This window comes from Anomaloglossus baeobatrachus, chromosome 7, assembly GCF_048569485.1.
Source record: "Anomaloglossus baeobatrachus isolate aAnoBae1 chromosome 7, aAnoBae1.hap1, whole genome shotgun sequence".
In the NCBI taxonomy this organism is placed as follows: Eukaryota; Metazoa; Chordata; class Amphibia; order Anura; family Aromobatidae; genus Anomaloglossus; species Anomaloglossus baeobatrachus.
The window spans coordinates 12,972,609-13,044,121 of record NC_134359.1 but is presented as its reverse complement, the minus strand read 5'-3'; the positions used below and the strand labels follow the sequence as shown (position 1 = coordinate 13,044,121).

At 50.2% G+C, this 71,513-nt stretch overlaps 1 protein-coding gene across 1 annotated transcript; it reads left to right on the top strand.

Annotated features, from left to right (window-relative positions):
- Positions 1-22,231: 22,231 nt before the first annotated feature.
- On the top strand, positions 22,232-57,753 carry CYP27C1 (cytochrome P450 family 27 subfamily C member 1). Its single transcript, XM_075318761.1, has 9 exons — positions 22,232-22,781; positions 40,141-40,331; positions 41,464-41,663; positions 41,771-41,980; positions 43,276-43,439; positions 43,517-43,683; positions 54,829-54,907; positions 55,962-56,165; positions 56,870-57,753. Exons 1-9 carry the CDS (start codon positions 22,548-22,550, stop codon positions 56,984-56,986), a joined length of 1,566 nt encoding a protein of 521 aa, XP_075174876.1. The 5' UTR covers positions 22,232-22,547; the 3' UTR covers positions 56,987-57,753.
- Positions 57,754-71,513: the final 13,760 nt, after the last annotated feature.

Below are 71,513 nucleotides of genomic sequence, written 5' to 3'. Positions count from 1 at the left end.
AGAGAAGATACCACACACCTAATACTGCACTCAGTGCATGCCCTCTGGTAATCCGTGCCGTGTCCTTGCTGACTCTTCTACCCATATATACTGCATTGTATATTGGAAAGCTAAGGAAACTATCACACAGCACTGTCTGCGAGGGGAAGAGAAACCATCACACAGCACTGTCTGCGAGCAGCGGAGAAACCATCACACATCACTGTCTGTAAGGGGCAGAGAAACCATCACACAGCACTGTCTGCAAGGAGCAGAGAAACCATCACACAGCACTGTCTGCAAGGAGCAGAGAAACCATCACACAGCACTGTCTGCAAGGAGCAGAGAAACCATCACACAGCACTGTCTGCAAGGAGCAGAGAAACCATCACACAGCACTGTCTGCAAGGAGCAGAGAAACCATCACACAGCACTGTCTGCAAGGAGCAGAGAAACCATCACACAGCACTGTCTGCGAGGGGAAGATTCAATCTTCGCAGATTCATATTGTGAATATAATGTGATTACTTTTACATTTTATTTAACTGTTCCTTATAAAAGTAATAAATAAACATCTCTTAGAATATTCACGGGCTGATGGCAGAAACATGGTCCGACTGACGCATTTCAGGCCGACGCGCAGACATTACTGTTTGTGCTGATTATTTATATCATCCTTCCATTCTTTCTTCCTTTTATTTGTATCTTTGTAGCACATTTGTAGCTAATCTCTGGATTATTTGCACATTTTCTTGCAGAATTTCCTCTGAATTTAACCCTTTTCTTTGCAAACTGGGAGATAAAATGCAATAAATATCCACAGAACTGACAATCTGCAGATCTAGAAAGCTGCATCGCAGATCAATTTAGATGGAAAATTCCGTCTGCGTGTGATGAGATTTCTGCGATTCCGTCTCTTTACCGACGCTGTATTATGCCGCGGATTTATTGCATGGAGAATCCATAGAAAACGCGCTCGTCATTCGCCATGAGAGCGGCCGGCGCTCCAGAGGGTCAGGAAATCTCCTTTCATCAATGTTGCATAAAAGGATGATTTACTACTCTGCAATCACATCCAGAGCTGCATTCACGATTCTGCTGATTTCGTAACAAACGACAATTTCTCTTCTGCTCATAAAATTCTGTTTTCTTCTAACTTATGAGAAGTAAAATATTCTAACCACGATTGGTTGTTTTGTGCGGGGTCATCGATCCTTGTGGAACTACAACTCTCATCATGCCCTAACAGCTGCAGCAAGTTTCTTATTTAAAAAGGTTTTCATTAAGTCGGACATAAAACACCAGACACAGAGGCCACCTGACAACTTCATGAAGACGACCCCGAGCTGAACCCAAAGGGACACCACAAATTCTCCAATCCTGATGCCGAGGTCACAACGTGTCACCCGCGGCCTCCGCCATTGTTTCCTGGAAAACACAGAATATGTTATAGAAGGGAGACGACGCGAGATGGGAATATAGAAAATAATAGGATTTCTAGTCAACATTTTAGGAATAAAATTACAACTATCAGAACCAGAGATGGAAAATATGTAAATCGCCAAGAATCTGATAACAGCGAGAGGTGAACGGCGACCCACAAAGAAAGAGCTCAGAGGCACCGCTGGACCCGGACCGACCAGACGGACGAGAGCCCGAATTATTAATTTATAGATCATCATTGATTCCCGGAGTCGTACATGAGAAGGTGATACATGTGTGACGCCCCTGACTATCAGGGGGTCACAGGGAACTGCACTCTCGTCTCTCATGGTGCAGAACTCGCCCTCCATGGTTCTGGGTTCCTACACACTGGTATTGCTTCCATCAGCACTCAAATCCTAACAACACCTCACACCACACCCTGTCAGACACACCAGTGGGTGGTCTAGCTGGAAAAGGGCCACCCGTCTAGGGGTCAGGCAGACTGGTGGGAGGGACTGAGTCAGAACAGTAACAGCTCCCAAAGAGTGAGGAGCTGAGGGAGTTGGAGCTCCCTGTGTGACCTTGGTTGGGTCGCAGATGGTGGTCTGGGACCAGAGGAGTCGGAGACCCGGTTGCATGGTATTGGAGGAGGTGTAGCAGACTTAGTTTTGGAAAACGGTCATCTTCAGTAGTCTAGTAACCGGTTCCAAGCACGGCGGGGTACAGGACCCTAGATCAGGGAGTAGCTTCATGCAGCCTGATAATTCACCTGTGGAGGATAGTTTCTTTATGGACTTTCCCCAAGAGCTCAGAGATCGAAGGCATCAACACAAGTGGGATAGGGCCTTCCAGCTTATGAGGCCCACTGAAATCCCAAGTGTCAGTCATCGAGAGCACAGCTCCTCTATATCACTATAGGGAGCAGGACCCTGACAGCTTCAGGCCGGAGGGTCACTCAGGAACATCTACACAATTGTGCATGGAGGCAGGCTCCGGACAACTAAGCAATACCAGTGGGGACGGACACCGGACAAGAACCACAGAGTGGAAGTGACACCCAGACACTTGGTTTACTTCTGTGTCAGAGTCTGCTTATTAGCCGCACTAACAACTGCACCGCCTGAGTGAGTACGCTATCCTCCCCGGATCCTGCCCTTCCCAAATCACCTCCACCATACCATCCACCATCCCTCCAGAGCCCCGGGGCCTTCCCTACCCATGGAGGAACCACCATCTTGCTGCCCCGCTCCATCCACCCTGGGTACTCCCATCGGCAGCGGCGGTACTCCCTTACCGTGAACCACAGGTGGCGTCACGAACTGTCCCCTTGTAAATATTTCCCCCTTTTATTTTAGTGGCCGCTCAGCCCCGGGTCCGGAGATCCTCGAGCCACAGCAAAATCCCCGGATCCAAGCAGTCCGACTGCTGCAGGGGCGGCACACCTATTGTACCATCACCCATTCCCTGTAGACTGTGAGCCCTCGCGGGCAGGGTCCTCTCTCCTCCTATACCAGTCTGTCTTGTACTGTTAATGATTGTTGTACGTATACCCTCTTTCACTTGTAAAGCGCCATGGAATAAATGGCGCTATAATAATAAATAATAATAATAATAATAATAGATTACAGGGAACAAACAATGACAGACTGGGGAGAGGAGCCGTCCCTCGGGGGCTCACAGTCTACAGGAGGCAGTAGGATAGAGGGCTGCAGCAGCTCTAGTGGCGCTGAGGCGGCAGGTCCGGTGGCAGCAGGGTGGCAGCTTTGGGAGTGCTGAGGCGGTAGGTCCGGTGGTAGTAGGGTGGCAGCTTTGGAAGCGCTGAGGTGGTAGGTCCGGTGGTAGCAGGGTGGCAGTTTTGGGAGTGCTGAGGCGGTAGGTCCGGTGGTAGCAGGGTGGCAGTTTTGTGAGTGCTGAGGTGGTAGGTCCGGTGGTAGCAGGGTGGCAGTTTTGTGAGTGCTGAGGCAGTTGGTCCGGTGGTAGCAGGGTGGCAGTTTTTGGAGTGCTGAGGTGGTAGGTCCGGTGGTAGCAGGGTGGCAGTTTTGGGAGCGCTGAGGCGGTAGGACCGGTGGTAGTAGGGTGGCAGCTTGGGAGCGCTGAGGCGGTAGGACCGGTGGTAGCAGGGTGGCAGTTTTGGGAGCGCTGAGGCGGTAGGTCCGGTGGTAGCAGGGTGGCAGTTTTGGGAGCGCTGAGGCGGTAGGACCGGTGGTAGTGGGGTGGCAGCTTGGGAGCGCTGAGGCGGTAGGACCGGTGGTAGCAGGGTGGCAGTTTTGGGAGCGCTGAGGCGGTAGGTCCGGTGGTAGCAGGGTGGCAGTTTTGGGAGTGCTGAGGCGGTAGGACCGGTGGTAGCAGGGTGGCAGCTTTGGGAGTGCTGAGGCGGTAGGTCCGGTGGTAGCAGGGTGGCAGTTTTGTGAGTGCTGAGGCGGTAGGTCCGGTGGTAGCAGGGTGGCAGTTTTGTGAGTGCTGAGGCGGTAGGTCCGGTGGTAGCAGGGTGGCAGTTTTTGGAGTGCTGAGGTGGTAGGTCCGGTGGTAGCAGGGTGGCAGTTTTGGGAGCGCTGAGGCGGTAGGACCGGTGGTAGTAGGGTGGCAGCTTTGGGAGTGCTGAGGCGGTAGGTCCGGTGGTAGCAGGGTGGCAGTTTTGTGAGTGCTGAGGTGGTAGGACCGGTGGTAGCAGGGTGGCAGTTTTGGGAGTGCTGAGGCAGTAGGTCCGGTGGTAGTAGGGTGGCAGCTTTGGGAGTGCTGAGGCAGTTTGTCCGGTGGTAGCAGGGTGGCAGTTTTTGGAGTGCTGAGGTGGTAGGTCCGGTGGTAGCAGGGTGGCAGTTTTGGGAGCGCTGAGGCGGTAGGACCGGTGGTAGTAGGGTGGCAGCTTTGGGAGTGCTGAGGCGGTAGGACCGGTGGTAGTAGGGTGGCAGCTTTGGGAGTGCTGAGGTGGTAGGTCCAGTGGTAGCAGGGTGGCAGCTTGGGAGCGCTGAGGCGGTAGGACCGGTGGTAGCAGGGTGGCAGTTTTGGGAGCGCTGAGGCGGTAGGACCGGTGGTAGCAGGGTGGCAGTTTTGGGAGTGCTGAGGCAGTAGGTCCGGTGGTAGTAGGGTGGCAGCTTTGGGAGTGCTGAGGCAGTAGGTCCGGTGGTAGCAGGGTGGCAGTTTTGGGAGCGCTGAGGCGGTAGGTCCGGTGGTAGCAGGGTGGCAGTTTTGGGAGCGCTGAGGCGGCAGGTCCGGTGGTAGTAGGGTGGCAGCTTTGGGAGCGCTGAGGCGGCAGCTCCATGGGATGGTGAGTAGAGATGAGTGAATCTGGGGTTTGAGTTTCAAACCGAACAACAACTTAAAAACTTAAAAAAAAAAAAAAAAAAAAATCAAGGTTTGGGGTTCGGATACATGCGAACTTCATTCGAGCGAGCAAAGCTGTGCTCAGGTACGCTCAGTGCTTGGGTACGTTGGTGCTCAGCCCAGTGTGAGCCACTTGCAGTGTTTGAACGGTGCACACTGGGGGTAACAGCAGTATGCTCAGCTGTAGTGTACACCCAAAAAAAATTGGTTGTAAAAGCCCATCCACCCTCCCCTGGAAGTGATCTGCTTATGACTGGCTATTTGTGGGCGGAGACTCAAACTGCCAATCAGTTACTTGCTTTGGGGTTTGGGTCAAGCTCAAGCCAATGGAGGCTCAGCATCTTGGCTGCCGGTGAAACGAACCTCCAAGGAACCACTCATCTCTAATGGTGAGGAGGCAGCTTGGGGCAGTGGTGAGGCGGCAGCTTTGGGAGCGCTGAGGTGGCAAGTTTACTGACGGTGAGGTGGCAGGTCCGGTGGTAGTAGGACGGTAGCTTTAGGAACGGTGTGGCGGCAGCTCCAGGGGCGTATAGGCAGCAGTTTCGGGGGACAGTGAGGAGACAGCTCCGGGGGCGCTGAGGCAACAGTTTCAGGAGCGGACAAGTGGCAGCCCTAGGGGGTGGTGAGGAGGCAGCAGCTCCGGGGGCGGTAGCTTAGGGGGTGGTGAGGCGGCAGCAGCTTCGGGAGCGGATAAGCGGCAGCTTAGGGGGTGGTGAGGCGGTAGCTTAGGGGGGGTGAGGCGGTAGCTTAGGGGGGGGGGGTGTGAGGCGGCCGTGGGGTCATTGCAGACTGTAGCTTTCCTGAAGAGATGAGTTTTTAGGTTCCTCTTGAAGCTTGTGAGTGTAGCAGATAACGGGACGTGTGGAGGCACAGTACTCAAGAGGGCAGAGTAAACTCAGGAGAAGTCTTGGAGGTGATGAGGAACGTACAAGTGTGGAGGACAGAAAGGAGATCTTGGGGGAGGGGGGGTCAGGCGATTATGTGACGGTAGATATCGGGAGATTAGTTCGGAGATATACGGAGGAGTCAGATTATGGAGGACTTTGTCGGGCGATGTTATTATTTTAAACTGGTTACATTGGGATTGGGAATTGGGAGCGAATGAAGGGATTTGTAGAGAAGTGGAGGAGTAGGAAGGGAAGAGGAGGAGAACCGAGGATTGAGGTGGATTAGTCGAAAGCTGAGTTAAGGACGCTCTGGAGAGGCGCGAGAATGTCAGCAGGAGGCCACAGAGGAGGATAGTGCTGTAGTGGAGGCGGGAGGTGATGTGGCGGCACTCATTTTTTAGTGGATTCAGGGCTATATAGAAATATGTTTCATTTGGAGGCGGCAGGAGGTGGTGAGAGCTTGAAGGACAGGGCGAGGGTTACTGCGAGGCAGCGGACGTCCAGTACAGGCAGAGCGTGATGTGATTCATTGTGATAGAGATCGGCCGGGGGAATTAAGCGAAATAAAGGAAAGATGACGAGTTCAGATTTGTCCACATTGAGCTTTATGAAGCGAGAAGAAAAGAATGGCTGATAAACACTGGGACTGTGGACAGCAGAGAGGTGACGTCTGGGCCACAGAGATAGATCTGAGGGTCATCAGCTATAGAAAGTACTGGAAGCCATGGGACGGTATCAGTGGTCCCAGTGAAGGGGGGAGCTGGGTGATGGCTGGCATTGCTCCACTCCATTCTCTCTCTCCACTGTTGTGTATGTGCTCCGCCCCGGCTGCGGGTGCGACACTTACTTGCGCCTTCGATGGCTCGTCTACCACCGGTCACTGTCACAGACATCGTACTTGGGCAAAACATCATAGAAATGATTTTCCTTCAACTCAGACTTTATCTTCTTTATTCAGAATAAAAGCTGGGAGACATCTTCATAACACACGGCTCAATCTTCATAATAACCTTCCTAGGAGAGACGTGGCACATTCATCTGTGTTACCACTGCCACCGCTCAACGGACTAACCCTCTGTCCAGCCCTCGCCCTGGGCAATATTCCTCCAGCAGCTGAGTCTGACTTCTATGGTCCCCATTTCTTGCAGCCGTGCCCGTAGGACACTATGGAGGATTCCTCCTGAGGCCTGGGCAAACCCTAATAAAGAGCTCATGGTCCCAGGACCTCCTGTGCAACATTCACCTCCTTTACTCCGCCCACTGTGTTCCATCTCCGCGGTCACCATTGTATCAACACCTGCACTTATCTTCTAAAAACACTATCTACCACTGACCTCCTCTTATTCCCTACATTGCACTTACACTAAAGCATTCTACCTTTATATTCCTCTGCCTGTTACTATAGTTTACTCCACATTATCCTCCTTAACATTTCTATCCTTTACACATCATTAATACAGTCATATGAAAAAGTTTGGGCACCCCTATTAATGTAACCTTTTTTCTTTATAACAATTTGGGTTTTTGCTATTTCAGCTTCATATATCTAATAACTGATGGACTGAGTAATATTTTTGGATTGAAATGAGGTTCATGGTACTAACAGAAAATGTGCAATCCGCATTTAAACAAAATTTGACCCGTGCAAAAGTATGGGCACCTCAACATAAAAGTGACATTAATATTTTGTAGATCCTCCTTTTGCAGAAATCACAGCCTCTAGTCGCTTCCTGTAGCTTTTAATGAGTTCCTGGATCCTGGATGAAGGTAGATTTGACCATTCCTGTTTACAAAACAATTCCAGTTCAGGTAAGTTTGATGGTCGCCAAGCATGGACAGCCGCTTCACATCATCCCACAGATTTTCAATGATATTCAGGTCTGGGGACTGGGATGGCCATTCCAGAACATTGTAATTGTTCCTCTGCATGAATGCCTGAGTAGATTTGGAGCGGTGTTTTGGATCATTGTCTTGCTGAAATATCCATCCCTTGCGTAACTTCAACTTCGTCACTGATTCTTGCACATTATTGTCAAGAATCTGCTGATACTGAGTTGAATCCATGCGACCCTCAATTTTAACAAGATTCCCGGTGCCGGCATTGGCCACACAGCCCCAAAGCATGATGGAGCCTCCACCAAATTTTACTGTGGGTAGCAAGTGCTTTTCTTGGAATGCCGTGTTTTTTTGCCTCCATGCATAACGCCTTTTTGTATGACCAAACAACTCAATCTTTGTTTCATCAGTCCACAGGACCTTCTTCCAATATGTAACTGGCTTGTCCACATGTGCTTTTGCATACCTCAGGCGACTCTGTTTGTGGCATGCTTGCAGAAACGGCTTCTTTCTCATCACTCTCCCATACTGCTTCTCCTTGTGCAACGTGTGCTGTATTGTTGACCAATGCACATTGACACCATCTGCAGCAAGATGAAGCTGCAGGTCTTTGGAGGTGGTCTGTGGATTGTCCTTGACTGTTCTCACCATTCTTCTTCTCTGCCTTTCTGATATTTTTCTTGGCCTGCCACTTCTGGGCTTAACAAGAACTGTACCTGTGTTCTTCCATTTCCTTACTATGTTCCTCACAGTGGAAACTGACAGTTTAAATCTCTGAGACAACTTTTTGTACCTTCCCCTGAACAACTATGTTGAATAATCTTTGTTTTCAGATCATTTGAGAGTTGTTTTGAGGAGCCCATGATGCCACTCTTCATAGGAGATTCAAATAGGAGAACAACTTGCAAGTGGCCACCTTAAATACCTTTTCCCATGATTGGATACACCTGCCTATGAAGTTCAAAGCTCAATGAGGTTACAAAACCAATTTAGTGCTTTAGTAAGTCAGTAAAAAGTAGTTAGGAGTGTTCAAATCAAGAAATTGATAAGGGTGACCATACTTTTGCACCGGTCAAATTTTGATTAAATGCGGATTGCACATTTTCTGTTAGTACAATAAACCTCATTTCAATCCAGAAATATTCCTCAGTCCATCAGTTATTAGATATATGAAACTGAAATAGCAAAAACCCAAATTGTTATAAAGAAAAAAGGGTAACATTAATAGGGGTGCACAAACTTTTTCATATGACTGTATCATATTTCTTGGAATCAAAGACCTTATATAAAACATGTTATACTCCTATACATTACATTCTATATACTAAAATACCAGTCAGGATAGAGTTTAGAGCAGAGCACTACGATGCAACGTACAGTTACATTTATATGAACACTATAACTTATCGGCCGCTAGATGGCACAGATTTCTGTGCTGCTCCGGCTCTGCTACAACGCACTAATATACAGAAAGCACAGCTGCAGCACAGCACTATACATTAGGGAAACATTGTATAGTAGGAGGGGGAGCGAATCGACCACATCCTAAACCAGACCAAAAGGTATAGATGGAGAAGAATCGGGGTCTCAGGACGGAGCCTTGAGGGACATTAACAACAAGAAGACGCGATGAGGAGGTAGTGTGAAAGTGGGAGACACTAACTGTGCGGTCGGAGATCCGGCAAGGTCTGAGATACCCAGGAAGAAGAAGATCTGTAGGAGGAAGAAGGAGGTCGACAGTGTCAAAGGCAAAGGACAGGTCTAGAAGGAGGAGCCCAGAGTAATGTAGAGGGCAGAGGACAGGTCTAGAAGGAGGAGCACAGAGTAATGTAGAGGGCAGAGGACAGGTCTAGGAGGAGGAGCCCAGAGTAATGTAGAAGGCAGAGGACAGGTCTAGGAGGAGGAGCACAGAGTATTGTAGAAGGCAGAGGACAGGTCCTGGAGGAGGATCCCAGAGTAATGTAGAGGGCAGAGGACAGGTCTAGGAGGAGTAGCACAGAGTAATGTAGAAGGCAGAGGACAGGTCCTGGAGGAGGATCCCAGAGTAATGTAGAGGGCAGAGGACAGGTCTAGAAGGAGGAGCCTAGAGTAATGTAGAGGGCAGAGGACAGGTCTAGGAGGAGGAGCCCAGAGTAATGTAGAAGTCAGAGGACAGGTCTAGAAGAAGGAGCCCAGAGTAATGTAGAGGGCAGAGGACAGGTCTAGAAGGAGGAGCACAGAGTAATGTAGAGGGCAGAGGACAGGTCTAGAAGGAGGAGCACAGAGTAATGTAGAAGGCAGAGGACAGGTCTAGAAGGAGGAGCACAGAGTAATGTAGAAGGCAGAGGACAGGTCTAGAAGGAGGAGCACAGAGTAATGTAGAAGGCAGAGGACAGGTCTAGAAGGAGGAGCACAGAGTAATGTAAAAGGCAGAGGACAGGTCTAGAAGGAGGAGCACAGAGTAATGTAGAAGGCAGAGGACAGGTCTAGAAGGAGGAGCACAGAGTAATGTAGAAGGCAGAGGACAGGTCTAGAAGGAGGAGCCCAGAGTAATGTAGAGGGCAGAGGACAGGTCTAGAAGAAGGAGCCCAGAGTAATGTAGAAGGCAGAGGACAGGTCTAGGAGGAGGAGCCCAGAGTAATGTAGAAGGAAGAGGACAGGTCTAAAAGGAGGAGCACAGAGTAATGTAGAAGGCAGAGGACAGGTCTAGAAGGAGGAGCACAGAGTAATGTAGAGGGCAGAGGACTGGTCTAGAAGGAGGAGCACAGAGTAATGTAGAAGGCAGAGGACAGGTCTAGAAGGAGGAGCACAGAGTAATGTAGAAGGCAGAGGACAGGTCTAGAAGGAGGAGCCCAGAGTAATGTAGAGGGCAGAGGACAGGTCTAGAAGAAGGAGCCCAGAGTAATGTAGAAGGCAGAGGACAGGTCTAGAAGGAGGAGCACAGAGTAATGTAGAAGGCAGAGGACAGGTCTAGAAGGAGGAGCACAGAGTAATGTAGAAGGCAGAGGACAGGTCTAGAAGGAGGAGCCCAGAGTAATGTAGAGGGCAGAGGACAGGTCTAGAAGAAGGAGCCCAGAGTAATGTAGACGGCAGAGGACAGGTCTAGGAGGAGGAGCCCAGAGTAATGTAGAAGGAAGAGGACAGGTCTAGAAGGAGGAGCACAGAGTAATGTAGAAGGCAGAGGACAGGTCTAGAAGGAGGAGCACAGAGTAATGTAGAAGGCAGAGGACAGGTCTAGAAGGAGGAGCACAGAGTAATGTAGAAGGCAGAGGACAGGTCTAAGAGGAGTAGCACAGAGTAATGTAGAAGGCAGAGAACAGGTCTAGGAGGAGGAGCCCAGAGTAATGTAGAAGGCAGAGGACAGGTCTAGGAGGAGGAGCACAGAGTAATGTAGAAGGTAGAGGACAGGTCTAGGAGGAGGAGCACAGAGTAATGTAGAAGGCAGAGGACAGGTCTAGGAGGAGGAGCCCAGAGTAATGTAGAAGGCAGAGGACAGGTCTAGAAGGAGATAACAGAGTAATGTAGAAGGCAGAGGACAGGTCTAGGAGGAGGAGCACAGAGTAATGTAGAAGGCAGAGGACAGGTCTAAAAGGAGGAGCACAGAGTAATGTAGAAGGCAGAGGACAGGTCTAGAAGGAGGAGCACAGAGTAATGTAGAAGGCAGAGGACAGGTCTAAGAGGAGTAGCACAGAGTAATGTAGAAGGCAGAGAACAGGTCTAGGAGGAGGAGCCCAGAGTAATGTAGAAGGCAGAGGACAGGTCTAGGAGGAGGAGCACAGAGTAATGTAGAAGGTAGAGGACAGGTCTAGGAGGAGGAGCACAGAGTAATGTAGAAGGCCGAGGACAGGTCTAGGAGGAGGAGCCCAGAGTAATGTAGAAGGCAGAGGACAGGTCTAGAAGGAGATAACAGAGTAATGTAGAAGGCAGAGGACAGGTCTAGGAGGAGGAGCACAGAGTAATGTAGAAGGCAGAGGACAGGTCTAAAAGGAGGAGCACAGAGTAATGTAGAAGGCAGAGGACAGGTCTAGAAGGAGGATAACAGAGTAATGTAGAAGGCAGAGGACAGGTCTAAAAGGAGGAGCACAGAGTAATGTAGAAGGCAGAGGACAGGTCTAAAAGGAGGATAACAGTAATGTAGAAGGCAGAGGACAGGTCTAGGAGGAGGAGCACAGAGTAATGTAGAAGGCAGAGGACAGGTCTAGAAGGAGGAGCACAGAGTAATGTAGAAGGCAGAGGACAGGTCTAGGAGGATGAGCCCAGAGTAATGTAGAAGGCAGAGGACAGATCTAGGAGGAGGAGCCCAGAGTAATGTAGAAGGCAGAGGACAGGTCTAGAAGGAGGAGCACAGAGTAATGTAGAAGGTAGAGGACAGGTCTAGAAGGAGGAGCACAGAGTAATGTAGAAGGCAGAGGACAGGTCTAGGAGGATGAGCCCAGAGTAATGTAGAAGGCAGAGGACAGATCTAGGAGGAGGAGCCCAGAGTAATGTAGAAGGCAGAGGACAGGTCTAGGAGGAGGAGCACAGAGTAATGTAGAAGGCAGAGGACAGGTCTAGAAGGAGGAGCACAGAGTAATGTAGAAGGTAGAGGACAGGTCTAGAAGGAGGAGCATAGAGTAATGTAGAAGGCAGAGGACAGGTCTAGGAGGAGGAGCACAGAGTAATGTAGAAGGAAGAGGACAGGTCTAGAAGGAGGAGGACAGAGTAATGTAGAAGGAAGAGGACAGGTCTAGAAGGAGGAGGACAGAGTAATGTAGAAGGAAGAGGACAGGTCTAGAAGGAGGAGGACAGAGTAATGTAGAAGGCAGAGAACAGGTCTAGGAGGAGGAGCCCAGAGTAATGTAGAAGGCAGAGGACAGGTCTAGGGGGAGGAGCACAGAGTGATGTAGAAGGTAGAGGACAGGTCTAGAAGAAGGAGGAGCCCAGAGTAATGTAGAAGGCAGAGGACAGGTCTAGAAGAAGGAGGAGCCCAGAGTAATGTAGAAGGCAGAGGACAGGTCTAGAAGGAGGAGCACAGAGTAATGTAGAAGGCAGAGGACAGGTCTAGGAGGAGGAGCCCAGAGTAATGTATAAGGCAGAGGACAGGTCTAGGAGGAGGAGCACAGAGTAATGTAGAAGGCAGAGGACAGGTCTAGAAAGAGGAGCCCAGAGTAATGTAGAAGGCAGAGGACAGGTCTAGAAGGAGGAGCACAGAGTAATGTAGAAGGCAGAGGACAGGTCTAGGAGGAGGAGCCCAGAGTAATGTAGAAGGCAGAGGACAGGTCTAGGAGGAGGAGCCCAGAGTAATGTACAAGGCAGAGGACAGGTCTAGGAGGAGGAACCCAGAGTAATGTAGAAGGAAGGAAGAGGACAGGTCTAGGAGGAGGAGCACAGAGTAATGTAGAAGGCAGAGGACAGGTCTAGAAGGAGGAGCCCAGAGTAATGTAGAAGGCAGAGGACAGGTCTAGGAGGATGAGCCCAGAGTAATGTAGAAGGCAGAGGACAGATCTAGGAGGAGGAGCCCAGAGTAATGTAGAAGGCAGAGGACAGGTCTAGAAGGAGGAGCACAGAGTAATGTAGAAGGTAGAGGACAGGTCTAGAAGGAGGAGCACAGAGTAATGTAGAAGGCAGAGGACAGGTCTAGGAGGATGAGCCCAGAGTAATGTAGAAGGCAGAGGACAGGTCTAAGAGGAGTAGCACAGAGTAATGTAGAAGGCAGAGAACAGGTCTAGGAGGAGGAGCACAGAGTAATGTAGAAGGCAGAGGACAGGTCTAAGAGGAGTAGCACAGAGTAATGTAGAAGGCAGAGAACAGGTCTAGGAGGAGGAGCCCAGAGTAATGTAGAAGGCAGAGGACAGGTCTAGGAGGAGGAGCACAGAGTAATGTAGAAGGTAGAGGACAGGTCTAGGAGGAGGAGCACAGAGTAATGTAGAAGGCCGAGGACAGGTCTAGGAGGAGGAGCCCAGAGTAATGTAGAAGGCAGAGGACAGGTCTAGAAGGAGATAACAGAGTAATGTAGAAGGCAGAGGACAGGTCTAGGAGGAGGAGCACAGAGTAATGTAGAAGGCAGAGGACAGGTCTAAAAGGAGGAGCACAGAGTAATGTAGAAGGCAGAGGACAGGTCTAGAAGGAGGATAACAGAGTAATGTAGAAGGCAGAGGACAGGTCTAAAAGGAGGAGCACAGAGTAATGTAGAAGGCAGAGGACAGGTCTAAAAGGAGGATAACAGTAATGTAGAAGGCAGAGGACAGGTCTAGGAGGAGGAGCACAGAGTAATGTAGAAGGCAGAGGACAGGTCTAGAAGGAGGAGCACAGAGTAATGTAGAAGGCAGAGGACAGGTCTAGGAGGATGAGCCCAGAGTAATGTAGAAGGCAGAGGACAGATCTAGGAGGAGGAGCCCAGAGTAATGTAGAAGGCAGAGGACAGGTCTAGAAGGAGGAGCACAGAGTAATGTAGAAGGTAGAGGACAGGTCTAGAAGGAGGAGCACAGAGTAATGTAGAAGGCAGAGGACAGGTCTAGGAGGATGAGCCCAGAGTAATGTAGAAGGCAGAGGACAGATCTAGGAGGAGGAGCCCAGAGTAATGTAGAAGGCAGAGGACAGGTCTAGGAGGAGGAGCACAGAGTAATGTAGAAGGCAGAGGACAGGTCTAGAAGGAGGAGCACAGAGTAATGTAGAAGGTAGAGGACAGGTCTAGAAGGAGGAGCATAGAGTAATGTAGAAGGCAGAGGACAGGTCTAGGAGGAGGAGCACAGAGTAATGTAGAAGGAAGAGGACAGGTCTAGAAGGAGGAGGACAGAGTAATGTAGAAGGAAGAGGACAGGTCTAGAAGGAGGAGGACAGAGTAATGTAGAAGGAAGAGGACAGGTCTAGAAGGAGGAGGACAGAGTAATGTAGAAGGCAGAGAACAGGTCTAGGAGGAGGAGCCCAGAGTAATGTAGAAGGCAGAGGACAGGTCTAGAAGAAGGAAGAGCCCAGAGTAATGTAGAAGGCAGAGGACAGGTCTAGAAGAAGGAGGAGCCCAGAGTAATGTAGAAGGCAGAGGACAGGTCTAGAAGGAGGAGCACAGAGTAATGTAGAAGGCAGAGGACAGGTCTAGGAGGAGGAGCCCAGAGTAATGTATAAGGCAGAGGACAGGTCTAGGAGGAGGAGCACAGAGTAATGTAGAAGGCAGAGGACAGGTCTAGAAAGAGGAGCCCAGAGTAATGTAGAAGGCAGAGGACAGGTCTAGAAGGAGGAGCACAGAGTAATGTAGAAGGCAGAGGACAGGTCTAGGAGGAGGAGCCCAGAGTAATGTAGAAGGCAGAAGACAGGTCTAGGAGGAGGAGCCCAGAGTAATGTACAAGGCAGAGGACAGGTCTAGGAGGAGGAACCCAGAGTAATGTAGAAGGAAGGAAGAGGACAGGTCTAGGAGGAGGAGCACAGAGTAATGTAGAAGGCAGAGGACAGGTCTAGAAGGAGGAGCCCAGAGTAATGTAGAAGGCAGAGGACAGGTCTAGGAGGATGAGCCCAGAGTAATGTAGAAGGCAGAGGACAGATCTAGGAGGAGGAGCCCAGAGTAATGTAGAAGGCAGAGGACAGGTCTAGAAGGAGGAGCACAGAGTAATGTAGAAGGTAGAGGACAGGTCTAGAAGGAGGAGCACAGAGTAATGTAGAAGGCAGAGGACAGGTCTAGGAGGATGAGCCCAGAGTAATGTAGAAGGCAGAGGACAGATCTAGGAGGAGGAGCCCAGAGTAATGTAGAAGGCAGAGGACAGATCTAGGGGGAGGAGCACAGAGTGATGTAGAAGGTAGAGGACATGTCTAGAAGAAGGAGGAGCCCAGAGTAATGTAGAAGGCAGAGGACAGGTCTAGAAGAAGGAGGAGCCCAGAGTAATGTAGAAGGCAGAGGACAGGTCTAGAAGGAGGAGCACAGAGTAATGTAGAAGGCAGAGGACAGGTCTAGGAGGAGGAGCCCAGAGTAATGTATAAGGCAGAGGACAGGTCTAGGAGGAGGAGCACAGAGTAATGTAGAAGGCAGAGGACAGGTCTAGAAGGAGGAGCACAGAGTAATGTAGAAGGCAGAGGACAGGTCTAGAAGGAGGAGCACAGAGTAATGTAGAAGGCAGAAGACAGGTCTAGGAGGAGGGAGTACAGAGTAATGTAGAAGGCAGAGGACAGGTCTAGGAGGAGGGAGTACAGAGTAATGTAGAAGGCAGAGGACAGGTCTAGGAGGAGGAGCACAGAGTAATGTAGAAGGCAGAGGACAGGTCTAGGAGGAGGAGCACAGAGTAATGTAGAAGGCAGAAGACAGGTCTAGGAGGAGGAGCACAGAGTAATGTAGAAGGCAGAGGACAGGTCCAGGAGGAGGGAGTACAGAGTCATGTAGAAGGCAGAGGACAGGTCTTGGAGGAGGAGCCCAGAGTAATGTAGAAGGCAGAGGACAGATCTAGGAGGAGGAGCCCAGAGTAATGTAGAAGGCAGAGGACAGGTCTAGAAGGAGGAGCATAGAGTAATGTAGAAGGTAGAGGACAGGTCTAGAAGGAGGAGCATAGAGTAATGTAGAAGGCAGAGGACAGGTCTAGGAGGAGGAGCACAGAGTAATGTAGAAGGCAGAGGACAGGTCTAGAAGGAGGATAACAGTAATGTAGAAGGCAGAGGACAGGTCTAGGAGGAGGAGCCCAGAGTAATGTAGAAGGCAGAGGACAGGTCTAGAAGGAGGAGCATAGAGTAATGTAGAAGGTAGAGGACAGGTCTAGAAGGAGGAGGACAGAGTAATGTAGAAGGCAGAGAACAGGTCTAGGAGGAGGAGCCCAGAGTAATGTAGAAGGCAGAGGACAGGTCTAGAAGGAGGATAACAGTAATGTAGAAGGCAGAGGACAGGTCTAGGAGGAGGAGCACAGAGTAATGTAGAAGGCAGAGGACAGGCCTAGAAGGAGGATAACAGTAATGTAGAAGGCAGAGGACAGGCCTAGAAGGAGGATAACAGTAATGTAGAAGGCAGAGGACAGGTCTAGGGGGAGGAGCCCAGAGTAATGTAGAAGGCAGAGGACAGGTCTAGAAGGAGGATAATAGTAATGTAGAAGGCAGAGGACAGGTCTAGGAGGAGGAGCCCAGAGTAATGTAGAAGGCAGAGAACAGGTCTAGAAGGAGATAACAGAGTAATGTAGAAGGCAGAGGACAGGTCTAGAAGGAGATAACAGAGTAATGTAGAAGGCAGAGGACAGGTCTAGAAGGAGATAACAGAGTAATGTAGAAGGCAGAGGACAGGTCTAGAAGGAGGAGCACAGAGTAATGTAGAAGGCAGAGGACAGGTCTAGAAGGAGGATAACAGTAATGTAGAAGGCAGAGGACAGGTCTAGAAGGAGGATAACAGTAATGTAGAAGGCAGAGGACAGGTCTAGAAGGAGGATAACAGTAATGTAGAAGGCAGAGGACAGGTCTAGGAGGAGGAGCCCAGAGTAATGTAGAAGGCAGAGGATAGGTCCAGGAGGAGGAGCACAGAGTAATGTAGAAGCCAGAGGACATGTCTAGGAGGAGGAGCACAGAGTAATGTAGAAGGCAGAGGACAGGTCTAGGAGGAGGAGCCCAGAGTAATGTAGAAGGCAGAGGACAGGTCTAGGAGGAGGAGCACAGAGTAATGTAGAAGGCAGAGGACAGGTCTAGGAGGAGTAGCACAGAGTAATGTAGAAGGCAGAGGACAGGTCTAGGAGGAGGAGCCCAGAGTAATGTAGAAGACAGAGGACAGGTCTAGAAGGAGGAGCACAGAGTAATGTAGAAGGCAGAGGACAGGTCTAGGAGGAGGAGCCCAGAGTAATGTAGAAGGCAGAGGACAGGTCTAGAAGGAGGAGCACAGAGTAATGTAGAAGGCAGAGGACAGGTCTAGGAGGAGGAGCACAGAGTAATGTAGAAGGCAGAGGACAGGTCTAGAAGGAGGAGCACAGAGTAATGTAGAAGGCAGAAGACAGGTCTAGGAGGAGGGAGTACAGAGTAATGTAGAAGGCAGAGAACAGGTCTAGGAGGAGGAGCACAGAGTAATGTAGAAGGCAGAGGACAGGTCTAGGAGGAGGAGCACAGAGTAATGTAGAAGGCAGAAGACAGGTCTAGGAGGAGGGAGTACAGAGTAATGTAGAAGGCAGAGGACAGGTCTAGCAGGAGGAGCACAGAGTAATGTAGAAGGCAGAGGACAGGTCCAGGAGGAGGGAGTACAGAGTCATGTAGAAGGCAGAGGACAGGTCTTGGAGGAAGAGCCCAGAGTAATGTAGAAGGCAGAGGACAGATCTAGGAGGAGGAGCCCAGAGTAATGTAGAAGGCAGAGGACAGGTCTAGAAGGAGGAGCATAGAGTAATGTAGAAGGTAGAGGACAGGTCTAGAAGGAGGAGCATAGAGTAACGTAGAAGGCAGAGGACAGGTCTAGGAGGAGGAGCACAGAGTAATGTAGAAGGAAGAGGACAGGTCTAGAAGGAGGAGGACAGAGTAATGTAGAAGGAAGAGGACAGGTCTAGAAGGAGGAGGACAGAGTAATGTAGAAGGCAGAGAACAGGTCTAGGAGGAGGAGCCCAGAGTAATGTAGAAGGCAGAGGACAGGTCTAGAAGGAGGATAACAGTAATGTAGAAGGCAGAGGACAGGTCTAGGAGTCGGAGCACAGAGTAATGTAGAAGGCAGAGGACAGGCCTAGAAGGAGGATAACAGTAATGTAGAAGGCAGAGGACAGGCCTAGAAGGAGGATAACAGTAATGTAGAAGGCAGAGGACAGGTCTAGGGGGAGGAGCCCAGAGTAATGTAGAAGGCAGAGGACAGGTCTAGAAGGAGGATAACAGTAATGTAGAAGGCAGAGGACAGGTCTAGGAGGAGGAGCCCAGAGTAATGTAGAAGGCAGAGGACAGGTCTAGAAGGAGATAACAGAGTAATGTAGAAGGCAGAGGACAGGTCTAGAAGGAGGAGCACAGAGTAATGTAGAAGGCAGAGGACAGGTCTAGAAGGAGGAGCACAGAGTAATGTAGAAGGCAGAGGACAGGTCTAGAAGGAGGATAACAGAGTAATGTAGAAGGCAGAGGACAGGTCTAGAAGGAGGATAACAGAGTAATGTAGAAGGCAGAGGACAGGTCTAGAAGGAGGATAACAGTAATGTAGAAGGCAGAGGACAGGTCTAGGAGGAGGATAACAGTAATGTAGAAGGCAGAGGACAGGTCTAGGAGGAGGAGCCCAGAGTAATGTAGAAGGCAGAGGATAGGTCCAGGAGGAGGAGCACAGAGTAATGTAGAAGGCAGAGGACAGGTCTAGGAGGAGGAGCACAGAGTAATGTAGAAGGCAGAGGACAGGTCTAGGAGGAGGAGCCCAGAGTAATGTAGAAGGCAGAGGACAGGTCTAGGAGGAGGAGCCCAGAGTAATGTAGAAGGCAGAGGACAGGTCTAGGAGGAGTAGCACAGAGTAAAGTAGAAGGCAGAGGACAGGTCTAGGAGGAGGAGCACAGAGTAATGTAGAAGGCAGAGGACAGGTCTAGGAGGAGGAACACAGAGTAATATAGAAGGGAGAGGACAGGTCTAGGAGGAGGAGCACAGAGTAATGTAGAAGGCAGAGGACAGGTCTAGGAGGAGGAGCACAGAGTAATGTAGAAGGCAGTGGACAGGTCTAGGAGGAGGAGCCCAGAGTAATGTAGAAGACAGAGGACAGGTCTAGAAGGAGGAGCACAGAGTAATGTAGAAGGCAGAGGACAGGTCTAGGAGGAGGAGCCCAGAGTAATGTAGAAGGCAGAGGACAGGTCTAGAAGGAGGAGCACAGAGTAATGTAGAAGGCAGAGGACAGGTCTAGAAGGAGGAGCACAGAGTAATGTAGAAGGCAGAGGACAGGTCTAGAAGGAGGAGCACAGAGTAATGTAGAAGGCAGAGGACAGGTCCAGGAGGAGGAGCCCAGAGTAATGTAGAAGGCAGAGGACAGGTCTAGGAGGAGGAGCCCAGAGTAATGTAGAAGGCAGAGGACAGGTCCAGGAGGAGGAGCACAGAGTAATGTAAGGACAGAGGAGCTTAGCTTTCGCATTTGTCAGTCCAGTGGTGTGGATGGAAGCAGCTGGATTGTAGTTTGCCTAAGCGTGAGTTAGATGAGATGTGGGAGGAAAGTTCAGTGTCTTAAAAGTTCCAAAAAGGTAAATCCAAGCACCTTATGTGGAAATGACAATCAAGAAAGAGTATAATAAATCCATAACTGCAAAGTCACTAAAAAGGATGACTGGAGAGGCAGTAACAGATCATGGTGATCATACACAGATGAAAGCATTCACAAATAAGGAAAATGTGCATCTTGTTAAATAATAAATAAATACTCTGACACAGAGATGCCTGTAAAATTAATGATGAAAATATAGATCAATAAACTAAACATTACAAATGCATAATACCGATTAGATTGTTTAGGTCTGCAGTGTCCATGGTGCATGGTATATAGTTTATATAGTGTACATAGTGTATATAATATTACGCCTGAAAAGCGTTTCACCACAGCTTCTTCTGGAGGGGGCATAATGGGCTTGAATTTCCTCCATTTATACACATTCTTACTGACTGTCAATTGTTGGAGTCCAAACTCTTTATAGATGGTTTTCTAACCTTTTCCAGCATTATGAACATTGACAACGCTTCTTCTGACATCCACAGTAATCTCTTGTTTGTGCCATGATGAATCTACACAAGGTGTGATGAAGATCAGACTTTAACAGATCCATGTTCTTTAAATAACACAGGCCGCCCACTCATAGCTGATGGTCATCCCATTGATTAGAGTCTGGTGATTTCAATGTAACCTACAAAAGATCTATTAATCCTGGGGGGTCACATATTCCTGTCACTTACAGAATTGATATTGAATCAATTTCTTAAGTAATGAGTAAGGGCGCTTTGACACTTGCGTTGAACAGCCTCCGTTGCATTGCGTTGTGTGACGGATGCGTTGCATATAGTGGCAGAACGGATGCAACGGATCGTATAAAATAACGCAATCCGTTATAGTTTTTTTTTTCTTGACTTTACACATCTGGGCATGTGCAGTTGTGTAAAGACTGTTGCGTTAACAGAATCCGCCACCATAGGCATCCATTATAAAAACAACGGACGCCAACGAAATCCTGCAGGTTGCGTGTTTTTGACACTCCGCTGAGCGCAGAAAACTCTACATGCAGCGTTCCATCCGCCAGGCGGATGCAACGCAGCGTCGTCTGACGGATGCAACGCAAGGCCATTCGCTGCTATCGGTAGCTAATTGAAGTCTATGAGGAATAAAACGGTTTCCTGCAACGGTTACCGTAATTCAAGGCGGGGGATAGAAACGGATGCCGTTCAATGCAAGTGTGAAACCGGCCTAAGGCTATGTGCCCACAGGACTCTGTACCTGTGGATTTTGCCACGGAAAACCTGCTGATTTATCTGGATTTTCCAGAAATCCGCAGGTTTTAGCAAGTACAGACACTCCCCATGTTATCCTTTGGGACATGAGGAGTGTGTGTCCATGCTGCGGAATGTGCGGCTGCGGAATATGCTGCTGATGTCCTGCAGCCGCACATAACTGCATGTCAATTATTCCTGCGGAATTACCTGTGGAAATCCCGGCTTTCCACTATGGAGATAGAGGCCGGGACGTCACAGGTAAATCGCATGAATATCCGCAGGTTTACCGCAGCTATTCCGCTGTACTACCACAGCTAAAAATAGCTGCGGATGCTGGCGGGCAGCTGCGGGAAACCTGCGGCCATACTGCGGATACATCCGCAGGTGCGATCTCCCGTGGGCACATAGCCAATGGCTACAATTTTTAAAAGTGTTTTTACAGAAACCTGCAGTAAAACACTGATAACTTGCAAAGTTTTGTGACTTTTAGCATTTTTACACCAGTTTCGCTTAGCACCACCAGATTTGTGGTGGGCCGGAGGCAGAACTGGGGTGTGTTGCCTTAACTTGACTAATTCATGACGAGCGTGCGGCGTACCTTATGCCAGAAAACTTAATCCACTCACTGACTGGCGTAAGATTTGTGCGGAGGCGCATGGAGGCGCAGACACTTCCTATAGATGCTCCCAATTCATTAATCATCTCCAAAAGAATCAGCCGCCTCTGACTCCAATTCTGGGTGTCTGCTTTCTTTTTGGGGGTGTCTGCTTTCTTTTTGGGGGTGTCTTCTCTCTTTGATGAAGAGTCCTGCTGTATACTTTAACTTTTGTAGCTGCTTGGACACGTCCTTATAGAACCATAACTAGGGCTTATTTTTGGAGTAGGCTTATATATTAAGCACACTCAAAAAAGCCCCCAAAATCCTGCTAGGGCATATTTTTAGGGTAGGTCTTATTTTCACGGAAACAGGGTAGACTGGTGGATATTTGTCGGTCGGTCGCGCCTCTCAGCACCGGAGATCGTCAGTGATGCTCCCATAGACTGTGCTGGTTTATTCTGTTACTCTATAATAGGAGTCAATGGGCGCCTTGGGCGGCTGGCTGGAATATGTCAGGATACATTGTATGAAATCACGATATGTTCAGGGCATTAGTTTCTTTTATAAGAAGAAAGAAAACAAAAATAAATGTAACAAATAATAAAACAAAAACATAGGGATGGAGGAGAAAGCTCTGAGCTTCAAAGGGTTAATGCCAGAAATCACGGTGAGGGAGAAGGGAAAAGTTGTGTGGATGCTCTGGAGGGGTTAATGCTGGGGGTCCTGGGCAGAGGGGTCCCCCCTGTGCGGGTGAAACTTGTATGAAGAAGCCATTGACTGCAGCTCTGTGACCACCCCCTTCCTCCTGGGATGGGGGGGAGGGAGGCTTTAATAATGGTGTAAGCTGATGCCCGGGCAGTCTGCAGCAGAGCAGCGGGCAGAGCAGAGGATAGGGCAGAGCAGAGTACAGGGCAGAGCAGAGCGGGGGATAGGGCAGAACAGAGCAGAGGATAGGGCAGAACAGAGCAGAGGATAGGGCAGAACAGAGGGCAGAGCAGAGCAGAGGATAGTGCAGAACAGAGTACAGGGCAGAGCAGAGCAGAGGATAGTGCAGAACAGAGCAGAGCGGGGGATAGGGCAGAGGATAGTGCAGAGCAGTGGTCAGAGTGCAGAGCAGAGGATAGAACACTGGACTGTGCAGAGCAGGAGGCAGGGGACCGGACTGGGCAGAGGAGCGGGCAGAGCAGAGGATGGCGGCTGTGCTGGGGGGGAGGCAGCGGCTGCAGATGGAGGCTCGGGGGCTCTGCAGGAGGGGGGTGCACAGGACCCCCGGGCTCCGGGCTGCGGGGCCGGCTGTCAGGGAGGAGGCTGGGCTGAGCCCGGCGCTGGGGAGAAGCCTGAAGGAGATGCCGGGACCCCGCACCTTCACCAACCTGCTGGAGTTCTTCTGGAGAGACGGGTTCAGCCGCATCCACGAGATCCAGGTAATGGGGGCTCCTGCGCTGGCCGCTGGGGTCTCGTGGAGTGATGACTCCGCATATTGGGGTACTGCAGGTTGTGCACTGGTTTTGGGGGTCAGTGTTTCTATCTGGTGGTCTGCAGTGCAGGATTTCTGTCCTGGGGGAGGGTGTGGGGGGCATCATTAGGTGTCAGTGCTGCAGGGGTTAATGTTTACATGTTGCCTGCTGGGGCTTTCCGGAGCTGCAGGGGTTAACACTTGTATGGAGGCAGCAATTAACTCTGTGCTCTCTTGCTCCACGTGTTCTGATCTGCAGTTATACAACTGGGGGCGTGGCCTCAGTAGCTGCTGTCAGCAAGCCCCGCCCACTCATGTGCCGAGTAATGGAGGTGGGCGTGGCCGCTGAGTGTTTATATACAGAGAGTGACACATTGTATCTGCAGAGCTGCTTCACATCTGCAGCTGAGATACCTAGGACGGTGGTGCCTGAGGGCTGAGATACCCAGGAAACTGGCGTCTGCAGCCAGTGATACGTGGGACGGTGGTGCCTGAGGGCTGAGATACCCAGGAAACTGGCGTCTGCAGCCAGTGATACGTGGGACGGTGGTACCTGCGGGCTGAGCTACCCGCGGGCGGAGGCATACATACATTGAGACCATATCGAATACCCACATAATTAATTACCATATATTATTTTATAATTGATCCCATATCCGATGGGATACTATATAGGCAGGAGGCGTCTGCGGGCTGAGCTACCCGGGGGCGGAGGCGTCTGCGGGCTGAGCTACCCGGGGGCGGAGGCGTCTGCGGGCTGAGCTACCCGGGGGCGGAGGCGTCTGCGGGCTGAGCTACCCGGGGGCGGAGGCGTCTGCTGGCTGAGCTACCCGGGGGCGGAGGCGTCTGCTGGCTGAGCTACCCGCGGGCGGAGGAGTCTGCTGGCTGAGGTACCCGGGGGCGTCTGCGGGCCGAGCTACCCGGGGGCGGTGGCGTCTGCGGGCTGAGCTATCCGCGGGCGGAGGCGTCTGCGGGCTGAGCTACCCGGGGGCGGAGGCGTCTGCGGGCTGAGCTACCCGGGGGCGGTGGCGTCTGCGGGCTGAGCTATCCGCGGGCGGAGGCGTCTGCGGGCTGAGCTACCCGGGGGCGGAGGCGTCTGCGGGCTGAGCTATCCGCGGGCGGAGGCGTCTGCGGGCTGAGCTACCCGGGGGCGGAGGCGTCTGCTGGCTGAGGTACCTGGTGGCGTCTGCGGGCCGAGCTACCCGGGGGCGGTGGCGTCTGCGGGCCGGGCTACCCGGGGCGGTGGCGTCTGCGGGCCGAGCTACCCGGGGGCGGAGGCGTCTGCGGGCCGAGCTACCCGGGGGCGGAGGCGTCTGCGGACCGAGCTACCCGGGGGCGGAGGCGTCTGCGGACCGAGCTACCCGGGGGCGGTGGCGTCTGCGGGCCGAGCTACCCGGGGGCGGTGGCGTCTGCGGGCCGAGCTACCCGGGGGCGGTGGCGTCTGCGGGCCGAGCTACCCGGGGGCGGTGGCGTCTGCGGGCCGAGCTACCCGGGGGCGGTGGCGTCTGCGGGCCGAGCTACCCGGGGGCGGTGGCGTCTGCGGGCCGAGCTACCCGGGGGCGGTGGCGTCTGCGGGCCGAGCTACCCGGGGGGCGGAGGCGTCTGCGGGCCGAGCTACCCGGGGGGCGGAGGCGTCTGCGGGCCGAGCTACCCGGGGGCGGAGGCGTCTGCGGGCCGAGCTACCCGGGGGCAGAGGCGTCTGCGGGCCGAGCTACCCGGGGGCGGAGGCGTCTGCGGGCCGAGCTACCCGGGGGCGTCTGCTGGCTGAGATAGGCACCTGTAGCCTCACTTGTCTGGCACGGAGGATAGTGTCAGTCGACTGAAATGCTTGGGCCATAGGGTGGCATCCATGGGCAGAGATCCATGTAAATGTATAAATACATGATTGACAGGCTGAGATACATGATGTGACCAGCTTGGATACGCGGCTCAGCAGGGCACCCTCTCTGGCGGTCTCGCAGGTGACTGCTGCTCTTGTGCTTTGTTCTCTCCATGGACAGGTGCTGGGTATTTGTCTCCGGCTGCAGTAATCTGATCGCTGCTCTCTGATCGCTGCTCCTGTCTGTACCTGCAGTCAGCACTGCCCTGTCTGGAGTTATCCCTGATGACAGCAGGATGATGGGTGTGGTGGTTGCTGTGACAATGTGGCCTGATATTTCTCATAGCTGTGGGTTTGGTACTATTGTATCCAGACTGTGTGGGAAATATCCACATCAGCAGCGTAAAGCTCTTTCTTGTCCTTAGTTTGTTACAATCAGATACATTTGCTGTTTGACGCAGGGAATGGAGCAGATTTCAGCCATTTGTAAGATCCCTCCGCGCTGCGTCCGGTCGTCTCCAACCTCTGAATGGAGACAAGGTTTCTATTCTCTGACAACAATCGAGGCGCGCAGAGACTGAGGCGTCTTTTGCATTTGTCACTTTTCGTGGTGTTTGTTGATGTTCATTGCACCAAATTCTTCTCTATAAGCGCATGTCGATTCATGAAACGTTGAACAAAATAAATGCTTTTGTCCCTAAACAGTGGCTGCCATTTTAATTTTTATTTTATAATTCAGTAATATACGAGAAAATAAGCAACGTTGTATTATGTCCAGATTTTCCCATTATTGAGAAGAGAAATGACAGTTGGTGCTCATAAAACTCAATGAAGGGGGAGGAGCCAGGTAAGACGCGGACATTCCGCTGAAACAACAGTTAAAGGCGTATTTCCATCTCCAGGATCCTCTCCCAATATGTAGTAGGTGTAATAACGATATTAGCAAATACCTCCAATTAGAAATGTAGTATAGTTCGGATATAGCCATTTCTGTTACCTCATGTGCAGGGCATTGCAGTAGCCGAGGTATCCATGGTTACGACCAAGAGCAAGTAACTGTCACTATTTGGGCTGTAACTGTGGATACCTAAGCTGCAATGCCCTGCAAATGAGGTAAGAGACATGACTATATCAGGACAACTCTGTGACGGACATACAGCTGGTGCAGCCGCATTGGGACCCAGAGGGCAGGTTCCCCACAACTAGAAGAGAGCCATGAACTCTAATAAATATTGTATATTGCTGGGTTCTGACTGGCTCACCAAGAAACTGGTTTATCCCTATGGACCCCAGTACCAGTAAGAGGGGCAAAAGATAGCCGGGACTCACCGCTCAAGAGGGGATGGAGGCCGTAGCCAATGATGCAGGAAATGGAGGTCAGAGCAGAGGGGACGGCTGGAGGTCAGAGCAGAGGGGACGGCTGGAGGTCAGAGCAGAGGGGACGGCTGGAGGTCAGAGCAGAGGGGACGGCTGGAGGTCAGAGCAGAGGGGACGGCTGGAGGTCAGAGCAGAGGGGACGGCTGGAGGTCAGAGCAGAGGGGACGGCTGGAGGTCAGAGCAGAGGGGACGGCTGGAGGTCAGAGCAGAGGGGACGGCTGGAGGTCAGAGCAGAGGAGACGGCTGGAGGTCAGAGCAGAGGGGACGGCTGGAGGTCAGAGCAGAGGGGACGGCTGGAGGTCAGAGCAGAGGGGACGGCTGGAGGTCAGAGCAGAGGGGACGGCTGGAGGTCAGAGCAGAGGGGACGGCTGGAGGTCAGAGCAGAGGGGACGGCTGGAGGTCAGAGCAGAGGGGACGGCAGGAGGCTGGAGGTCAGAGCAGAGGGGACGGCTGGAGGTCAGAGCAGAGGGGACGGCTGGAGGTCAGAGCAGAGGGGACGGCTGGAGGTCAGAGCAGAGGGGACGGCTGGAGGTCAGAGCAGAGGGGACGGCTGGAGGTCAGAGCAGAGGGGACGGCTGGAGGTCAGAGCAGAGGGGACGGCAGGAGGCTGGAGGTCAGAGCAGAGGGGACGGCAGGAGGCTGGAGGTCAGAGCAGAGGGGACGGCAGGAGGCTGGAGGTCAGAGCAGAGGGGACGGCAGGAGGCTGGAGGTCAGAGCAGAGGGGACGGCTGGAGGTCAGAGCAGAGGGGACGGCAGGAGGCTGGAGGTCAGAGCAGAGGGGACGGCTGGAGGTCAGAGCAGAGGGGACGGCTGGAGGTCAGAGCAGAGGGGACGGCTGGAGGTCAGAGCAGAGGGGACGGCTGGAGGTCAGAGCAGAGGGGACGGCTGGAGGTCAGAGCAGAGGGGACGGCTGGAGGTCAGAGCAGAGGGGACGGCTGGAGGTCAGAGCAGAGGGGACGGCAGGAGGCTGGAGGTCAGAGCAGAGGGGACGGCAGGAGGCTGGAGGTCAGAGCAGAGGGGACGGCAGGAGGCTGGAGGTCAGAGCAGAGGGGACGGCAGGAGGCTGGAGGTCAGAGCAGAGGGGACGGCAGGAGGTCAGAGCAGAGGGGACGGCTGGAGGTCAGAGCAGAGGGGACGGCTGGAGGTCAGAGCAGAGGGGACGGCTGGAGGTCAGAGCAGAGGGGACGGCTGGAGGTCAGAGCAGAGGGGACGGCAGGAGGCTGGAGATCAGAGCAGAGGGGACGGCAGGAGGCTGGAGGTCAGAGCAGAGGGGACGGCTGGAGGTCAGAGCAGAGGGGACGGCAGGAGGCTGGAGGTCAGAGCAGAGGGGACGGCAGGAGGCTGGAGGTCAGAGCTGAGGGGACGGCTGGAGGTCAGAGCAGAGGGGTCGGCAGGAGGCTGGAGGTCAGAGCAGAGGGGTCGGCAGGAGGCTGGAGGTCAGAGCAGAGGGGACGGCAGGAGGCTGGAGGTCAGAGCAGAGGGGACGGCAGGAGGCTGGAGGTCAGAGCAGAGGGGACGGCTGGAGGTCAGAGCAGAGGGGACGGCAGGAGGCTGGAGGTCAGAGCAGAGGGGACGGCTGGAGGTCAGAGCAGAGGGGACGGCAGGAGGCTGGAGGTCAGAGCAGAGGGGACGGCTGGAGGTCAGAGCAGAGGGGACGGCAGGAGGCTGGAGGTCAGAGCAGAGGGGACGGCTGGAGGTCAGAGCAGAGGGGACGGCAGGAGGCTGGAGGTCAGAGCAGAGGGGACGGCAGGAGACTGGAGGTCAGAGCAGAGGGGACGGCAGGAGGCTGGAGGTCAGAGCAGAGGGGACGGCAGGAGGCTGGAGGTCAGAGCAGAGGGGACGGCAGGAGGCTGGAGGTCAGAGCAGAGGGGACGGCAGGAGGCTGGAGGTCAGAGCTGAGGGGACGGCTGGATGTCAGAAGCAGAGGGGACGGCAGGAGGCTGGAGGTCAGAGCAGAGGGGACGGCAGGAGGCTGGAGGTCAGAGCAGAGGGGACGGCAGGAGGCTGGAGGTCAGAGCTGAGGGGACGGCTGGAGGTCAGAGCTGAGGGGACAACAGGAAAAGAAGCGAAAGGAAAACTCCATCAGCAACTTATGAAGAAACATAAGTGAGTATTTGTTGGATCTTATTGTTTCTACATATAACCTATGCTATTTGTACTGTATATATTTGGTTTTGTGTCTGTGTGTATATATAGTATATGTGCCTGTGTATGTTCCTCGTATATGTGTATGTGCCTGTGCATATACACTGTGTGCAGAATTATTAGGTAAATGAGTATTGTGATCACATGATGCTTTTTATACATGTCGTCCTACTCCAAGCTGTATAGGCTGGGAGCCAGCTACCAATGAAGTAACTCAGGTGATGTGCCTCTCTGTAATGAGGGGGGGTGCGGTGTAATGACATCAACACCCTATATAAGGGGGGCTTCATTATTAGGCAACTTCTTTTCCTTTGGCAAAATGGGTCAGAAGAGAGATTGGACCAGCTCTGAAAAGTCCATATTGTGAGATGTCTTGCAGAGGGACGCAGCAGTCTTGAAATTGCCAAACTTTTGAAGTGTGATCACCGAACAATCAAGCGTTTCATGGCAAATAGCCAACAGGGTCGCAAGAAGCGCTGGGCAAAAAAGGTGCAAAATAACTGCCCATGAATTGAGGAAAATCAAGCGTGAAGCTGCCAAGATGCCATTTGCCACCAGTTTGACCATATTTCAGAGCTGCAACGTTACTGGAGTATCAAAAAGCACAAGGTGTGCCATACTCAGGGACATGGCCAAGGTAAGGAAGGCTGAAAACCACCACCTCTGACCAAGAAACAGAAGATGAAACGTCACTGGGCCGAGAAATATCTTAAGGCTGTGTCCGCACTTTGCGTTTCAGGTGCTTTTTAGGTCTGTTTTGAACTGCAGCGTTTTCATACCAAAATGCATGCTTTTTGATTTTCCAGCAAAGTCTATGGAAAATGGGGATTTCTTGTCTGCACTTTGCGTTTCCAAACGCAGCATTTAATTTGCATAATTTGTGGCAAAAACCATGCGTTCAAAGAAGCAGCAGTCAATTGTTTTTGCCATTGGGGCTGCGTCTTGCTTACATTGAAGTCAATGAGAAGTTGCAAAAAGCAAGAAACATCAAAATTCCAGCGTTTAACCTGCTTTTTTGATGCTGAAAACATGCGTTTTGGACTACATAAACGCATGTTTTTCTGACTTCAAAATAATGGAATAATATGTCCCTTTACACACACACATAGTCCGACAATTAAATGAATGAAAAATATAAATTGAATGCTATTTTACCACTAAATAGTATAAAACCGCTATAATTCTATGAAATATAACTATTTTCTTTATCATTTCAATATTTATATAGGTATTCCTCCCCCCCCCCCCTTTTTTTCATTGTGTTTGATTGTTTTAAACTTTATTTAGCAGTGTCTTTGCGTTTGGAAAGATGCGTTTTGAACATATGAAAAGCATGTAAAAAGCGCAAAAAACCCCCCAGCTAAAACGCGGTAAATACGCATGCATTTTTAGTGCTATTTTGTGGTCAAAAGCAACTTTGGCAAAATCAATTACTGCCAGAGGGTGCGTTTTGAACTGCAAGTAGGACGACGCAAAGTGCGGACACAGCCTAAGGCTATGTGCCCACGCTGTGGATTTACCGCGGATTTTGCCGCGGATTTGCCGCGGATTTCCCGAAAATCTGCAGCAGCGGCACTTCCAAGCCATTTCAATGGCATTTTGGAAATGCTGTGTCCATGCTGCGGATTTTTCCGCTGCGGATTTGCCGCGGATTTTGATCCGGAAAAATCTGCAGCATGTCAATTGTTTGTTGCAGATGTGGTGCGGATTTTGGGTATAGAAATGGGGAAAAAAAAAAAAAAAAAAATCCGCGGCAAATCCGCGGGTGCGGATTTGCCGCGAAAAGTCGCGGATTTTCATGCAGATCCGCAGGTACATTCTACCGTGGACACATAGCCTAAGACTGATTGTTCACAGGTTTTATGGACTGATGAAATGAGAGTGACTCTTCATGGGCAGATGGATGGGCCAGAGGCTGGATCAGTAAAGGGCAGAGAGCTCCACTCCGACTCAGACGCCAGCAAGGTGGAGGTGGGCACTGGTATGGGCTGGGATCAGCAAAGATCAACTTTTGGGACCTTTTCGGGTTGAGGATGGAGAGAAGCTCAACTCCCAGACCTACTGCCAGTTTCTGGAAGACAACTTCTTCAAGCAGTGGAACAGGAAGAAGTCGCTATCGTTCAAGAAAAACATGATTTTCATGCAGGACAATGCTCCATCACATGCATCCAACTACTCCACAGCATGGCTGGCCAGTAAAGGTCTAAAAGATGAAAAAATAATGACATGGCCCCCTTGTTCACCTGATCTGAACCCCATAGAGAACCTGTCGTCCCTCATATATTGTGTGATCTACAGGGAGGGAAAACAGTCCACCTCTGGGAGCAGTGTCTGGAGGCTGTGGTGGCTGCTGCACGCAATGTGGATCGTAAAACAGATCAAGCAATGACAGAATCTATGGATGGAGGCTGCTGAGTGTCATCAGAAAGAAAGGGGGGTAGCTCACTTGGTCATTGGAGATGCTTGCAACTGGCACACTTTTTCAGTAGCCTTCCAGCCAGATCCCTCTTTCAGCGACCCAAGACACAGTTTGAACAAATATGTATGGGACCAGGCACGATACGGCATTCTCTTTCGGCAGTATATTCGCTCTTATCTTCGCCCCCGGACCAACAAATCCCCCCTTTTGCTTCACAGTGGGAACGGGATCTGGGAATCCAGCTGACACCAACACAGTGGGAAAGGGTCTTCAGATTGGCGCACACATCCTCCATCAGCTCCAGGTTTCAAGAGGCTAGCTACAAGCTGCTAACCAGATGGTACAGAGTACCTTCGAGGTTACATGCGATGTTCCCAACGGTTGATCCCATGTGCTGGCGGTGTGGCACAGCAGAGGGCAACATTCTACACGTGTTCTGGGAATGTGAGGCGATCCGGCCCTTCTGGAGGGGAGTGTCTGATATCATTTCACGGGTGACGGGTGGAGAGGAGGAATTGGGACCTGCTGCCGCCCTGTTACATCACTGCGGGACTTCTGAAAAAATATACAAAAAATCTCTGAGGAAATTCCTCATCATGGCGGCGAGAGTGTGCATCCAGAGAGATGGAGGAGCACGGCACCCCCCTCGCTGGTTCAATGGATCAATAAGGTCAATGACCTCATGTATATGGAGGATCTAACTTCATCATTACACAACTCATATGAGAAATTTTGGGCCACGTGGAGGGAGTGGATGGACTTCCAGCACTCGGAGGACTATGGTGCTCTGGTGGGCAGTGTTGAGGCGGCTGAGGGAACCACAGAAGGTAGTACATAAGCGGATCCCCAGGCCTCCATGTACAGTATCATGCAGCCTCCCCACCCCAGGCCTCCATGTACAGTATCATGCAGCCTCCCCACCCCAGGCCTCCATGTACAGTATCATGCAGCCTCCCCACCCCAGGCCTCCATGTACAGTATCATGCAGCCTCCTCACCCCAGGCCTCCATGTACAGTATCATGCAGCCTCCCCACCCCAGGCCTCCATGTACAGTATCAGGCAGCCTCCCCACCCCAGGCCTCCATGTACAGTATCAGGCAGCCTTCCCACCCCAGGCCTCCATGTACAGTATAATGCAGCCTCCCCACTCCAGGCCTCCATGTACAGTATCAGGCAGCCTCCCCACCCCAGGCCTCCATGTACAGTATAATGCAGCCTCCCCACTCCAGGCCTCTGACCACCGTGTACATATATATATATATATATATATAATCAACTACTCACCGCTCTCCTCGTTCCACTGCTGCTCTGTCCTGACGTCTCCTTGTTCCACTGCTGCTGTACTCCCTGCTCTCCTCCTTCCACTGCTGCTCGTCCTCCCCTCTCCTCGTTCTCCCGGTGCTGCGGTCGGCGTCCTCCCTCCCTGCGCTCTGTGCACTCAGCACAGCAGTCGCACAGGAGTGACGTCACCGCGCAGGCACAGGGGGAGAATGATGATACAGAGTGGCGCCGGCCGCTCTATGCTTCGTTATTACTGTGCGCGGTGACGGGGGAGGGGGGCCCCGGTGCCGCCACTGACATCGGGCAGGAGGGCCCGGTGTCGGGGGCGGCAGCGGGTCATATAGTGGGCGCGTGCACTGACAGATCAGCGCAGATTCTCTCTCACTGAGAGGAGCTGGCTGCTGATTCTGCCGGGTCCCCGCGGGCCCCAAACCGCCCGGGCCCGGTCGCGATGGCGACCGCTGCGACCGCGGTAGTTACGCCACTGGTCTCAGAGATTTAAACTGTCAGTTTCCACTGTGAGGAACATAGTAAGGGAAATGGAAGAACACAGGTACAGTTCTTGTTAAGCCCAGAAGTGGCAGGCTAAGAAAAATATCAGAAAGGCAGAGAAGAAGAATGGTGAGAACAGTCAAGGACAATCCACAGACCACCTCCAAAGACCTGCAGCATCATCTTGCTGCAGATGGTGTCAATGTGCATCGGTCAACAATACAGCGCACGTTGCACAAGGAGAAGCTGTATGGGAGAGTGATGCGAAAGAAGCTGTTTCTGCAAGCCCGCCACAAACAGAGTCGCCGGAGGTATGCAAAAGCACATTTGGACAAGCCAGTTACATTTTGGAAGAAGGTCCTGTGGACTGATGAAACAAAGATTGAGTTGTTTGGTCATACAAAAAGGCGTTATGCATGGAGGCAAAAAAACACGGCATTCTAAGAAAAGCACTTGCTACCCACAGTAAAATTTGGTGGAGGTTCCATCATGCTTTGGGGCTGTGTGGCCAATGCCGGCACCGGGAATCTTGTTAAAGTTGAGGGTCGCATGGATTCAACTCAGTATCAGCAGATTCTTGACAATAATGTGCAAGAATCAGTGACGAAGTTGAAGTTACGCAGGGGATGGATATTTCAGTAAGACAATGATCCAAAACACCGCTCCAAATCTACTCAGGCATTCATGCAGAGGAACAATTACAATGTTCTGGAATGGCCATCCCAGTCCCCAGACCTGAATATCATTGAACATCTGTGGGATGATGTGAAGCGGCTGTCCATGCTCGGCGACCATCAAACTTACCTGAACTGGAATTGTTTTGTAAACAGGAATGGTCAAATCTACCTTCATCCAGGATCCAGAAACTCATTAAAAGCTACAGGAAGCCACTAGAGGCTGTGATTTCTGCAAAAGGAGGATCTACAAAATATTAATGTCACCTTTATGTTGAGGTGCCCATACTTTTGCACGGGTCAAATTTTGTTTAAATGCGGATTGCACATTTTCTATTAGTACCATGAACCTCATTTCAATCCAGAAATATTACTGAGTCCATCAGTTATTAGATATATGAAACTGAAATAGCAAAATCCCAAATTGTTATAAAGAAAAAAGGTTAACATTAATAGGGGTGCCCAGACTTTTTCATATGACTGTGTGTGTATGTGTGTATATATGTATGTGTATGTATGTATGTATATATGTATATATATATATATATATATATATATATATATATATATATATATATATATATATATATATATATATATATATATATATATATATATATATATATATATATATATATATATATATATATATATATATATATATATATATAATATGTATGTATATGTGTGTGTGTTAGGTCCAGAAATCTTTGGACAGTGACACAATTTTGGCGAGTTGGGCTCTGCATGCCACCACATTGGATTTGAAATGAAACCTCTACAACAGAATTCAAGTGCAGATTGTAACGTTTAATTTGAAGGTTTGAACAAAAATATCTGATAGAAATTGTAGGAATTGTCACATTTCTTTACAAACACTCCACATTTTAGGAGGTCAAAAGTAATTGGACAAATAAACCAAACCCAAAAAAAAATGTTTATTTTCAATATTTTGTTGTGAATCCTTTGGAGGCAATCACTGCCTTAAGTCTGGAAACCATGGACATCACCAAACGCTGGGTTTCCTCCTTCTTAATGCTTTGCCAGGCCTTTACAGCCGCAGCCTTCAGGTCTTGCTTGTTTGTGGGTCTTTCCGTCTTAAGTCTGGATTTGAGCAAGTGAAATGCATGCTCAATTGGGTTAAGATCTGGTTATTGACTTGGCCATTGCAGAATGTTCCACTTTTTTGCACTCATGAACTCCTGGGTAGCTTTGGCTGTATGCTTGGGGTCATTGTCCATCTGTACTATGAAGCGCCGTCCGATCAACTTTGCGGCATTTGGCTGATTCTGGGCTGAAAGTATATCCCGGTACACTTCAGAATTCATCCGGCTACTCTTGTCTGCTGTTATGTCATCAATAAACACAAGTGACCCAGTGCCATTGAAAGCCATGCATGCCCATGCCATCACGTTGCCTCCACCATGTTTTACAGAGGATGTGGTGTGCCTTGGATCATGTGCCGTTCCCTTTCTTCTCCAAACTTTTTTCTTCCCATCATTCTGGTACAGGTTGATCTTGGTCTCATCTGTCCATAGAATACTTTTCCAGAACTGAGCTGGCTTCATGAGGTGTTTTCCAGCAAATGTAACTCTGGCCTGTCTATTTTTGGAATTGATGAATGGTTTGCATCTAGATGTGAACCCTTTGTATTTACTTTCATGGAGTCTTCTCTTTACTGTTGACTTAGAGACAGATACACCTACTTCACTGAGAGTGTTCTGGACTTCAGTTGATGTTGTGAACGGGTTCTTCTTCACCAAAGAAAGTATGCGGCGATCATCCACCACTGTTGTCATCCGTGGACGCCCAGGCCTTTTTGAGTTCCCAAGCTCACCAGTCAATTCCTTTTTTCTCTGAATGTACCCGACTGTTGATTTTGCTACTCCAAGCATGTCTGCTATCTCTCTGATGGATTTTTTCTTTTTTTTTCAGCCTCAGGATGTTCTGCTTCACCTCAATTGAGAGTTCCTTAGACCGCATATTGTCTGGTCACAGCAACAGCTTCCAAATGCAAAACCACACACCTGTAATCAACCCCAGACCTTTTAACTACTTCATTGATTACAGGTTAACGAGGGAGACGCCTTCAGAGTTAATTGCAGCCTTTAGAGTCCCTTGTCCAATTACTTTTGGTCCCTTGAAAAAGAGGAGGCTATGCATTACAGAGCTATGATTCCTAAACCCTTTCTCCGATTTGGATGTGAAAACTCTCATATTGCAGCTGGGTTGTGTGCACTTTCAGCCCATATTATATATATAATTGTATTTCTGAACATATTTTTGTAAACAGGTAAAATAACAAAACTTGTGTCACTGTCCAAATATTTCTGGACCTAACTGTGTGTGTGTATGTGTATATATATATATATGTATGTAGAATGTGTTTATATGGTATGTGCCTGTATATCTGGGGTGTTGCTGCCCGTATATGTGTGTATATGATGTGGGTATCTGCATGTGATAAATGTCCTTAGCTGTGTGACTGACATGTTTATGATACAGTTGTGATACAAAAATTGTGAACATGCTGTGTCTTTATGGGTTTGTCTGATGTATGTGTTCATTGTATGTCCTACTCTTCTGTGATTGTGTGAGTGGTGTAATCGTGTGATGTTTATAATCTGTGCACTTTGCTCGTGTGGTGCGTGTATGCTGTGCTCGTGTGATGTGCGCTGTGTTCGTGTGGTGATTGCGCTGTGCTCGTGCGATGGGTGCGATGGGCTCGTGCGATGGGCTCGTGCGATGGGTGCGCTGGGCTCGTGCGCTGGGCTCGTGCGTTGCGTGCGCTGGGCTCGTGCGATGGGTGCGCTGGGCTCGTGTGGTGCGTGCGCTGTGCTTATGTCATGTCTGAGAGCGGTAGCAGAGAGATTCACTGGACCAGATGAAAATGAGTACGATAACTGACTTTATTATTGTCTTCCTAGTGCAAGATGATGATCACAAGAAAGCTAAAAATGGAAGACCCTTTAAGAAAGAGCGGGTGGGGGTGGGGGGTGCTGGGGCGTACACAATTCTTGTACAGGGGCCTTTTGCTCTCAGTTTCCGCCCCTCGGAGAAATGCTACATTTCTAATTGGAGGTATTTACTATTATTATTATTATTATTATTATTATTATTATTATTATTATTACACCTATTATATATTGGGAGAAGATCTTGGCGATCGGAATAGTCCTTTACAGTTTTAATCTATGGTAAAGAAAAAAGTTAAAGTGCGACTCCTTTAAGGAGTCCTTGCAGCACAATGCCTGTCAGCCTCTGACCCCTCCCCTTTTGTATAGAATATTAAAAGCACCAACTGTCGCCTCCTATCACAGTAATGGGGAAGTGTGACCTCCCTGGATACAGAGGTTGTGGATGACTTGTGAGTGATGTTCAGTCCGGGAGGAGGAGGATTTATCTGATAAGATTTATTACGTAGCTGCTTATTTTCATTTATATTATTAAATACAAATTAAAACACTATCTTTTTGCGCTCAACTTTGCAACAAAAAAAAAAGAAAGTTGCATTTTCTTTTAAGATGTAGCAAATATTCCAGGCGTACATAAACCCACCTCGGGCTGGAGGACGCTAATGATAATTTTTCCCAATTGGCAAATCTGCCACAATCATCTGTAAAACGAGAATGCGGTGACAATGACGAGTGTAAAAAACATTAAGAAAGGTGTAAAGTAAAAGATTAATTAGGCACAAATGAGAAAAGGATAAAAACTCCGAGATGTTGAATAGCAGAAGGCGCAGATGCCATAAAGCCGGGTCACGGGCTGCAGAGTGTTGCTTTGTTTCTTGGGATTTCTTCTAAGACGTGGAGCGTCTTGTCGCGGTTCCGGGAGTCGATCGTCCTCCGTTTTTTCTCGTGCAGCTTCATATCTGATGGTATTTGTCGGTTTTCCGCTGGGATACGAGGGAAGGGACTGAAATATTCAGGAATGACTTTATTTCTTCGCTTTCGCATTTAGTGTTCGGTTTCCTGGGCCGGGAGCCAAACAGCTGCCTTGCTGAAATATCCTCACAATTCCCCGCACAGAATGGACAAATTAAATTCCTCAGTTGTACGGACAAATCCTTCCACCCGAATATGACGTCCGCTCTCTTATCCTATTGTATGAAATGTGAGATGCCGCCATCACTGTGCTCATTGCCACCATACCCCCGACATCACTGTGCCCATTGCCACCATACCCCCGCCATCACTGTGCCCATTGCCGCCATACCCCCCCGCCATCACTGTGACTATTGCCGCCATACCCACGCCATCACTGTGCCTATTGCCACCATATTCCCCCCACCATCACTGTGCCCATTGCCGCCATACCCCCCCACCATCTCTGTGCCCATTGCCGCCATACCCCCCCATCACTGTGCTCATTGCCGCCATACCCCCGCCATCACTGTGCCCATTGCCGCCATACCCCCCATCATCACTGTGCCCATTGCTGACATACCCCCATCATCACTGTGCCCATTGCCGCCATACCCCCGCCATCACTGTGCCCATTGCCGCCATACCCCCGCCATCACTGTGCCCATTGCCGCCATACCCCCCACCATCACTGTGCCCATTGCCGCCATACCCCCGCCATCACTGTGCCCATTGCCGCCATACCCCCCCATCATCACTGTGCCCATTGCTGCCATACCCCCCATCATCACTGTGCCCATTGCTGCCATACCCCCATCATCACTGTGCCCATTGCCGCCATACCCCCGCCATCACTGTGCCCATTGCCGCCATACCCCCCCGCCATCACTGTGCCCATTGCCGCCAAACCCCCCACCATCACTGTGACTATTGCCGCCATATCCCCCCGCCATCACTGTGCCCATTGCCGCCAAACCCCCCACCATCACTGTGACTATTGCCGCCATACCCACGCCATCACTGTGCCTATTGCCACCATATTCCCCCCACCATCACTGTGCCCATTGCCGCCATACCCCCCCACCATCTCTGTGCCCATTGCGCCATACCCCCCCACCATCACTGTGCTCATTGCCGCCATACCCCCGCCATCACTGTGCCCATTGCCGCCATACCCCCCATCATCACTGTGCCCATTGCTGCCATACCCCCATCATCACTGTGCCCATTGCTGCCATACCCCCATCATCACTGTGCCCATTGCCGCCATACCCCCGCCATCACTGTGCCCATTGCCGCCATACCCCCGCCATCACTGTGCCCATTGCCGCCAAACCCCCCACCATCACTGTGCCCATTGCCGCCATACCCCCCATCATCACTGTGCCCATTGCTGCCATACCCCCCATCATCACTGTGCCCATTGCTGCCATACCCCATCATCACTGTGCCCATTGCCGCCATACCCCCGCCATCACTGTGCCCATTGCCGCCATACCCCTCCGCCATCATTGTGCCCATTGCCGCCAAACCCCCCGCCATCACTGTGCCCATTGCCGCCAAACCCCCCGCCATCACTGTGCCCATTGCCGCCATACCCCCGCCATCACTGTGCCCATTGCCGCCATACCCCCCCATCACTGTGCCCATTGCTGCCATACCCCCCATCATCACTGTGCCTATTGCTGCCATACCCCCCACCATCACTGTGTCCATTGCTGCCATACCCCCCACCATCACTGTGCCCATTGCTGCCATGCCCCCCGCCATCACTGTGCCCATTGCCGCCATACCCCTCGCCATCGCTGTGCCCATTGCTGCCATGCCCCCCGCCATCAGTTCCCCCATTGCCGCCATATCCCCCTCCTCACTGCAGTCATATCATTCTATTCACTGACGGCCAAAACCGTTTTCTAGGTAAAATGTTACTTTTTCAAAATTCACATTCCACCCGGTTACTTTTTCCTATTTAGACATTACCTTTGTAGCCCATTTAAAGTGACAGTACGGTTATAACTTTGGGTACTTGGGCCGAAATGCAAAACTTTTTTTTTTTGGTTGGCAATTTTAAGCTTTTTGCAGTCCTGTAATTACAGTTTCTGCGTCTGCTGAAGTCTGAGGAGACGGCGCGGACCTCAATCTTGGAAAGAACGAGTCCACAAACCATAGAGCAGCGAGTGTGCGATTCCCCAATTTATTACTATGTCCTCGTCCTTCACACTCACCCGAACACTACACCTGTGGATCCAAACTAGACGGAGAATGGATCCTACCATGGAGCGAGGGCACCTCCTGGTGGACAGTGGTGTGAGCTGCAGCCTGCCAAAATGCAAGAAATCAGAAAATTACTGAGTGGGAAGGTTTACTATCTGTGCACATTAACCCTGTTATTAGACTTGGATTATTTTGGACTTCAGGATAAAGCATAGAGAATTTGACCCTTTTTTTTTTTTTTCCTTTTTTTGGTGCATACGATTTTTTTTAAATGACTTTTTTAGGGAGTATAATGAACTAAACACTTCCCTCTTTTTGGCATTGTTTCTTTTTTTTGTTGAGCATGCGGTTATTGATTGCTTCTTATATTCGCATACGTCCTTGTTGCGGTGTATTTTGTCCGTGGCAAGGGCTTATTTGGCAGATATGGCGCCATTGCTAGGACCCTGGCTGCCGAGGAACGGATCGGCACCCCTCTCGGTGGACTTAGGTTTACAATAGGCGCCACACTCACTCTCTAAAGTGACATTTATCTGTTGCATCGTGCAGGTTACACATCCAGGATAGGAGTTCTCTCTGATCTTGGCTGTTGGAGCGGGGTGTGCACTGCAGGGCGACACGGCACAGCCGCTTGGTGGCACCTTTGCTGCTCCGCACGTTTACCCCATGGGATGTGACGTCATTCTTTGTTTTCCACTGATGTCACTATTTCATCCTGTGAACGATGAATGATGATTGCAGCTGATCCTCTTCCCTGCAGGGACCGGAGTCTGCACCTGCGACACCCTGCTGACCCGCAGCCTCGCCCGGGCATCACACCTCTCACTCCAAGCATTATATTCCCCATTTTGGTAACTTAGAATTATCTATATGAAATGTATTTTCTGATGACATAATAAGGATGGGGGTTGAGGGGTTAATGGATGATGATTACAATCTGCGTATAAGAAGGGGCGTAAGGGACCATTTTATGTCTGCTGGAAATGAATGTTACAAATGGCACCGACCAATTCTACATCACATCATCCTCCACTTCCAGCAAAAGCACATCCGAGAATACGGCCGAATCTTCAAGTCGCACTTTGGTCCTCAGTTTGTGGTATCGATAGCGGACAGAGACATGGTGGCTCAGGTCCTAAGAGCCGAGAGAGGCGCCCCCCAGAGGGCCAACATGGAGTCCTGGCAGGAGTACCGCGACCTGAGAGGACGATCCACCGGCCTCATATCTGCGTGAGTAGCAGCCCTCCTTTACAAGGTGATGGATAACGAGCGCAGATACCCAGGTTATACCGGCTGGATGTGTGTGTGTGTGTGTGTGTGTGTGTGTGTGTGTATATGTATGTATGTATGTATGTGTGTGTGTATGGATGTATGTATGTGTGTGTGTGTATATATATATATATATATATATATATATATATATATATATATATATATATATATATATATAAGATGCCCAGGTTATACCAGCTGTACATATATAATTATATACAGGAGATGCCCAGGTTATACCAGCTGTACATATATAATTATATACAGGAGATGCCCAGGTTATACCGGCTGGATGTGTGTATGTGTATGTATGTATGTGTGTGTGTGTGTGTGTGTGTGTGTGTGTGTGTGTGTGTATATGTATATATGTATATATGTATATGTGTGTATATATATATATATATATATATATATATATATATATATATATATATATATAAGATGCCCAGGTTATACCGGCTGTACATGTTTAATTATATACAGGAGATGCCCGGGTTATACCGGATGTACATGTTTAATTTTATACAGGAGATGCCCAGGTTATACCGGCTGTACATGTTTAATTATATACAGGAGATGCCCAGGTTATACCAGCTGTACATATATAATTATATACAGGAGATGCCCAGGTTATACCAGCTGTACATATATAATTATATACAGGAGATGCCCAGGTTATAGTGGCTGTACATATATAATTATATACAGGAGATGCCCAGGTTATACCGGCTGTACATATATAATTATATACAGGAGATGCCCAGGTTATACCGGCTGTACATATATAATTATATACAGGAGATGCCCAGGTTATAGTGGCTGTACATATATAATTATATACAGGAGATGCCCAGGTTATAGTGGCTGTACATATATAATTATATACAGGAGATGCCCAGGTTATAGCAGCTCTACATATATAATTATATACAGGAGATGCCCAGGTTATAGTGGCTGTACATATATAATTATATACAGGAGATGCCCAGGTTATAGTGGCTGTACATATATAATTGTATATAGGAGATGTCTAATCTTTTGCTCAGCCCTGTATGTATCACTCACACATTTGTTCTTTTGGCCTGTGCAGGGAAGGTGAGAAGTGGCTCGCTATGCGCAGTGTTCTTCGTCAGAAAATCCTGAAGCCTAAAGACGTGGTCTTATATTCCGGGGGAGTAAATGAAGTGGTCGTTGACTTGATCAAGAGGATCCGGATCCTTCGATCTCAAGAAGATGACGGAGAAACTGTGACCAACGTCAATGACCTCTACTTCAAATATTCCATGGAAGGTAGCGTCTCTGACATTGTAGTGTCGCATCCTCAGAAGTTTAGAAACGTGTGATAATTTTTTGGTTTTTTTAATGCCCTCTGTTGCCCTGTGCTCTGCTTCCTCCAGCTGTGGCCACCATATTGTACGAGTGTCGGCTCGGCTGCCTGGACAACGTTGTCCCTAAGAAGACCCGGGAGTATATCGAGGCCCTGGAGCTCATGTTCAGCATGTTTAAGACCACCATGTACGCCGGGGCCATTCCAAAGTGGCTGCGTCCATTCATCCCGCGACCCTGGGAGGAGTTCTGCCGCTCCTGGGACGGACTCTTCAAATTTAGTAAAAATTGAACATTTTCATTAATTATGCAGAATTTATTTTATAAATAAACTTATATAATATATATGTGTATATATGTCTATGTATATGTATATATACATAATATAATGTATAACATATAATTAAAGGGAAGGTATCGTAAAAAAAAAAAAATCAGTAACTGAAAAAATGTAAAGTAATGTTTTAATGTTTTGTTTAAATATTATTTGTTTTTAATTGAGCAAAATCTAAAAAAAAAAATAAATTAAAAAGTTTGATATTTTCCACTGTTAAACACTAGGGGGAGCAGCTGCTGAAATCCTACAGAAATCCCACTGTAAAAAAAGCTCACATTACATATGCAGTAAAGTGGGCGGAGTCTGCTCTCCTGTGTGTGATGTCGCCTCCCCCCCTCCCAATCTGAGTGTTTACAACAGAGAATGACATGTAGGGACAAAGTGCAGAGCCATTTTGTTGATGACCACAAATGTCTAAAGTGTCACCAAGGACAGCAGGAGTATCACACAGGATAGGATTAGATACACAACCCTGCAGACAGTATCACCGGTACACACACAGGTACTCACATGTAGTGGCGCACACACACACACACACACACTCACCCCTGATGGGGACCTTGTGCCACACACACACACAGCAGCGGCGAGCAGAGCTGGGGGAGCTGCGGCGGCGGGCAGAGCTGGGGGAGCTGCGGCGGCGGGCAGAGCGGGGGCTTGGGAGAACGGAGGGAGGGGGGTGTCATTGGAGACGGTAACGGCGGGGGGAGGGGCAGCGGCAGTAGCGGGGGCAGAGCAGGGGCTGGGGAGAACGCAGGGATGGGATGTCATCGGAGACGGTAACGGGGAGGAGGGGAGGGGAGGTGAGGGGAGGCGGCCTGTACTCGCACATCCTGGCGATTGACAGGGGTAAAGTGGAGCAAACAGCACACGCTGTGAGCTCCCAATAATGGCGCTGATCTCCTCCCTCTGCTGTGATCTGGACAGCCTAGGGGGCGCGTCCAGGTCACAGCAGACGCCCACTGTAACGTATGGCATGGGGTCGAATCCCGACCACTGTTCTCTATGCACAGGGGCTGCCATAAAGGAATGAGTTACTGTCGTTACACACAGCAAATCCAGCATGGCCCCCAGTGCCTCCAGTAAAATAAGAATTAAATAAAAACTAAATAAGCTGCGATTTTCATTTTGTATTAGAAATACTTGATTTCATAATCACTATTTTTATTACAAAAATAAAAAACCGCGATACCTTCCTATTTATTTATTTATTAATTTATTTATTTTTTAAATCTCCAGGTCAGATCCATGTGGATAACCGGCTGCGTGAGATTGAATCCCAGCTGCAGAAGGGGGAGGAGGTTAAAGGGGGGCTCCTGACGTCCCTGCTGATCAGTAAGGAGCTGTCTCTGGAGGAACTCTACGCCAACATGACTGAGATGCTTCTCGCAGGAGTGGATACGGTAATCGGGGTGTGGGGGGGGAAGGGCAGATCATGGAGGGGCAGATATTTATCCACCTTTTTCCCCTCGTTTTCCAGACCTCCTTTACTCTTTCTTGGGCGACCTTCCTATTGGCCAAGAACCCTCAGATCCAGCAATCTGTCTACAATGAGATAGTGAAGAATCTCGGGAACGATGTGGTGCCGATTGCGGAAGACGTCCCCCGGCTGCCGCTAGTCAGAGCCGTGCTAAAGGAGACGCTCAGGTGAGAGGTTGACCCCAACGTGCCGATCCTTTGCCTTTATGTCTCATGATCGTGTCCCAATAACTAATATTAGTAAACTTCTTAAAGGGCTCTAAAATGTTTGTTTTGCTAATTACTCATAATTTTTTGTTTCTTGTACAGTGTTTTTCAGATTTCTGATGCATGCTGCAGTGTAAAGTATGGAGGCCTTTCCATATTTTCTGTTATGGCTACACCTAGCATAGTGTACACGTCTCATGTGTTTATTCTATGCACACCATTGCTTGGGTTTTGTGTTTTAGCTGGAGGTATTTTTATGATAAAGTGTAATATAAAATATCACTACAAAAACTGCCATTCTTTACACTGCAGTCTGAATCCAAAGGCCTGTTATAAAATGACTTCCACTAAGCTGTGGTGCTTGTGTTTCTTCATGTTTGTATTCGCTCCTTGCTTGTATCGGGGGCTCTATGGTGTCTTCATGTCTGTATTCGCTCCTCTCTTGTATCGGGGGCAGCGGGGACTCTATGCTTTCTTCATGTCTGTATTTGTTCCTCGCAAGATATCTCTTGGATACCCCTTTCTAAGAATCTGTTCATTAACTCCGAAGCTTGTTTGTAGAAAGTTACATCCGAGGAGCAGTTCCTACGTATTCTTAGATATTGGCCTTTTGGTACACCGCGTTTGAGACCTATAGGGTGGTGGCTATCCCAATGGAGAAAATGATTCGTTGACGTGGGTTTACGATATGTACATGTTTGAAGTTGTCCTCCATCATCTTTGATGATGGTCAGGTACAGAAAATTGATGCTCCTTCTACTACATTCTGAAGTGAATCTGAGATTGGAATCATTGCAATTGATCTCCGATACAAATCTTTTGAATGAATCTTCATCACCCAACCACAATTTCAGGATGTCGTCAATAAAACGATTCCATAGAATGATTCTATCACTCCACCATTGTTTATTCTCTTCTCCAAAGACCACAGTATCTTCCCACCAGCCAAGGTATAGGTTAGCATAGGTAGGGGCCTCAGGGGTCCCCATGGCCGTACCCCATAGCTGGTGGTGGTACCGCCCCTCAAATAAAAAAAAGTTGTTATAGATTCTAATCACCCCATGTGGAACCAATCTCTGTGGGTCTATCATTACACCACTTGTAACTAGCCTGCCATTAATTGACCGTGTTTGAGGATATATGAATCAGTGTTATTGTACAACATATGCAATTCTGTATGTTTAGAATATGTGAATGAGTGCTATTTTACATACACCATACTCTATCCTGCATGTTTAAACGACCCCTGATGAACCTCCCTTTGGGAGGAGAAAAGCGTGGGGTTGAGTAGGGGTATGGGTTAGCAACAGTGAAACCTAAGTATTTGGTGCATGTTATTTAATCTGCATTTAATGGTACCCTGAGTGAATCCGGTGACACGGGGATACATCTTTTATGTTGCTAAGACCTGGACTTTTGACTGCTGACCTTGGATGGATAGAAGTTAGGATTTCAGTTTAATGTGTGAGTTTCCCTATATTACAACTGTCAAATAACACAAACAGGGGAATAAGTGGCAGGTAATTGATAAAGGGGTACCTTTTTATGTGTGTTTTTGTTGCCATGGTTATGGGAAGATGTGGAATTGAGGTACACCATTTTAACAAAGTGTTTTGTATTTTATGTCATTTTTTGTAATGGAATTTCAAAAATGTGGAAGTTTTTAGAGTCTGTGACAACACTCTCTTGAATTGGGGGGCAGCGAGGGCTCTTTGGTGTCTCCATGTCTGTATTCGCTCTTCCCTTGTATCGGGGGCTCTATGGTGTCTTCATGTCTGTATTCGCTCCTCTCTTGTATCGGGGGCTCTATGGTGTCTTCATGTCTGTATTCGCTCCTCCCTTGTATCGGGGGCTCTATGGTGTCTTCATGTCTGTATTCGCTCCTCTCTTGTATCGGGGGCTCTATGGTGTCTTCATGTCTGTATTCGCTCCTCCCTTGTATCGGGGGCAGCGGGGGGGGCTCTATGGTGTCTCCATGTCTGTATTCGCTCTTCCCTTGTATCGGGGGCAGCGGGGGGGCTCTATGGTGTCTTCATGTTTGTATTCGTTCCTCCCTTGTATCGGGGGCTCTATGGTGTCTTCATGTCTGTATTCGCTCCTCCCTTGTATCGGGGGCTCTATGGTGTCTTCATGTCTGTATTCGCTCCTCTCTTGTATCGGGGGCTCTATGGTGTCTTCATGTCTGTATTCGCTCCTCCCTTGTATCGAGGGCAGCGGGGGCTCTTTGGTGTCTTCATGTCTGTATTCGTTCCTCCCTTGTATCGGGGGCTGTATGTTTTCGGTGGAAAGGAAATGAAGTAGCCAGGTGATGAAGCGGTCGAGAAAGATGGTGGCTGGCCCAGGGGGGCTAAATGACAGCCAGTTAGAAGGGGAAGTAGATGCGGACGGATTTCACTTCCAAAGAAGGATGCGTAACTGAGGGTGGCAGTGGGGTGAAGGCGCATTTTTCTGACAGGAGAAAACCAACTCCTCCACCATGCTTGTTACTGGACCAGGGGGTGTGAGAGAGATAGAGACCACCATAAGAAAGTGCAGCAGGAGAGGCCGCGTCTGAGGGGGCGAGCCGGGAGAGGCCGCGTCTGAGGGGGCGAGCCGGGAGAGGCCGCGTCTGAGGGGGCGAGCCGGAAGAGGCCGCGTCTGAGGGGGCGAGCCGGGAGAGGCCGCGTCTGAGGGGGCGAGCCGGGAGAGGCTGTGTCGGAGGGGGGGAGCCTGGTTTCAGTGATGCCGAGGAAGGAGAGTTTTAAAGACTGGGGGGTGAGTCATGGAGAGGTCTGTTAGAACCATACCAGATAGACAAATCCAGCACACGGGAAGTCAGATCATGGGAAAGTGGAGTAGTTTTCAGACCTACCTGTGGAAAGAGACTCGATGATGAGTAGAGAGCAGAGCGGATGAGTTCTGGCCTAATTCATTATAGCACACTCACAGATGCACGCTAGGGATGCACATTAGTATTATATTCTTGGTTTCCTTCCCTGTCACACATCGCCCAAACTACATAGAGGAGAAGGAAAGAACTGCTTATCACGGGAAGCACACCTAGTCAATATTAAATAGAAGGGATTTTATTGAATCACAAAAAGAGGTTTTAAAAACATTTAAAAGCATGTAGCCCACACCTGGGTATCTCCATAGACCATAATTATTTGTGTGAAATACAACTTGCAATAAATCACAATTACAATGCAGTATAATTCAAAACACACCAACACTTAGTATGGCAGATGGAAAAGTAGGTTCACTGAGGCAACCAATATATCAAGTCATGATGTATATTCCCTAAAAATGGGGGGTCAAAATATACTTTCCACTGTAGGAATAGACTGATGCACAGCCCTGGTAAGTTTGTTGCAAACAAATAGTGAGCCAAGCCAAGTAACACACCAGGTGGTGTGAATCATGGCATGTCAATACTGAGTATTGTGAGTGAGGTTAAGTTCACCAAAGAGCCCAATGTATTAACCCATCATACAAACATTCTGAATGAAAAAGGGGCAAATGTTCCGGCAAGGAACCAGATGGTAAAATGCCCTGAACAAGTAGTTACAAACCGATGGTGGACCCAGCCAGATAGAAAAACCTCACTGCATGGAGACCCCAGGGACACGCCCTACGCGTATCGCCGCTAGGCTTCCTCAGGGACAGACAATAGTAGTGATTCAAACACCAATCCTCTTATATAGTGTGCATATTGTAGTTACAATTACATATAGCCAAGTGTCACCTGTGTGCTCCGGTCCGGACCGTTTTAGAGCAAATAGTGCCCCACGTGTGCAGACCGCCGGCCATGGTAGCTCCAGCCCATGGCTGACGCCGCGCAGGTATCTCTTGCATATCATCAAGTCCCGGCTCCTGTGAGTGAGCTCGTATCGCGCGCATGCGCATGTGTACCCCTCACACCGTCAGCGTCTCTGATCGTCATAAGCATAGGATGAATATACAGAGGGAGGGGAACTACCACTTGCGCTTGCGCAGTGTTGCCGAAATCATAACATAGAAGGTATTTCTAAAGGAGAAGTATCATAATGCCATAACAAACCCAAGGAAAAGGACATGCATGAAATATCTGACATCGCATTGTAAATGGACATCTCATCCTCATATTTCATATGTCATATATCCAAGAGGAGGCAAGTCAAGGGAGCAATACATATAATATATCGTCCCTATTTGTCCATAGGTTATAGCCACATACTACAAAGAAGAACGTAATAAGGACAAAACACATGTAGTTGTATATTATCAAACCCTCACTATGTGCTCTTTGGTCAAATGACACAGTAGTAATCTGCATCCCTATTCCATATTTATATCATTATACAGTATATGACCAATAGTGCACCTGAAATCCATTAAATAGGCTACAGGATCATACTGTCAAATATATGACCAAGTGCACATCTGGGGTCCGCTCCTGTCACACATCCCCCCCCATACTATGCAGCTCTGCTGTCCTCAGAGCTGGGGTCTGCTCCTGTCACACATCCCCCATACTATGCGACTCTGCTGCTCCTCAGAGCTGGGGTCTGCTCCTGTCACACATCCCCCATACTATGCGACTCTGCTGCTCCTCAGAGCTGGGGTCTGCTCCTGTCACACATCCCCCCCCATACTATGTGGCTCTGCTGCTCCTCAGAGCTGGGGTCTGCTCCTGTCACACATCCCCCATACTATTTGGCTCTGCTGCTCCTCAGAGCTGGGGTCTGCTCCTGTCACACATCCCCCATACTATGCAGCTCTGCTGTCCTCAGAGCTGGGGTCTGCTCCTGTCACACATCCCCCATACTATGCGACTCTGCTGCTCCTCAGAGCTGGGGTCTGCTCCTGTCACACATCCCCCATACTATGCGACTCTGCTGCTCCTCAGAGCTGGGGTCTGCTCCTGTCACACATCCCCCATACTATGCGGCTCTGCTGCTCCTCAGAGCTGGGGTCTGCTCCTGTCACACATCCCCCATACTATGCGGCTCTGCTGCTCCTCAGGGCTGGGGTCTGCTCCTGTCACACATCCCCCATACTATGCAGCTCTGCTGTCCTCAGAGCTGGGGTCTGCTCCTGTCACACATCCCCCATACTATGCAGCTCTGCTGTCCTCAGAGCTGGGGTCTGCTCCTGTCACACATCCCCCATACTATGCGGCTCTGCTGTCCTCAGAGCTGGGGTCTGCTCCTGTCACACATCCCCCCCCCATACTATGCGGCTCTGCTGCTCCTCAGAGCTGGGGTCTGCTCCTGTCACACATCCCCTATACTATGCGGCTCTGCTGATCCTCAGGGCTGGGGTCTGCTCCTGTCACACATCCCCCATACTATGCGGCTCTGCTGCTCCTCAGAGCTGGGGTCTGCCCCTGTCACACATCCCCCCCATACTATGCGGCTCTGCTGCTCCTCAGGGCTGGGGTCTGCTCCTGTCACACATCCCCCATACTATGCAGCTCTGCTGCTCCTCAGAGCTGGGGTCTGCTCCTGTCACACATCCCCCATACTATGTGGCTCTGCTGCTCCTCAGAGCTGGGGTCTGCTCCTGTCACACATCCCCTATACTATGCGGCTCTGCTGCTCCTCAGAGCTGGGGTCTGCTCCTGTCACACATCCCCCATACTATGCGACTCTGCTGCTCCTCAGAGCTGGGGTCTGCTCCTGTCACACATCCCCCATACTATGCGACTCTGCTGCTCCTCAGAGCTGGGGTCTGCTCCTGTCACACATCCCCCATACTATGCAGCTCTGCTGCTCCTCAGAGCTGGGGTCTGCTCCTGTCACACATCCCCCATACTATTTGGCTCTGCTGCTCCTCAGAGCTGGGGTCTGCTCCTGTCACACATCCCCCATACTATGCAGCTCTGCTGTCCTCAGAGCTGGGGTCTGCTCCTGTCACACATCCCCCATACTATGCGGCTCTGCTGCTCCTCAGAGCTGGGGTCTGCTCCTGTCACACATCCCCCATACTATGCAGCTCTGCTGCTCCTCAGAGCTTGGGGTCTGCTCCTGTCACACATCCCCCATACTATGCGGCTCTGCTGCTCCTCAGAGCTGGGGTCTGCTCCTGTCACACATCCCCCATACTATGCGGCTCTGCTGCTCCTCAGAGCTGGGGTCTGCTCCTGTCACACATCCCCCCATACTATGCGGCTCTGCTGCTCCTCAGAGCTGGGGTCTGCTCCTGTCACACATCCCCCCCCATACTATGCGGCTCTGCTGCTCCTCAGAGCTGGGGTCTGCTCCTGTCACACATCCCCCATACTATGCAGCTCTGCTGCTCCTCAGAGCTGGGGTCTGCTCCTGTCACACATCCCCCATACTATGCGGCTCTGCTGCTCCTCAGAGCTGGGGTCTGCTCCTGTCACACACCCCCCATACTATGCGACTCTGCTGCTCCTCAGAGCTGGGGTCTGCTCCTGTCACACATCCCCCATACTATGCGACTCTGCTGCTCCTCAGAGCTGGGGTCTGCTCCTGTCACACATCCCCCATACTATGCGGCTCTGCTGCTCCTCAGAGCTGGGGTCTGCTCCTGTCACACATCCCCCATACTATGCGGCTCTGCTGCTCCTCAGGGCTGGGGTCTGCTCCTGTCACACATCCCCCCATACTATGCGGCTCTGCTGCTCCTCAGAGCTGGGGTCTGCTCCTGTCACACATCTCCCATACTATGCGGCTCTGCTGATCCTCAGAGCTGGGGTCTGCTCCTGTTACACATCCCCCCATACTATGCGGCTCTGCTGCTCCTCAGAGCTGGGGTCTGCTCCTGTCACACACCCCCCATACTATGCGGCTCTGCTGATCCTCAGGGCTGGGGTCTGCTCCTGTCACACATCCCCCATACTATGCGGCTCTGCTGCTCCTCAGAGCTGGGGTCTGCTCCTGTCACACATCCCCTATACTATGCGGCTCTGCTGATCCTCAGGGCTGGGGTCTGCTCCTGTCACACATCCCCCATACTATGCGGCTCTGCTGCTCCTCAGAGCTGGGGTCTGCTCCTGTCACACATCCCCCCCATACTATGCGGCTCTGCTGCTCCTCAGGGCTGGGGTCTGCTCCTGTCACACATCCCCCATACTATGCAGCTCTGCTGCTCCTCAGAGCTGGGGTCTGCTCCTGTCACACATCCCCTATACTATGCGGCTCTGCTGCTCCTCAGAGCTGGGGTCTGCTCCTGTCACACATCCCCTATACTATGCGGCTCTGCTGCTCCTCAGAGCTGGGGTCTGCTCCTGTCACACATCCCCCATACTATGCGGCTCTGCTGCTCCTCAGAGCTGGGGTCTGCTCTTGTCACACATCCCCCCCCATACTATGCGGCTCTGCTGTCTTCAGAGCTGGGGTCTGCTCCTGTCACACATTCCCCATACTATTCGGCTCTGCTGCTCCTCAGAGCTGGGGTCCGCTCCTGTCACACATCCCCCATACTATGCGGCTCTGCTGCTCCTCAGAGCTGGGGTCTGCTCCTGTCACACATCCCCCCCATACTATGCGGCTCTGCTGCTCCTCAGAGCTGGGGTCTGCTCCTGTCACACATCCCCCATACTATGCGGCTCTGCTGCTCCTCAGAGCTGGGGTCTGCTCCTGTCACACATCCCCCATACTATGTGGCTCTGCTGCTCCTCAGAGCTTGGGGTCTGCTCCTGTCACACATCCCCCATACTATGCGGCTCTGCTGCTCCTCAGAGCTGGGGTCTGCTCCTGTCACACATCCCCCCATACTATGCGGCTCTGCTGCTCCTCAGAGCTGGGGTCTGCTCCTGTCACACATCCCCCCCCCATACTATGCGGCTCTGCTGCTCCTCAGAGCTGGGGTCTGCTCCTGTCACACATCCCCCATACTATGCGGCTCTGCTGCTCCTCAGAGCTGGGGTCTGCTCCTGTCACACATCCCCCATACTATGCGGCTCTGCTGCTCCTCAGAGCTGGGGTCTGCTCCTGTCACACACCCCCCATACTATGCGGCTCTGCTGCTCCTCAGAGCTGGGGTCTGCTCCTGTCACACATCCCCCCCCCATACTATGCGGCTCTGCTGATCCTCAGAGCTGGGGTCTGCTCCTGTCACACATCCCCCCCATACTATGCGGCTCTGCTGCTCCTCAGAGCTGGGGTCTGCTCCTGTCACACATCCCCCATACTATGCGGCTCTGCTGCTCCTCAGAGCTGGGGTCTGCTCCTGTCACACATCCCCCATACTATGCGGCTCTGCTGCTCCTCAGGGCTGGGGTCTGCTCCTGTCACACATCCCCCATACTATGCGGCTCTGCTGCTCCTCAGGGCTGGGGTCTGCTCCTGTCACACATCCCCCATACTATGCGGCTCTGCTGCTCCTCAGAGCTGGGGTCTGCTCCTGTCACACATCCCCCATACTATGCGGCTCTGCTGCTCCTCAGGGCTGGGGTCTGCTCCTGTCACACATCCCCCATACTATGCGGCTCTGCTGCTCCTCAGGGCTGGGGTCTGCTCCTGTCACACATCCCCCATACTATGCGGCTCTGCTGCTCCTCAGGGCTGGGGTCTGCTCCTGTCACACATCCCCCATACTATGCGGCTCTGCTGCTCCTCAGAGCTGGGGTCTGCTCCTGTCACACATCCCCCATACTATGCGGCTCTGCTGCTCCTCAGAGCTGGGGTCTGCTCCTGTCACACATCCCCCCCCCATACTATGCGGCTCTGCTGCTCCTCAGAGCTGGGGTCTGCTCCTGTCACACATCCCCCATACTATGCGGCTCTGCTGCTCCTCAGAGCTGGGGTCTGCTCCTGTCACACATCCCCCATACTATGCGGCTCTGCTGCTCCTCAGGGCTGGGGTCTGCTCCTGTCACACATCCCCCATACTATGCGGCTCTGCTGCTCCTCAGGGCTGGGGTCTGCTCCTGTCACACATCCCCCATACTATGCGGCTCTGCTGCTCCTCAGGGCTGGGGTCTGCTCCTGTCACACATCCCCCATACTATGCGGCTCTGCTGCTCCTCAGAGCTGGGGTCTGCTCCTGTCACACATCCCCCATACTATGCGGCTCTGCTGCTCCTCAGGGCTGGGGTCTGCTCCTGTCACACATCCCCCATACTATGCGGCTCTGCTGCTCCTCAGAGCTGGGGTCTGCTCCTGTCACACATCCCCCATACTATGCGGCTCTGCTGCTCCTCAGAGCTGGGGTCTGCTCCTGTCACACATCCCCCATACTATGCGGCTCTGCTGATCCTCAGAGCTGGGGTCTGCTCCTGTCACACATCCCCCATACTATGCGGCTCTGCTGCTCCTCAGAGCTGGGGTCTGCTCCTGTCACACATCCCCCCCCATACTATGCGGCTCTGCTGATCCTCAGGGCTGGGGTCTGCTCCTGTCACACATCCCCCATACTATGCGGCTCTGCTGCTCCTCAGAGCTGGGGTCTGCTCCTGTCACACATCCCCCATACTATGCGGCTCTGCTGATCCTCAGAGCTCGGGTCTGCTCCTGTCACAGGCCGGGCCCTGACTGACGTTACCACAGCAACAGTCTCTCCCTCAGCACTAGCTCCTCTCCTATAGGCTGAATAGGCTAATCCCAGAGCCTGTCTGTTGCCGGGCAGATTTCACCTTTCACCTATAACACTTCTATAGCTGACTAAGCATCGTACATTATATACCACATAACACTGCACCGTATACAGTACAATACCGCACACTATACATTCCTACATAACATTACTTTATATCTTATCTATTATAATTGTACCGCCCCAGCAGCGGTCGAACCGCTCGGATCCGGGTGTCGCTACTCTTGGCTCAAGGGTCTCTGGACCCGGGGGCTCAGGGTCACTCTAAAATGTGATGGGGGGTTATTTACAGGGGATTAGATAGTTTGTGGCGCCACCCGTGGTGTGTGGTAATAGGGAGTACCGCCGCTGCCGTTGGGAGTACCCGGGGTGATGGAGTGGGGCAGCCAGATGATGTTACCCTCCACGGGTAGGGAAGACTCCGGGACCCTGGATGGTGGGATGGAGTTGGGCAGGCAGATGACGTTACCCTCCATGGGTAGGGAAGACTCCGGGACCCTGGATGGTGGGATGGAGTGGGGCAGCCAGATGACGTTACCCTCCACGGGTAGGGAAGACTCCGGGACCCTGGATGGATGGTGGGATGGAGTGGGGCAGGCAGATGACGTTACCCTCCATGGGTAGGGAAGACTCCGGGACCCTGGATGGATGGTGGGATGGAGTGGGGCAGCCAGATGACGTTACCCTCCACGGGTAGGGAAGACTCCGGGACCCTGGATGGTGGGATGGATTGCAGGGGAGCGCAGGCTCGCTGGGGCAAGGGGTGATCAGGTACTCACTCAGAAGAAAAGCAGACGCTGACAACGTGGTAAACCAAGTCTCTGGGTGCCGCTGTCCTCTTGCAGCACGGCCTGATGGTCCGGAGCCTGCCTCCGTGCACAAATTTAGTAGTGCCCAAGTGGCCCCTAAGCTTGGAGCTGTCCTGGCCCCGCTCCCCACTTTTTGGTGTGAAGGAGCTGCGCTCTCAGGAGCTTACGCTTGGGATTTCAGTGGGCTGCTTTGGTTGGAAAGCCCTATCCCCCTCGTTGCACTAGTGGCCCCGATCTCTGAGCTTTGTGGGAACAGTCCATACAGGCCCTGTCCTCCGCAGGATAATTGCGGGTTGCTTGAAGCCTCTCTCCGACCTAGGGTCCAGTACCCCGACGTGCTTTCGGTCCCAGACCAGCTATTGTACATGAAATACCGACCGTCCTCCAAGACTAAAGCGTCGTTTACACGCTGTGACATCGCTAGCATTGTTGAGCGCGATAGCACCCGCCCCCGTCGTACGTGCGATATTGTGTGATCGCTGCCGTAGCGAACATTATCGCTACGGCAGCGTCACACGCACTTACCTGCTCTGCAACGTCGCTCTGGCCGGCGAACCGCCTCCTTTCTAAGGGCTCTATGGTGTCCCATTCCTCATGGGTTTTCAGATCTTGCTTACAATTTTAATGTCTCTCAGGGCTGGCGGATCTTATTGTTTCTCCTTGGGATAAGCGGTGGATATGTCTGGCAGCCGCTTATCTCTCCTCTTTATAGACACATGTTCACTTTGTGCAGGAGAAGGTCCGATGTTTTCAGTTTGCTTTTTTTTTTTTCTAGATTATTTCCAGTTTTACCAGGAAACGGCCGAGTGACCCAGGACGACCTGGTTATTGGGGGCTATTTGATCCCTAAAGGAGTGAGTATTACACGCTGTGATCTTCCAATTTAATGACCTGAAGCTTCGTCATCCCCAGAAGGGACGTGATTTCACTTCTCCACGTTTTGTTTGCGGTCATTGAATAGAACAATCCTTTCGCTCTGTTCACATTAATGCTGGAGGCTCCATCTGTCCAGCGTGACTCGTCCGCTTACAGAAACCTGAAGCACTGGGTCTAATAAGAAAATGAGGGCGACACGGTGGCTCAGTGGTTAGCGCTGCAGTCTTGTGGTGGCTCAGTGGTTAGCACTGCAGTCTTGTGGTGGCTCAGTGGTTAGCACTGCAGTCTTGTGATGGCTCAGTGGTTAGCACTGCAGTCTTGTGGTGGCTCAGTGGTTAGCACTGCAGTCTTGTGGTGGCTCAGTGGTTAGCACTGCAGTCTTGCAGCGCTGGGGTCCTCAGTTCAAATCCCACCAAGGACACCATGTGCAAGGAGTTTGTATGTTCTCCCCATGTTTGCGTGGGTTTCCTCCGGGTTCTCCGGTTTCCTCCCACAATTCAAAAATATACTGATGGGGACCTTAGATTGTGAGCCCCAATGGGGACAGTATTGATGATGTATGTAAAGCGCTGCGGAATTAATAGCGCTATATAAATGAATAAATTATATTATTATTATTAATAATAATAATTAATAATAATATTAAAATGAACCATAAACCAGGTGTGAACGGAGCCTTTGCTGCAATCCGGTCTGTGCAATCCTCTGTGAGCTGAACAGACTGATACATTGTAACAAAGCTCCAGAGGTGTTTGCAGCTGCACTGCATACAGTTGATTTCAGCTCTGAAGACGCTGTTCTCCTTTGCTGCCTGTGACTATAGAGGATTATTTTTTCACTGACAGCAAGCGCAGATCTTGAAAATGGCGAGGAGCTGAAATCTGGGGTGTTCCTGCGCTGACCTTCTCCAGTGACTGAGCTTCGTTCCCTGCGATTTGTTATCTCCTATTTTTCTCCTGTGAATATTATTCTTGCCGGTCGGGTGCAGTCCGGATGTATTTAGTGAGGACTTTTGCTTGTCGTATGTCGCAGACCCAGCTGGCGCTCTGCCATTATTCCACTTCCTATGACGAGGACTACTTCTCGGCGGCAGAAGAGTTCCGGCCGGCTCGCTGGTTACGGCACGGACACCTGGACCGAGTGGAGAACTTCGGCTCCATTCCTTTTGGCTATGGGATCCGCAGCTGCATCGGGAGGAGGATCGCCGAGCTGGAGATTCACCTGGCACTTATACAGGTAGACCCCGCTGATTTGGGTTGTCAGCAGTCGGACCCTCATGATTAGTAGATCCCCATCAGAGCCTAATTTTTAATAGTTTCTTCAAGTCAGTCATCCCCTCTAAGACAATTATACCAGTCTTGAGATATCGAGTAAAGATCACTTGGACCCGTCACTGCTTCCAATCACCACCAGGGGGAGCTCATGACATGTTATAAACCGATCTTCAGTGAGCTCCCCCTAGTGGTGTCATTTATATACATCTTCACGAATTCGAAAGCTATCCCTTATTAATGGAATAGAGGATAACTTCCCAATCACTGGGTGTCTGACTGCTGGGCCCGCCAATAATCGCGAGCATGGGCTCTGCAGAGCACCGCCGTAAATGGTGCAGAGGTGAGCATACTCGACTTGCAGACTTTCTCCATAGACAAGGAATGGAGCAGAAGTTGAGTATTTAAGGCGGGGCTTTGGAGAAGCCCATGCTCGGGATTATTGGGGGTCCCAGCAATAACGTATATTGTATCATGTGGGTGGGAGAATATTTTGGATTCTGGGATTACCCTTCGAATTCTGTGACCACACAGGGGATCAGGATTTCTGTATCGGGGAATGTAGCTTGGCCTGATATACAGTTATGTTAAAAAATGATTGACGTAGAATTTCAGACTTAATTAGTTAAACACCCCTAATTTTCTGCCGCCTCGGCCCTTTTCTTGCAGCTCCTCCAGAAATTCGAGATCAAGACTTCACCGAAGATGAAAGAAGTCCTCCCCAAAACTCACGGACTGCTGTGCCCGGCGGGGGCCATCAATGTGCGCTATGTGGACCGTGAGTAAGGACCGGGACCGGCCCGTGACCTCCATGGACTACAACCCCCACCGGGAGTAATTTTATTTTTTTTTTTAAGTCTGAACTTCTGATATTTTTAAGGCTTTTATATGAAGGAGATTGTGACGATTGTTCTCATTAATCTACCTTGCACTTTCCTTGTACTGTACGGAGGAGCCGAGAAATCTCCCGAGGAGTGGACATGGCACGGACGCCTTCCCCAAATTCAGCCCCGTCGCTTCTCCACATCGTCTGGACAGGAGATTCCCGCACAGAACTTTTTACCCTTGTCTTAGGCCTTCGCTGTCATTTTACCAAAAATTAGATTTAATTTTAACGGTTTAATCCAAGCATAAAGAAAACGTCTGCAACTTCCTAATGTGCGGAAACTATGACGTCTCCTACGTAATAATCCTCACAGCTGAGGGTTTGTTACATTAGCATCTCTTCTTGATCAAGTTTTAAATAACCTAAAGGGATTGTCCTTTTTTTTTTGTTTTAATTTTTTAATTAAATACATGCACTTTGGGTGGAAAAAAAAACACTTTTTTGCAATTGGGTTTAATTAAAAATGTGTCAGTGTTTTGCTTTTCGATGCTCTTTATGTCCCTACGGCCGTAGAAGGGAAACTGTGCAAACGTTTTTAGTGAAACCCAACTGCAAAAATTATTTTAAACCCAAATAGATGCATTTAAGTAAAATACAAAACTCCTTTATAACCATAAGCAATTGGCATTTTTTTTCTCCTCTGCTGAGTTTGTTACAATGCGTTGGTCCAGAGAAAAGTACAGAAGCCGCAGCTGTAAGGCTACATGCGCACACTGCTTTTTTTGCTGCATTTTTGCGCACACTGCTTTTTTTGCTGCGTTTTTGGCTGCAGTTTTGTTGTCAGAACTTTCTGACATTTGACTTCCCAGCAAAGTCTATGAGAAGTCAGATTTGTTATGCGCACGTTGCAGTTTATTTGCCAGCGTTTTATTTGTCAAAGGTTTGTGACAAATAAAATGCAGCATGTTTATTCTTCCTGCGTTTTTGTCAACATTTGTCACAAAAACGCAGCAAAAACGCAGGGTGTGAAAAACGCACCAAAAACGCACCTAAAATTACATGCGTTTTTTGTGACATTTCCAGGCTCTCTCTGACAAGGTACAGTTTTGGCTGCAGTTTGTGAACACAAAAAGAAGCCGCGTGCGCATGTAAGACCTCGTTCACACGGCAGTCAGTATTTGTTACCAAAACCAGGAGTGTCTCCAAAACACAGAACAGGGTCCATATTGCAATTATAGCTTTCCTCTTTGAGTTGACTGCAGGTTTTCGCATCCAAATACTGATGAAACACTAAGGCTGTGTTCACACACTGCGTTTTTTACCTGCGTTTTTGGTGTGTTTTTGCTGCAGAAATTTCTTGAGAAATTCTTGTAACCTTTCTGCAGACATTCCCCAGCCAAACCTATAGCAAAAAAAATTAGCTGTGCACACACTGCGTTTTTTTCTTAAGAAAATTCTTTCAGTAGATTTTCTTAAGAAAAAGAATGAGCAGTCGCTTCTTTTCTGCAGCGAACTGCGTTAGTTACCATAGATAATGGCACAATAACGCAGGGAGCAACCAGCGGTAAAAACGCACCAAAAACGCTCCGAAAACGCACCAAATCGCGGTAAAAACGCAGGTGTGCTAATCCTTCACTCTCAAGAAATTTTCTTAAGAAAAATCCTTTTTCTAGTGTGCACATAGCCTAAAGCAAAAATATGGATGTGTGAATGAGGCCTAAGAAGTATCCACTGCCACGAATAGGTAGACTGTATCCACACGGTGGAGATCCGGTGATATGGGGCCACATACAGAACAGATGCGATGATTAGGCTCAGTAGGTAGAAGCCAAGTCGTTATGTATTTATTTTGTGTGCTTATATGGCGACATCATATACCGCAGCGCTTTTAGGGCGGCTTCTCACTTGCTAGTTTCTCGCAGTAGAACAATGTGAGAAAATCTCGCATTGGAATCGGACACATGTTAGTGAATGATTCAGTCCAAATCGGACTGAGAAAAAAATCGCAGCATGCTGCTTTTTTGCGAGTTTCTCCTGCGAGTCTCTCCAATGCAAGTCTATGGGAGCGTGTAATCTGATGTCACGGGACAGCACTCACCATCCTAGTGACATGCGATTTTCTAAATACATTTCTCGCATGTTTCCTAAAACACTGGAAACGAGCGATGTCTCACAATGTCTGTCAATCACTATTCTCTGTCAGTCGGTCTCTCCCTCTCTATTCTCTCTCTGTCGGTCCGTCACTATCTCTGTCCCTCTCTCACAGTCTGTCGGTCATTTTCCCCTCCTCTCTCATACTCACCGATCCCCGGCGCTGCACGGCTTTCTCACTGCTGCGGCGGCTTTTACTATTTTGAAAAAGCCGGCCGCTCATTAAACAATCTCGTATTCCCTGCTTTTCCCGCCCACAGGCGCCTATGATTGGTTGCAGTGAGACACGCCTCCACGCTGAGTGACAGGTGTCTCACTGCAACCAATCACAGCAGCCGGTGGGCGGGTCTATACTGTGCAGTTAAATAAATAAATAATTAAAAAAAATGGCGTGCGGTCCCCCCCAATTTTAATACCAGCCAGATAAAGCCATATGGCTGAAGGCTGGTATTCTCAGGATGGGGAGCTCCACGTTATGGGCTGCCATTAACTCCTTATTACCCCGATTTGCCAACGCACCAGGGCAAATCGGGAAGAGCCGGGTACAGTCCCAGAACTGTCGCATCTAATGTATGCGGCAATTCTGGGCGGCTGCTGACTGATATTGTTAGACTGGGGGGCTCCCCATAACGTGGAGCTCCCCATCCTGAGAATACCAGTCTTCAGCCGTATGGCTTTATCTGGCTGGTATTAAAATGGGGGGGGACCGCACGCCGTTTTTTTTAATTATTTATTTATTTATTTCACTGCACAGTATAGACCCGCCCACCGGCTGCTGTGATTGGTTGCAGTGAGACACCTGTCACTCAGCGTGGAGGCGTGTCTCACTGCAACCAATCATAGGCGCCTGTGGGCGGGGAAATCAGGGAATACGAGATTGGTTAATGAGCGGCCGGCTTTTTCAAAATAGTAAAAGCCGCCGCAGCAGTGTGAATGCCGTGCAGCGCTGCGCCGGGGATCGGTGAGTATATGAGAGAGAGGGCTGCTCAATTCAGTCACTCAGGAGTTTAGCGGTCACCGGTGAGTCCTTCACTGGTGACCGCTAATCAGGGCGCGACACAGACATAGCCGCAGCATGACAATGAAGTCGGGTGAAGTTCACCCGAGTTCATTCTGACAGTGCTGCTCTGTCTGTGTCTGCTGTCATCTGCCATTCAGCTCTGCTACATGGCTGTCTGTGTCTGCTGTCAGTGGCTATTCAGCTCTGCTACATGGCTCTGTCTGTGGCTGTTGTCAGCGGCCATTCAGCTCTGCTACATGGCTGTCTGTGGCTGCTGTCAGTGGCCATTCAGCTCTGCTACATGGCTGTCTGTGTCTGCTGTCATCTGCCATGTAGCAGAGCTGAATGGCAGATGACATAGTAAAAAATACGCATTACACACACTAGTAAAATCATTAATTTATTCAGAAAAAGCATCGCACTTGCGTTGCACTCGGACCTAACGTGAACTAAAATCAGCCGAGTTTTTTTCAGCCCAGTCGGACCGATTTTACTCGCATAGATACGTTTCCAGCCTTACACATCATCATTGTCACTGTCCCTATGGAAGTAGAGACAAACTCAAGGAGAACATACAAACTCCTTGCAGATGAATTTGATCTCAGGACCTCAGCTCTGCAAAGCGTCAGTGTCGACCGCTGAGCCCCCGTATCCCCCCATACTTGGCACCATATTGCCTGCTCTCTACTTTTTGGACGCCGTCTACCTATCGCTGGCTGTGGATTTGTGACCAAATGCGGCTCCTCGTTTTCTAGTCTGTGTCCAGTTGACGGGCGACAGGTCCATCTACCCGTGCAAAAAGAGAACCAGATCCGCACCACTTCCTTGCTACACCCCACTTCACTGTAGGGTTAGGCTATGTTCACACAGGGTGTTTGTTTTTGCAGTGCTTTTTTTTTTTTTTTTTTTCCCCTGACCTAAACCTGATCTTGTGGCAGGATGTCTCCTGGGAGTCCTCTGCGGTTTTGGTGCAGTTTTTGTTGTGTTTTTCATGGTGCTTTTGCAGCGACTTTTCTGCAAAGTGGGATGTTTCAATGCAAATCTGCTGCTAAAATGCTAAAAAAAAAAAATGGACATGCTCATTCTTCGTGTGTGTGTGTGTGTGTATGTGTATGTGTATTTGTGTGTGTGTGTGTGTGTGTGTGTGTGTGTGTGTATGTATGTGTGTGTGTGTGTGTGTGTATGTATGTGTGTGTGTGTGTGTGTGTGTGTGTGTGTGTGTGTGTGTGTGTGTGCGCGTGCGTGCGTGTCCAGAAATCTCATAGACTTTGCTGGGACTGTAAAAAGCAGTGTCTTATTAGCATGGAACTGCATAAAACCAAGGCAATAACACTGCTAAGAAAACATTGCAAAAATTTCCCTGTGTGAACATAGCTCTGCGGCAAAACGTATTTTAGGCGAATACTCATTTTTTTGGTTGTGCTCATCCCTCAAATAAGCAGCAATCCAAACAGATGGTCCATAAGAAAAGAATGAGAGGGTGCGCACCTAAAAGAAAAAAAAAAAAAAGGTTTTTATATTTTATTTTTCTTATTCAAGCCTTATAAAAACAAGACCCGGGCTGCAGGTATGTGGGAGGATGCAGAGAGCGTCTGGACGACGGCGCTTCTACAGGTCCTGACCTGTGCAACATGGCCCTCGTCCAGACGCTCTCTGCTTCCTCCCACATACCTGCAGCCCGGGTCTTGTTTTTATAAGGCTTGAATAAAAAAAAAGTTCTTAATTTAGGTGAGTGCCCGCTCATTCTTTTCGCTCCAGCTGTTAGGCACTTTCTTGTTGCTTTCAATGGTGAAAAAAAAGCAGTAACAACGGTGAAAGAAGCGACAAACAGCTCCTTTTAAAAAATGCAGCAGTTTCCACTTCAGTCAGTAATAAAAAAGCAATTGTATGAGATTTCTGGAATGGCACAGGCTTTGCTTCTAATGTAAAAAGCAGCGTTTTCTTCACATTTATTTGCATAAAACAAATGAAAAAAATTCCCTGTGTGAACGCAGCCTTAGTAAGAAGTATCAGGTCTGTCATATTGTTAGTGTTTCATTTTTCAATAAGGCGGCTTTCACACTACGTTTTTTTTAGCATGCGTCATGAACGTTTTTTTGCTGCAAAAGCGGATCCTGTTTTTGCAAAGAAAATCGCATACAAACGCATGTGTTATTTTGCAAGATCCTGTCACTTTAAGTTTATAGGCGGGCATTGGAGTCATGTGATCGGGAGTGAGGGGAACTGGACGTGACAGACTGGGAGCCGGCAGACGCTGATAATCAAGGTAAACATTGGGTAACTAAGAAGCGGTTTGCTTGGTTACCCGATATTTACCTTAGTTACGAGCGTCCACCGGTGTCAGGCGAGGGGGAGAGGTGGACTGATCACGCCAGGCTGGTTTCTGGGCATGCTCAGTAGAGCAAGCAGGATTCTGTCTATCAGCATGCCAGCGTTCACATGCGGTTGCGTGTGGTATAGTCAGAATCCAGCAATTTGCAGTATTTGGACGCAGCTTAAAAACGCTACCACTAGCGTTTTTGAAAAAAGTTAAACTGCAAGTCACTGGATCCTCACTATAACACACACAAACGCAGGTGAACGCATGTTGACACGAGTCCATTGCAAATTCATTGAAATTAAAACGCATTTGCGTTCATGACGCATGTTAAAAAAAAAAGTAGTGTGAAAGCCGCGTAACCTGCAGTCTTGAAATCAGTGAGGAAAAGAATCTCAAAGGCCCTGATTCATCAAAGTTCTTAAGAAAACTGTCATAAAGCCTTTGGAAAGTTGCAATATGTTTGCGCAGCTCGGAGTTGTACAAAAATGTTGCGACTTCTGCCATTCTCATTATCACACGAGTCTGAAGTGGCTCTGCCAGTATACAGGCGAGTCACACGAGTCTGAAGCAGCTCTGCCAGTATACAGGCGAGTCACACCAGTGTGAAGCGGCTCTGCCAGTATACAGGCGAGTCACACGAGTCTGAAGCAGCTCTGCCAGTATACAGGCGAGTCACACCAGTGTGAAGCGGCTCTGCCAGTATACAGGCGAGTCACACGAGTCTGAAGCAGCTCTGCCAGTATACAGGCGAGTCACACCAGTGTGAAGCAGCTCTGCCAGTATACAGGCGAGTCACACGAGTCTGAAGCAGCTCTGCCAGTATACAGGCGAGTCACACCAGTGTGAAGCGGCTCTGCCAGTATACAGGCGAGTCACACCAGTCTGAAGCAGCTCTGCCGGTATACAGGCGAGTCACACCAGTCTGAAGCGGCTCTGCCAGTATACAGGCGAGTCACACCAGTCTGAAGCAGCTCTGCCGGTATACAGGCGAGTCACACCAGTCTGAAGCAGCTCTGCCGGTATACAGGCGAGTCACACCAGTCTGAACCCGCTCTGCCAGTATACAGGCGAGTCACACCAGTCTGAAGCAGCTCTGCCAGTATACAGGCGAGTCACACCAGTGTGAAGCGGCTCTGCCAGTATACAGGCGAGTCACACCAGTCTGAAGCAGCTCTGCCGGTATACAGGCGAGTCACACCAGTCTGAAGCGGCTCTGCCAGTATACAGGCGAGTCACACCAGTGTGAAGCGGCTCTGCCGGTATACAGGCGAGTCACACCAGTCTGAAGCAGCTCTGCCGGTATACAGGCGAGTCACACCAGTCTGAAGCAGCTCTGCCAGTATACAGGCGAGTCACACCAGTCTGAAGCAGCTCTGCCGGTATACAGGCGAGTCACACCAGTCTGAAGCGGCTCTGCCGGTATACAGGCGAGTCACACCAGTCTGAAGCGGCTCTGCCGGTATACAGGCGAGTCACACCAGTCTGAAGCGGCTCTGCCGGTATACAGGCGAGTCACACCAGTCTGAAGCAGCTCTGCCGGTATACAGGCGAGTCACACCAGTCTGAAGCGGCTCTGCCAGTATACAGGCGAGTCACACCAGTCTGAAGCGGCTCTGCCGGTATACAGGCGAGTCACACCAGTCTGAAGCGGCTCTGCCGGTATACAGGCGAGTCTCACCAGTCTGAAGCGGCTCTGCCGGTATACAGGCGAGTCTCACCAGTCTGAAGCGGCTCTGCCGGTATACAGGCGAGTCACACCAGTCTGAAGCGGCTCTGCCGGTATACAGGCGAGTCACACCAGTCTGAACCCGCTCTGCCAGTATACAGGCGAGTCACACCAGTCTGAAGCAGCTCTGCCAGTATACAGGCGAGTCACACCAGTGTGAAGCGGCTCTGCCAGTATACAGGCGAGTCACACCAGTGTGAAGCGGCTCTGCCAGTATACAGGCGAGTCACACCAGTGTGAAGCAGCTCTGCCGGTATACAGGCGAGTCACACCAGTCTGAACCCGCTCTGCCAGTATACAGGCGAGTCACACCAGTCTGAAGCAGCTCTGCCAGTATACAGGCGAGTCACACCAGTGTGAAGCGGCTCTGCCAGTATACAGGCGAGTCACACCAGTCTGAAGCGGCTCTGCCGGTATACAGGCGAGTCACACCAGTCTGAAGCAGCTCTGCCGGTATACAGGCGAGTCACACCAGTCTGAACCCGCTCTGCCAGTATACAGGCGAGTCACACCAGTCTGAAGCAGCTCTGCCAGTATACAGGCGAGTCACACCAGTCTGAAGCGGCTCTGCCAGTATACAGGCGAGTCACACCAGTCTGAAGCGGCTCTGCCAGTATACAGGCGAGTCACACCAGTCTGAAGCAGCTCTGCCGGTATACAGGCGAGTCACACCAGTCTGAAGCAGCTCTGCCGGTATACAGGCGAGTCACACCAGTCTGAACCCGCTCTGCCAGTATACAGGCGAGTCACACCAGTCTGAAGCGGCTCTGCCAGTATACAGGCGAGTCACACCAGTGTGAAGCGGCTCTGCCAGTATACAGGCGAGTCACACCAGTCTGAAGCAGCTCTGCCGGTATACAGGCGAGTCACACCAGTCTGAAGCGGCTCTGCCAGTATACAGGCGAGTCACACCAGTCTGAAGCGGCTCTGCCGGTATACAGGCGAGTCACACCAGTCTGAAGCAGCTCTGCCGGTATACAGGCGAGTCACACCAGTCTGAAGCAGCTCTGCCAGTATACAGGCGAGTCACACCAGTCTGAAGCGGCTCTGCCGGTATACAGGCGAGTCACACCAGTCTGAAGCGGCTCTGCCAGTATACAGGCGAGTCACACCAGTCTGAAGCGGCTCTGCCAGTATACAGGCGAGTCACACCAGTCTGAAGCGGCTCTGCCAGTATACAGGCGAGTCTCACCAGTCGCCCTCTGTGAAAAGACGTTACATTTCCCATTAACTCGCTTCTATTTCTTGAGGAGCTGGGCGGCCTCCACTGTGTCCCCTAGGATGAAGAAATGGGGAATGATGGCTGCTCCCTCCCTCCCAGAAGAGACTGAAGGATTTGTGTTTTGGGGGTCTCGGTGTGTTCTGCAGGTGGGGTCCCCCCCAGGTCCGTACCGATGTATAATGCCCAGTGCTGGCACCTGCCCATTGGATTGATGAGAGCTGCCGCCTGGCGGGAGAGGACAGGGTGTCGGGGATAATAACATCGGCAGGCTGGCGGTGAGGGGAATAAGCGGGCGGGGGTCCAGGTGGAGGCAGGAGCGGACCCCGGAGCTTCTCGCAGCTGAGGGTTTGTTTCTCACATGTAATGATGATCGCAGCTCTGACACATTAGACTTCAGAGAACTTTCCACCTTGGATACAATTAAGAAGTATTAGATCTGGGTGTAAATAAGTGTCTCCATTCACTGACATCAAGCAGAGGAACAGAAACCCAGAGTTACGGAACCTTTTTATTCTATAATTATTATGTTTAATTTCCATTAAAACTGGAACATGTTTTACTTCTACATAAAATGTTAAATTCCGGATGCATCAAGAGCAGCAATCCTAATTCTGCTGGCCTATTTCCTAGCTTATATTCTGACCTAAAAGGGATCACAATCCCCTCCTGTACAGCAGGTAACAGAACACCCCTTACAGTGTACAAGATGGTTGTAACATGAGTGTGCATCACTTTTTCATTGAGTGGTGAGATACAGTTAGGTCCAGAAATATTTGGACAGTGACACAAGTTTTGTTATTTTAGCTGTTTACAAAAACATGTTCAGAAATACAATTCTATATATAATATGGGCTGAAAGTGCACACTCCCAGCTGCAATATGAGAGTTTTCACATCCAAATCGGAGAAAGGGTTTAGGAATCATAGCTCTGTAATGCATAGCCTCCTCTTTTTCAAGGGACCAAAAGTAATTGGACAAGGGACTCTAAGGGCTGCAATTAACTCTGAAGGCGTCTCCCTCGTTAACCTGTAATCAATGAAGTAGTTAAAAGGTCTGGGGTTGATTACAGGTGTGTGGTTTTGCATTTGGAAGCTGTTGCTGTGACCAGACAACATGCGGTCTAAGGAACTCTCAATTGAGTTGAGCAGAACTTCCTGAGGCTGAAAAAAAAGAAAAAATCCATCAGAGAGATAGCAGACATGCTTGGAGTAGCAAAATCAACAGTCGGGTACATTCTGAGAAAAAAGGAATTGACTGGTGAGCTTGGGAACTCAAAAAGGCCTGGGCGTCCACGGATGACAACAGTGGTGGATGATCGCCGCATACTTTCTTTGGTGAAGAAGAACCCGTTCACAACATCAACTAAAGTCCAGAACACTCTCAGTGAAGTAGGTGTATCTGTCTCTAAGTCACCAGTAAAGAGAAGACTCCATGAAAGTAAATACAAAGGGTTCACATCTAGATGCAAACCATTCATCAATTCCAAAAATAGACAGGCCAGAGTTACATTTGCTGAAAAACACCTCATGAAGCCAGCTCAGTTCTGGAAAAGTATTCTATGGACAGATGAGACCAAGATCAACCTGTACCAGAATGATGGGAAGAAAAAAGTGTGGAGAAGAAAGGGAACGGCACATGATCCAAGGCACACCACATCCTCTGTAAAACATGGTGGAGGCAACGTGATGGCATGGGCATGCATGGCTTTCAATGGCACTGGGTCACTTGTGTTTATTGATGACATAACAGCAGACAAGAGTAGCCGGATGAATTCTGAAGTGTACCGGGATATACTTTCAGCCCAGATTCAGCCAAATGCCGCAAAGTTGATCGGACGTCGCTTCATAGTACAGATGGACAATGACCCCAAGCATGCAGCCAAAGCTACCCAGGAGTTCATGAGTGCAAAAAAGTGGAACATTCTGCAATGGCCAAGTCAATCACCAGATCTTAACCCAATTGAGCATGCATTTCACGTGCTCAAATCCAGACTTAAGACGGAAAGACCCACAAACAAGCAAGACCTGAAGGCTGCGGCTGTAAAGGCCTGGCAAAGCATTAAGAAGGAGGAAACCCAGCGTTTGGTGATGTCCATGGGTTCCAGACTTAAGGCAGTGATTGCCTCCAAAGGATTCGCAACAAAATATTGAAAATAAAAATATTTTGTTTGGGTTTGGTTTATTTGTCCAATTACTTTTGACCTCCTAAAATGTGGAGTGTTTGTAAAGAAATGTGACAATTCCTACAATTTCTATCAGATATTTTTGTTCAAACCTTCAAAATAAACGTTACAATCTGCACTTGAATTCTGTTGTAGAGGTTTCATTTGAAATCCAATGTGGTGGCATGCAGAGCCCAACTCGAGAAAATTGTGTCACTGTCCAAAGATTTCTGGACCTAACTGTATAGTTGTAGCAGTGCTGAATTTGCTTTCCTGCAGTTTCTGTGCGCTTTGTGGTGACGCCTTGGGCCTGATTTATCTTTGTATTTACGCCTTTTGTCTAGCTTTTCCTTTTATAAAGGGGTTCTCCATTTCTTAGACAATCTCTTAAATGTCCAGGTCCCCCGAGTATAATAAGAGAAGCTCATACTCTGCTCCGGTGATGACGGCGCTTCTGTGACATAATCAGACGCCGCTGATCGGCTGCAGCCTTCACTACTTTGCCAGAGCAGAAGTTTGCACTGATGGAATATTGATGGGCAGCAGCTTATCACAGTGCCGCAGCGCAGACATCACTGATTGTGCACCGGGGAGACTAATGTGCCAAATTCTTCTTTTAAGTTGTGAGTACTTTGTATTTTAAGTCCATTTTTCTACTTGTTCTGGTTTTTGTTTGCCATTGGGGGCACATTTCTTGTAATACAGATTTTTGCAGGACTGCCCGCGGGTCCCTGGCCGGCGCCTGCTCCGCGGGTCCCTGGCCGGCGCCTGCTCGCGGGTCCCTGGCCGGCGCCTGCTCCGCGGGTCCCTGGCCGGCGCCTGCTCGCGGGTCCCTGGCCGGCGCCTGCTCCGCGGGTCCCTGGCCGGCGCCTGCTCCGCGGGTCCCTGGCCGGCGCCTGCTCCGCGGGTCCATGGCCGGCGCCTGCTCCGCGGGTCCATGGCCGGCGCCTGCTCCGCGGGTCCATGGCCGGAATCCGCTCACGGGTCCATGGCCGACGTTTGGTCTCCGTGCTTTGCATATGTGATGGAATCTCACAGTTTTGCTACTCCTCACTCTGATAATGTTGATGTGGCCAATGTTTTTGTCCAGGATATAAATTGTTACATTTTATTTCCTTTTTTTTCCTTGTTAGGCTGCTTTCACACATCCGGTTTGAGCCGTGCGGCTCAATCCGGCTATGAAACCTATGCAACGGATGCGGTGAAAACACCGCATCCTTTGCATAAGTTATTTACATGCGGCCCGTCCGATTTTTGCCGCTTGCGGCATGCTATTGAGCATGCACAGTGGCAAAAACCGCATGCGGCGGCCAGATGCGGTTTTTGCCGCATCCGGCATCCATAGGGATGCATTGGGAAAAGCGCCGCATCGGCCGGATGTGGCGCGATGCGGGTTTTTTTGCCGCACAAAAAAACGTGCCAGGCAACGTTCCATCCATCCGCCGCATCGGCTAAATCTGCCGCATGCAGCAAAAACCGGACGGAATGCAAGCCCATGCAGCACCAATTAAAGTCTATGCAGGAAAAACGCAACTGGCAGCAGAAAAAAAACCGTTGCGTTTTTCCTGCAAAGTGCCGGATTGTGCCGCATAGCAAAAACCGGAGGTGTGAAAGCAGCCTTATTGATCATCTCACAGTGATTCTGTTTTATACATTGTATATTTGACTGCGTGCCTGCCCTTTCTTGGGGATGGGGGTTATACATAGTGCGCCCCTTTCCTCCCGGAGGGCGGTGATGTTACTATTCGCTTTTATGTAGAGTTGTGATGATTATAGTAATGATACATTTCTATAGAACGAGTGATATTTATTGGTTTCTTTGCAGTGTATATACTGTATATTCTCAGATGCCCCTGTGTAAAGTTGGGCAGTTGATAGTAATTGTGGCGGTGGGGACGAGGTATGAGGCAGAGAGGAGCGTCTGTAGTTTTGGGGTTCCTCTGCTCTTCAGCTTGTTTTTGGGGTCACTCTTCAACCAGACGACCCCCTTGTTATTCCCACAATTCCATTTTTTATTATTTCAGATTTATCGTTAATCTGCAGACTAAGCCCAACATCAAGAGTCTTTCTTGTACCTTTTTGTGTCTATTTTTCATCTCTATTCATGACATAATCCAGGAGCCTTGTGTGATAAATTAAGTACACCCCATGGATCAATAGATTGTAAAAACGCCTTTAACAGCAGTAATGTGACGTAACGCTTTCCTGTGCGACTTTATCCGTTTTTCACTTTGATGCAATGTTCTGCATCGGAGCTTGGATTTACCTAATTTTAAGGTCTTCTGAGGACGAGGTGGAGGGTTGTTGTTTTTTTTTTTTTTAATTCTTTTATTTTTATTTTATGTGCTGATAAGAGAAATACTAATTTTATAGTTCTACCTATCTATATTCTGTACACTCCTTTTACCATTACTCCCAGCGGCTGCAGCACAGTCCTTCTTCTACCATCACCGCTCAGGCGCAGGACACCAGAACCACGGCCTCTTCCGCAGGACGCTATCAAGGAACTCGGCCCACCCGTCATCATCCAGCCCAACTCTCCACCCTGTTCTCGGTCACACAGTCTCATACTCCTGGGTCTGACTGGAGCCTACACGTGGGGGGCTGCAGTTTCTTGGTCTAACCACACAATCCCCCATACCCTGCATCCAATATCACACACTATCTGCAAAAGAAAAACTGTAAAAACCTTCCCAATATTAACATGTTTCACATTTTGTTGCCTGTGGCTCTCATGTCTGTGGTTTTTGTGGCTGGAGCTCCCGCAACTACGTCTCCTGTCTCCAATGTCTGTGGCTCCTATGTCTGTTGGTCCCATGTCTCTGGCTCTCGCACTAGCGTCTCCCATGCCTCCAGCTCCCATATCTGTGGTTTTTGGGCTCTCATCTCTGCAGTTCCTATGTCTGCAGCTCCCTTTGCTGTGGCTCTCGTGTCTGTAGCTTTTGTGGCTGTAGCTCCCGCACCTACGTCTTTTATGCCTGTTGGTCCCATGTCTCTGGCTCTCGCACTAGTGTCTCCCATGCCTGCAGCTTCATATCTGTGGCTTTTGGGCTCCCATGTCTGCGGTTCCTGTGGCTCCTATGTCTGTTGGTCTCCTGTCTCTGGCTCTTGCACTTGCGTCTCCCATGCCTGCAGCCCCCATATCTGTGGCTTTTGGGCTCCCATGTCTGCGGTTCCTGTGGCTCCTATGTCTGTTGGTCTCCTGTCTCTGGCTCTCGCACTAGTGTCTCCCATGCCTCCAGCTTCATAACTGTGGCTTTTGGGCTCCCATGTCTGCGGTTCCTGTGGCTCCTATGTCTGTTGGTCTCCTGTCTCTGGCTCTTGCACTTGCGTCTCCCATGCCTGCAGCCCCCATATCTGTGGCTTTTGGGCTCTCATGTCTGCGGTTCCTGTGTCTGTGACTCCCACGTCTGCGGCTCTCATGTCTGCAGTCTTATTGCTGATCGTTTCATCAGATGCATCGCCAGTAGTGGCCCTGAAAGACTAATCCCTTCACAGACATCCCATCCTGCTATGGCTGCATCGCTCTCTGCTCTGACGCCTTCTTTCAGGTTGTCAGGTGGCCGCTCCCCGCTTGCAGCCCAGTTTTACCTTCTCCCCAGCACAGCAGGGGCATCTACCTGCCATGTGGACTCCGCCACGCACTGACTCACTTCCTGCATTCAGCTCTTTTTATAGTTTGTGGTGCCACAGCACCACCTGGTGGCAGCTGATAACATTAGAAGCATGCACAATGCACAGGATTTCTAATATCCAGACTGCATAGATAACATTTACTGTACACATATGAAAGATATGAATGTAAGTCACTGGGGCCGACCTCCAGCCGTATCAGTAAGCGATGTCATGGGGCACAGAGAAGGTGTCCCCTTTATTAAAGACCTGCAGAAATTCCCCCGCTGATCAC

Excerpts from the sequence above, each read along its gene's own strand:
- CYP27C1 (XM_075318761.1), top strand. The coding sequence starts at position 22,548 with ATGGCGGCTGTGCTGGGGGGGAGGCAGCGGCTGCAGATGGAGGCTCGG. Across the intron at positions 41,664-41,770 it reads CTTCAAATATTCCATGGAAG|CTGTGGCCACCATATTGTAC; the intron begins GTAGCGTCTCTG and ends TGCTTCCTCCAG. Across the intron at positions 54,908-55,961 it reads GCTATTTGATCCCTAAAGGA|ACCCAGCTGGCGCTCTGCCA; the intron begins GTGAGTATTACA and ends CGTATGTCGCAG.